Source organism: Dermacentor albipictus, chromosome 2 (genome assembly GCF_038994185.2).
Source record: "Dermacentor albipictus isolate Rhodes 1998 colony chromosome 2, USDA_Dalb.pri_finalv2, whole genome shotgun sequence".
Taxonomy (NCBI): domain Eukaryota; kingdom Metazoa; phylum Arthropoda; class Arachnida; order Ixodida; family Ixodidae; genus Dermacentor; species Dermacentor albipictus.
In genome coordinates this window covers 53,222,561-53,294,649 of record NC_091822.1, presented here as the reverse complement: position 1 = coordinate 53,294,649, position 72,089 = coordinate 53,222,561, and the positions used below count along the sequence as shown (strand labels likewise).

Sequence of the window (72,089 nt, the reverse complement as noted above, 5' to 3'; positions counted from 1 at the left end):
AAAGTATGTTTTCTTCTCAACATTAGACGGGTTCTGGGAAAGTACCGATTAGCGACGTGCTCCCTGTTGGCTTTGTCGTTGGCGCTCATGTTTTGTTTGTAGCCGGTGTACAATGCGACATCCGCACCCCCGGTAGAAGCGATCTCAACGCATGTTTTCTATTTCTCGTTTGTGTGCCGAACCTGTGGCATGCGGATACCGTCGACAGTCATGAATGCGCCACCAAGGGCACACACAACCTTCAGGGAATATATCCTCACGACAGATCGTAGTTGTATAAAGAAGTTGAAGCTTCTCCGTCGCACTATCCACAAAACTTCAAGCGCTCACAATCCGCCTACGGCGTGAGTGAACACTACGATGAAGGCGGAGAAGCGCCTGTGATGGTACATATCAGGAAACGAATACTTTCAACAAACGGGAACTGCCAAGGCTGCCACCTCTCTCCGAATGGCCCCGCTCTACACCACTGTTTATATCGAGATCGAGATCTAGGTCAAGATCCCCGCATTGTCCTGGTAAAGGTCCTGGTTAATATTCCTGTGCGGAACAAGGTGCTCTCGCAAACCCCAACAACCTCCCTCTCCCAGTAGTCCCAAAGCTCCAAGACCACGACTCCAGGTCTCTCCACATCACCGGGCCAAGGGAAGGTAAGCCGGCCACGAGTCGTGTCTACCACTACTGCTATTACTAATAACCGATAATACAAACTAATTGTAGCAGAAAACAAACTCATCCGAGAGAGTTTGGCTGATATTAAGAGAAGGTTGGCTTCCCTCAAGGGTCACGACACATCAACCTCACGTAAACCATCACAACAGTCGGGCGGCAACAGTTCTTCCCAAAACACCATCCTTTCGCGGTCAATTTAATACCCCATCCCTCAAATAATGCAGCAGTTCCAAAGCATGCAGGCATTACAGCAGCAAATATACTAAGAATTTCATAGTGGCAATCCTTTTGTAATGGTTCTGCAGAAAGCTAGAAGGCAGAAAAAAGGAAATAATAAATGGAAAATTATATATCGACCCAAACGTGGCTAATTACTAGAAAGAAATCCCATACGGGCTTTTCGAAAGAAAACCCTCGCAGTTTAAAAAAATTCGTCCGAACCCGAAACCGCCGCCTTCCCGGGGCAGCCGCTGTACCATCTCCCTTAACCAGGCGGCTAGCAGATGGCAAACGGAAGTCGAATTTATCATCTAAAAGAAAAGGCAAGACTTTGACGCAATACTTCTGCGGAAATTGAAGAAAAAGCTCAGATGGTGGAGCGGCTTCCCTGGAAAGACGGTGGGGCCGGGTTCGGAAAATGTTTCTTCAACTGCAAGTCTTCAGTTTCGAGGAACCCGTATGGGTTCCCTTTGTAGCAATTCATTACGTTTGCTTGAATGAATGAATGAATGAATGAATGAATGAATGAATGAATGAATGAATGAATGTGTGGTTTTTATTGGCGCAAGGACCAGGTATGGTCTAAGAGCGCCACGGAGGTGTTAGTGATTTCACAGTGGAGTGATGGGTTTTATGAAGTAGATATGGCGTGGCTGTAAAGGGGCCTAAAATAGTCACTGTAAAGTGCGTAAAAAGTACGTGTAATAAGATTATGGCGATGACAAATGACGTGTGCTATGAGCATTTAGGTGCACTGAGAAATAATGATACGATATAAAAATGTATAAGGTTCTAAAATTCGATAGAACACCACGGCCTCGTTAGAGCCCTAGACACGCAAGGGCCTAGAGGCATGCGCTATGCAAAGCAACTATCACAGCGGCATCCTCTGGAATGACGACGCGCTACGCATATTGGGCTTATAACATGTAGGGCAACAACATTTTAAAAAATCCAGGACTAGTTTGCTGTTGAAAAACGGTTCTTTACCAAGAAAGATAGCTAGGTGAAGAGGTAGGCAATACTGATATGCAAGAGGAAAATGTTTTCTTGTGTCCAATTCGGCTTTGCCACACTCGAAGGGGACGTGGAGGACGGTCAGCCTCTCACCATATCGACCACAGGTTGGCGGTTCATTTCCAGTAAGCAGAAAATTGTGTATACTAAATGTGTGCCCTATTCTGAGGCGACAGAATAGGACCTCTGTTCGCCTTGATTTTGTTGGAGAGGGCCAAAAACTTAACTGTGGCTTGATAGCGCGCCGTTATTGTGTATTTCTGCGTTCCACATGCGTTGCCAGTGTTGTCGCAGTTTGTTTCGTAAGAAAGGCTTCAGATCTGTGACAGGGACAGCAGCCGTAGGAAAAGTGGTTAGTGATGTTAGTGACATGGCATTTTATCAGTTAGAACAGTACCTTCGGTGCCTCTATGACCAGGTACCCAGCATATTACTACGTGTCTATGTGACAGATAAATATTGCATAAGGGTGAGTAAAGTTCAATGAAAACGGGAATTGTGTGCTTTTGTATGGAAATTAACGCTTTCACAAGACTTAACGAGTCTGTGAATACTATTGCTCGGTCGAGGTTTAATTTCTTTATATGTTTTACTGCAGACAGTACTGCATAGACTTGTGCAGTGACGATACTTGTTAGCGGATTCAATACGTCAGATTTACAAAAAGAGGGACCAACAGCAGCATAAGATACACCAGCATGTGATTTTGACGCGTCTGTGTAAAATTCAGAGCTGGAGTACTTCGATTGAAGTTCACGGAAATGCATAGCGATTTCGACGTCGCGAGAGTGCTTAGTGACCTCTTCAAAGGATACATCACAGTCTATCACCTGCTGCTCCCAGGGCGGTAACAGCTCAGCGGGAGGCATTAGGCTATGTTCAACAACTGGGACATCCATTTCTTCGCTGCGTTCTCCTGAGCGGAGTGACAAAGGAAGCCTCATAGAGGGTCTATTACGAAAAAGTGTTTCACACGTCAAGTCGTTAACGGTTGTAAAACACGGATGGTCTTAATTAGAGCGCACTTTGAGAAAATAGGTGAAACTGATGTACAGTCGCGGACAGAGTATTATGGACCATCAAATCTAAGAAAAAGCTGAATATCTCCGCAACCTCACAACGCAATTTAGTATTAGCATTTTGGACCTCGACTAGAATAACAACGTTGTCGTGGGCAGTTTTACTGGTTACTGCTACAGGCTGCTCGGGCATTGAACGTTTTCGGAGATCCCGTGGTCCATTTTATTCTGTCCGCGACTGTACGTTCTCTGAAAATGGAGTGACCACTCGTCTGACTCTATATATAGACTTTCAACAAGGCTTGTTCTAAATGCGCCAGTCGCCAGGCGGATACCCAGATGGTCTAATATCTTTAGCGCGCTTGGTGCGGCAAAGTGATATACTACGGCACCATAATCTAACCGTGATCGGACTAGGCTCCTGGAAAAATTCAGTAAACACTTCCTGTCACTACCCTATGTTCTGTGGGATAGGATTTTAAGTAAATTTATAGTTTTTAGACATTTAGCTTTAAGGTATTATATGTGTGCAATGAAAGTGAGCCTGGAGTCAAGTATAACACCTAGGAATTTCTGTTCATTGTTCACAGGTATTTGCTCTCCGCCCATTTCTACACAAGGATCTGGGACTAGGCCTCTCGTTCTTGTGAAGAGAACACGATAACTTTTGTGGGAGTTGATTGTTAATCTATTTTGGTCTGCCCACTGGGACATCTTGTTTAAGCCCACCTGTACCCGTCTTTCACACACTGTTAGGTTAGAAGATTTGAAACCTATTTGTATATCGTCTACGTCGACGGATAAAAAAATGGCTGGTGGCAGTGAACAATGAAGTGTGTTCAACTTAACGATAAAGAGAGTGCAACTGGGGGCTCCTCACTTGGGTACACCACTTTCTTGTATAAAAGGTCACGATAATGCGTTGCCGATTTTCACGCAGAAGATACGATTTTGCAAGTAGCTTTCAATTATGTTCAACATATTTCCACGGATGCCCATTCCCGACAAGTCTCGCAAGATCCGTAACGCCATGCCGTGTCATGCGCCTTCTCCATGTCGAGGAATATCGATAAGCAAAACTGTTTACGTACAAATGCATCGCGGATATTTCCTTCAATGCGCACAAGAAGATCGGTCGTCGACCGTCCATCTCTGAAGCCACACTGATAGGGTTCGAGCATATTGCTGAGTTCAAGGAACAGTATAAGTCTGCGATTAACCATTTTTTTTTCAAAAAGCTTACACAGACAATTTGTAAGAGCTATCAGACGGTAACTTGCCGCCACTACAATCGCTTCTTTCCATGTGGATGGAAGGTATCCCGTAGCCCAAATTGTGTTGAAAATTGCGAGTAGTGTATCTTGTGTGTCAGTATGTAAATTTCTGATCAAGCCATACGTGGCTCTGTCAGGGGCCGGTGCAGAACTTTTGCATGTGTTCAAGGCAGCTCTCAACTCGGCAATACTGAAAGGCCGGTTATACGGTTCATTCTGTCTGCATTTACGTATGATTGGCTAACGTTCTTTTCTTTATGTTTGAGGACGGATTGGGAATAGTGGATTGAGATCGACACACGCTAAAAGTGCTCCCCTAGGGTGTTTGCCTGCTCTTCTAAGGTATTCGATTGATCCTTCACCAGAGACAACGGATTTATTTGCTGCCCTTTTAGCCTCCTTACCCCATTCCAAACTTTCGCCTCCTGTGTGTTGTTAGGGTTGGCATCTGGCACCACGTGCAGAGAATTTCAACCGGCCATCTCACCCTGCCTTGTCGAAATGAAGCGTGACTTCCTAATTGGCCATGACCGTTTCGAGTGCTGCTTGTCTGCCGGAAGCCCCGCAGCGTACATGCCTCCTTTGTGCGTGTATGTGTGTGTGGGTGCTCGAGTTTAGAGAGGTCCTTTCCTCGAATTATACCTAGAGGAGAACTTCCACGAACCCGCAACGCGCAGAAGAGACGGACAGGCGTCCACAATTCCAGGAGGCGTGACGACCTCCTCTCTGCAGCAAGCTCGGTATAGCTCCTCTCTGCAGCAGCTCCTTTCTGCAGCAAGCTCCTCTCTGCAGCAGCTGTTTCTGTGCCGGTCACGTGACGTCGACGGAAGCAACGATTGTAGAGAGCCTATTTGAAGGGGCTCCGAAATGTACTTTTTCACACTTCATGCTCTTCTCATTTTTTTCATCTCCCTTTGAGTAAACCGTGCAAGTTTCTCACTAGAAATCGTCTCGCCCTTGCTTGGTCGCCGTGGTCTACCGGATGCCTGCAGTCCGCCGACGACGCCACGCTACCGAATAAGTAACGTCGGTCGAGCTTCGATAGGCAGGCGGCGTTACAACTCGGCAGCAGTACGATACGCTACTCAGGAGTACGCAACAGTGTAAGAACTTATACCTGAAAGTAACCTCACCCAGCTTTCTCTCTTCTCTTGACGCCGTATCCGCCGTCCCTGTGATTTTATGTTTAAAGTCTGTGAGATTTATTTTGCATTCGGCGATCTACGCAATATTACCCATGTTTTATTCCGCCTCTTTCGCGCATTTCTAGTTATCGTTCCATCAGGGAACACGTCTTTTAAATGAACCGCCATTCGTTTGCGGGATAAACTTTTCAGCAACATAACAAATAAAAGCGGTAAAATATGCGACAGCATCATCTATACAAAAATTGTTTATCAAATCAGTAATTGATATTGATAATTGATAACGATAATGATAATTGTTCCTATTTGACATTTTCTTGCCGCTCGAATGATAAGGATAGTTATAATAATATGATAACGATAGCTATGATAATGGTAATACATGACGAATATAACCTGCCGAATGTTTCTCCTACATTACAAAATTAGTCTTATATATCTAGTGAGGGGGTTCTTGCCATACCATTGAAGCTAGATAATAAGAACCAGCGTGTATTAGAAGTTTCCCAGTATAAGTACTTAGGTGTGTCTCTAACTAATAAGCTTGCTTGATCAGAGCATATAATTTACATTTCTTCATCAGCCCTGCGGAAGTTGTGGTTCCTTAAAAGAAAACTTCAGCACGTTCCAGTTAGTACCAAGTTGTTAGCTTACAATACATGTATTCGGTCAAAACTAGGGTATGCTGCTGAAGTTTGGGATCCCCATTATAAGAAGGATGTTATGCAACTCGAAAGAGTGCAAAGAAAGGCAATAAGATTTATTTCTTGTAGACACAGAAGGCACGATTCACCATCCTTATTGATGCAGGAGTACAATGTGCCGACTCTCGAGGCTCGCCGGAAAATTAGTCGTCTTGGGTTTCTTCACAATTTTCTTCCAGGGAAAAGTGAATACTTCCCAATTGCATAAAACCTTTAACTACAAGGACAACTAGACATAGCCATGAATACTCTTTATCGCCAATTTTCGCTAGAACCGATGCATGCAAGTACACCTTTTCCCCCGAACAGTGTCTGAATGGAATTCTTTGCCCCGAAAGATTTTTGAATCCGCTGACTTTATGAAGTTACTCGAGTCTCACATTGTAAACTTGGATGGTTGTACATTGCTGCTGTCTTCGTGTTCTCTTGATTTTTGTTGTTGATCTTTGTTACATTGTATGTATCCTTTGTAGCCCCTACTGCTAGGGCCAAATTATTGGCCTACATTATTGTGTAAATACAAAAAATAAAGAAATAACGGGGAGACACGCATTTGATTTGTTGCTGCAATAAGGATGTTTCTAAAGGTTTAGTGACGCTTATTAAACTGCGTATAAGTTCTTTGATTTTATCTGTATCGAAGTGTTGCATGATATGTAAGCTAAATTATAAAATATCATGGCTCCTCTTGATTAGCTAATGGCGGGAAAAAGTATATTCCCGCAATGGAAGTTAACCCTGCTCACGAGGATGTTTTTTATTTTTATTTTTTTATTTTATTATATACCGTTAGTCCCACTTGGGATGTTGGTTGGTTCGTTGGTTAGTTTGGGTTTAATGGCACAAAGGCAACTAAGGTCATGCTGCGCCAGTCACAAGACAAAACTTGGGATGTTACGGCAGGGGTTCATATACACGAAAATACAAATTACAATCAATAATCAAATGAGATAGCAATCACATGTAAAAAGCTAAGAAATCGAAGCACTCATTTGCGATCATATCAAGTGTGAAGCACAGGATACTGAAAAAAGCCGCCAACTTCGGTTATCACAGCAAACGTTCATACACATCGCAAAGCATTCATTTATACATTCATACGAATAGTACGCCAGTAGCAGTTAATCACATAAATAAATAGGAAACTGAAGATGGTCATAATGTCCGGCTTTTTGACATCACTGATACAGCCCTGAGCTGAATAAACTTTTTTATGATATGCTGCGAAGTTGTGAATTTATATTGGGCGTTTCACTCCCGTGTGACTTGGGATAATAAACAGTAGTAATATATGTTGCAACACAATATTATTAACTTATGGTTAATTCATGCTTGTGACGCGTGTCCCTAGAACGGTTAAAGGTAAATAGTAGAGTCTATGTTGAATGCATTATGCAATAGTTGATATAAGAACTTGACTGTATGAATCGTTCTGCGACTTGATAATGTATCTAGGCATGCGCCGGAAAGCAGCTCCGTGGGGGGATCATTTGGCCACTACCTCTTGTAGATAAAGCGGAACGCTAATCGTTGCACCTACTCTGGCATTTTTACATCTTTTTGCATACAGGGAAACAAGACGATGTTTTCGTATTACGATTGGACGGATATGTTCCTTATATGCGATTAACATGCTATCTGAAGTTGCAAAACGCAAGACGCCCTTAAGAAACCATAGTCTGTTCATTGCTTTTTTGGTTGTGTTTTAGACTTGGGTGCTTTTTGCCTCATTTACTGCTACACACGTAGATTTTCCACCGGACACAGAGTACGCAATTAATTTTCCATCTGCACTCCTGCCATGTATACAGGATAAACAGTTCACTGAGGTGTGAGGTACGGCGTAGGTGTCCTGTTCCTCTTTGGTGGTGTCCTACATGAAAAGAAACAGGCACGTAGGTCTGCAATAAAGGAAGCGAAAGCAACGCATTGGGAACATCTCTTCTACGGTAGCCAACGAGGCCCACTCAGTATGTCATTCTTTTGCTGGACGAGATACAGCTGAATTCATTACATTATTCGGTGTTCCAGTTCTCATACTTGCCGAACAATACGCTACCAAAGCTATTTTCTTCATGTACTCACCTTGTGGCATAGAGTAGTGGGTCCTTTGCTCAACAAGCTTGTTTTTCGCCATGCCTGGCAGAGCGATGTTCCAGAATCAGCTTCACCACACTGGAGCTTTCGAAACCCGCTACGTCTGAACAATGCCCATACCACTGCCGATATGTAAAAAAAGAAACAAAATTGTCGTATGGTCCTTTCGCGGCTTCCCCAGTCGCTTGTTCACACCTCGCGGAGCCAACAGGGTCATGTACGCGACATCACTAAGGTAAAAGCGCTCAATGTTTTTAATTACAAGGGACGTCAGGTCTTAATAGCTACTACACCTCTACCATGCAGTTGCACGGCCGCTCGTCTTAGTTGTCCCGTTTGCCTTTTGTGTGCAGTCAACTGATGCCACCTTTGTAGTGTCTCTTGCACCGTACACGCGATGACAACAGCGTGTAGCCAAAAAAAGACGCGGTGTGTTAATTAGTGGAAATATATTGTATTTTACCAGGGCACACAATACACTTCCATTACGTTCTCTTGAACTCGGCTATTCTCAACAATTTATCTGCAAACTGCAGTGCATGATTTTGCAACTTTCGCTAGAAGGGCCACAATTTTTTTATTGTGGAAAGGGAGGCTCTACATTAGAAAAGCAGATATTTTTGTCGGCGCGTAGACAACAACTGGTATGCTACTCTGTATAAGGATGGGGAATGCGATTATGAGATTCCAGAGGAGAGTGAAAAATTATGAAATGCGCAAGTGGACCTGATAGGCATACTTATAGGCGAGTTGGCGGGTAAATTTAGGCTTTTCGATATGAAATGGTGAATCTTTAAAGCTTTATTAGATCGATTTCTGACAGGTATTTGAACAACAATCCCATACCCGCCGATGTTCTCAAGGGTCGGGCATTGGACCTAAGAAGCTGGGTAATGTTAAGGAACCGTGGCAAGTTATTTACATTTGTCACTCAAAGGACTCCCTCACGTCGCCCTACGTGGAGCATTGCAGTTTTGTGTGATCCACTGTATCTAACCCGCAACCGTTATCGTAGTAGGGATTAGTAGTAGTAACAATAGTTATCGTGGTAGGATTGCTAGTGTGTGCCACGTTCACTCGAAGGCGAAGGTGCAATATCTATAAGTGTCGAGGAAGCTGTCGTGAAATTTTTGATCTCACTCGTGAGCGCAGAAAGCCATCTTTGTGAAGCGGCACATTCCAGAAGCGCCCTATTTTATGATTAGCATATTTTTTGGCATGTTCGAAGCATCGGCTTTCTTAAAAAAGTATTCTGAAATTTCGGCATTCGAATCCATTTCAGGCGACTTCATCCACATATTTGTTTCCCGAAATTCCGGCATGGCCGGGTATCCAATGGAACATGAAGCAACAGCCAGCAAACATCGCCTTGTGGTGAACGTGGGCACTCTCACATTCTACAGTTTGATTATTACATCGCTTGCACCGTTTACCTATACTTTGTAGGGCTGATTTTGAATGCGTGAATATCAGCCATGTCTTTAGCGGCTGCTGGCGAAGTACATACACAAGGGCCTCTCTTATTCCATATAGCTCAGCTCCCGAAGATGTCGCTCGCTCTAGCCGAAACGAGAATCGTTGCCGTGTAGAGGGCATAAAATGTCCGCACTATAAGCGGCGGTGAGTTGTAGAACTATCTGTGAAGATGTGCGTTGCGGCTGCTTATACTTTGTGCGTATATTGAAAAGCTGTCTTAAGGGTCGCTGCTTGACGAACGTTCTTTTTGCCACTCATTTCTGGGATATATGGCACCATTTTCAGCGGTGACCGTGTCCAGGGTGATATGTTTCGTGGCGTAATTTTTGACGCCTGGGCAGGAATCAAAATAGGTATGCTTCCGACGGCCTTCTAATAAGCTACATGGAGCACGGTTTTTGGAAATATCATTTAAAGTTGGTCTATGACGTGTCTGAGTAGAATCCGAAGTATCTCCTGAGAATAAACCACTTCAAGAGGCAAGCAGAGAGCTCCAGCTAATGTTCCCGACCGCAACGATCCCCTCGGAAGGTTAAGATATGCTCGAACACAGTTGTTTGGTGCTGGCTTAAGTTTTCTGTTGTTTCTAGGAAACATCTTCTGCAAAATCTATGACCAGTACCATAGTGTTCCGTCGACGTAGGCCTTATGGGAGAGATCCATTGATCAACAGTTGGTGCCCCACGGTGATCCGGCTCAATATCGGAATACGTGCGACGCCAAGGAAATGTTTTCCCTCAGTTTTTTCACCTGATGCGACCGCGTGAGATTATTATCGGTCGTCACTCGAAGAAACCATTGTGTCCTGAGGAATCATATGGTGCGACCACCCATACTTTGAATTTGCATACTCCTCCGCGTGGAATTTATAGCAACGCTGTTATGCGGGGGGGGCCATATCAGACGAATTAAATTTAGGTAGTTTGATATATTTCTGAGCACTCTCTGGAGACGTTGTTAAGCAGCACTGCGTGCGCGCGCCGCATTCCAAATGCAGATGTCGTCCGTGTATATAGTGATGCTGACATCATCGGCCCGGTTTCTTCTCAAATCAATGAGGACAAAAACAACACCTAGCTTAACACAGCTCCATGTGGCACTCCCGCTTCGACCGTATCAAGAACCGCGGGCCCATCCGAAGTACACATGAAATGTTGGCCTCGGTGATGATACTCTGCAATGCATGCGTAAAGCCGTTCTCCAAAAACAACGGTTTTATAATAGACAGAGTCATATGCTGCCTTGATGTCCAAAAATAATGCAGTAGCTCTGTTTCCTCAAACCAATTTCTCTTCAATAGATGAGGACAGGGTAATGGCGTTACCAAATCCGGATCTATTTTAGCGGGAGCAATCCATTGCCTCCAGGTAAACTTTCATAATTTCCAGGAACCAACTGAATCGTTTTTGAATCGTTTTGTTTTTCGAAAAGCTTCCCTAAGCAACTAATTGGACATATGTATCTAAAGGAGGCTTAACTGCTTGGCTGTTTCCCTGGCTTCAACATATGAATAACTTTCGCAAGCTTCCATTGCGTAGGAACCTCCCGACTTGTCCATGAGACGCTGTACTACTACAGAAGACGTAGGCGCGACGTCCGGCATATATTTACGAGCGTTTCTCACTCACATCGTCATATCCAGGCGATGATCACTACTTTGTGTCGCCGATTGCTGCCGCGAGCTCTTTCAATTGTAACTGATGATTCTGAGTCATGAAGGGTCACTCGAGGTGGACTAGGTTGATGACTTGCAATTTACAGAGAAGGTTTCTCCCACTGGAAAGGTGTCCTCAGTAATGTGGGCTCATTTAATGACCGCGCGGTAATATAGTAAAGCTATCGCGGATCTATGCGCATACCTCTGGCGACTCGCCAGATTTTCTCAACGGTCTTCCTATGCCAAGCGTCCCACAAAAGTCCCTCCAACTTTTTCGTTTCTTTCTGCTCGTGGACAATATCTGAGGTCTTCGATATTCTTAATACGCAGGGCCTTCCTTTTCGCACGCCTTCGAATGCCACAGATCTTTTCACATTGTGCGTCGTTAGCAGATACATTGCAATGCTTACTTGCAGAGCGGGTTTTTGTGTGAGGCAGTGACTTATTACCGGTATTAATTCTGCACTCGTAGTCAAGACTGTGATCCCTTTGTCTATAGTTGTTGTGTAAGCACCTCAGCCTAAGAACTGAGGGGCAGAGATCAGGATCGGGTAATGATCGTTGCCGAGAGTATCGAAATTTGTGCACCACCCGAGCATAGCGACAACTTTATGCATACGTGACGTCAATGCAGCTGAAAGTCTCTGGGATTTTCAGGTGTATCGGAATGCGTGTGGCGTATTCTCAAGACCCATCGTTCAAGGGCTCCATACTGTATCTTGCAGCAAGCTTTGCAAGCACAGCACCACGAACACATGTGTGTCGATTGCCCCATATCTAGTTATGCGCGTTAAATCGCCACAAATAATGCGTGGAGACGCTTGTTAACAAGATTCCAATTCCTGACGCGTCGAAAGGTGTCCACGTAGACGCCAGTCAATGTAGACACATTAAGTTCAATCACTATAGTTGCGCAAATATATTCATTCTTGTCATGTTGCGCTGCGTCAATCACAGAGGCAGGCGCGTCGTTTTGAAGTCGAACGAGAAGTCGGCTAATTCTGTTTTGTCGCCTGGAATGATGAAAATAAACCTTTGTACTAAGGTGCTCGTCGACGCGAGAGTCCGAAATAACCATAAAAGACACACGGTACAGTAACGCGAGTCTGCTAACTACGAGCGCCAGTCGCGAGCGTTCCACAGATGTAGTTCGCGAAGCCATCGTTCAATTGGATTGCATTAACTATATTAAAGTCCTGCAGGACGCACGTCAGCGCGGAGTGGGCGTGTCCCTCGCAGAGGCCGATAGGGAGTGCCTGGAGGCCGCGTCGCGGGCATGCTGGATGATCCATTGCTGGTCTTTGATTAGCGGGCTTCGATGGGTCTTCTTCCACTTGTCCGGTCTAGAATAGGGCGGAGCGTCTCTACACTCTCAGTGTAGGTGTGCGAGTGTCACCCTGTCGCCGAACGAGCGGCACGCATCGTCGGGGTAGACGTCCGGGTAGATGATGTGTAACGTGGCGAGGGTGGGATAATTGTGTCTGTAACAAGCGTAGCGTTAGCGCCTGCAGCCTGGTTAGTTTGGGCAGCGAGGACGGAAAGAGGCGTCGTCCCAAGTAAAAGTGTTTAGTGGTTTCGTTGTACGTTACTGGGGCGTCCCTGTTCGCCTCGAACTAGTCCAGACGCGGTTCCCCGGGTGTGACGGCTGTCAGCAAGCGCGCGCTTAGCGTCATGGGCTGTCTGTCTGAGGTTAGGCGGGGCGCCCAGGATCCGACCTAGGTGGGCGGGAAACCAGATGGCGGTGGGGTGCTTGAGGATGCTCGTATCAACGCCGCGGAGGACGTGTAACACCTAGTCGGAGAGGACTCCTCTCTCAAACACTTTGATGGCCGGTCTAGCCTGTCGCCATCTAGCCATCTAGCCATCTAGCCTGTCGTGGAGCATTTCCAGCGCTATGGCCACTTGCTCCGCCACCTCAGGGTCACGTGTGGGTACCGTGGCGGCGTATAAGGTCCGCTGCGAGGACGAGACCTCTACCGCGGCGAAGGCTCTGTTGCATCGGTAGGCGGCGGCGTCCACGAAAGCGGCGTCGCCCCCTTTCTTGTCTATGTGTTTGAGAAATGCGGTCGCGAGTGCTAGGCGCCTGATTCGATTGTGTTCCGAATGTACCTTTCGCGGAATGGATGCGATCGTGATCAGGTCGCGCGGATCGTGGGGAACCAGCATAAACTCAGGTGGATATTGGGTGTTCGGTGGGAAGTAGCCGAGCTCGCGCAAGACGTGACGGCCCGTATTAGAGGTCGTCAGTCGTAGCACCTGCGCTCTCTCCTGAGCGTCAGCGATCGTTACGAGCGTATTGAGCACCCTGAGTTCGAGGTGGTGATGTGTAGGCGTGGTGGTGCGGAGTTGCAGGACCTGTTTCACTACCCCTCGGATGAGTGTATTGAGCATGTCACGATCCGATTCACGTAGGTAAAGTGACATAGGACGAACGCGTGTACGAGACGAAGTAGCTTGCCATCGTTGCTACTCTGAAGAATCACGGCGTTGCGCTGTGAAAGCATTCTACAGCTGCAGTTCTAAAGCCATGACAGCCTATACCTCGAGGACACATTTAAACGACGGACGTCCACGGAGAAGACCCTGGATTGCTGGGAACATCGTGGAAATTAGAAAACATGATATCTCATTAACAGTGCTAGCATCTAACAGCTTTACTTGGTTTTTTCTGTTCTTCTGCTGCGGCCTTGGGGATAAGCGTTCTTACACTCGTCACAGAGATCTGCTTAAGACAACATGCACGTATTTTTCTACCTAGAGCGCATCGATCCAGAGTGCACCAAATCCACGCGCGTGGTTGTGCTGTCTTATCCGCTCACGTCTGTATTCTAATTAGGTTTATCCGACACTCCAAAATGATTACTCCTGCTTCCTGTCCGTTGTTCTTTATTTATTTTATGATTCTTGCTTACTGTCGCAATACATCGCACCAGAGCAGTGCGATGTATTCTCGGAAGAATTATTGTTCTGGACGTTGTGTTGTTGAGCGGACTCCTGTGATGAATGTGACATATGGTACCAATTATCTTCGAATTATCTACAGAAACAACAGATTCTAAGCGCGGCTCGGCTCGAGCTTTTCCTTCATGTGGTGCTATCTGTCCCGCATGTGACATTTTATATTACAAGCAGAATTGCTTACTCTCTAACTACTTCTAGAACATGCTACACTGCCAGGAGCATCTTCCGATACAGTTACATTATTACCACAAAGCATTAAAGCACTCTGTCCCAACGGCTGAACAAAACACCTTGACAGGGTGTCCTTTCATCCGCATTAACAACTCTAAAAGTTCATTTTTGATTTAAGCGCGGGAAGAACCACAACGGACACATTTTCAGTAACTGAGCAGAACAATCCCACGCTTTATTATTTGGTTGTTGACGACAAACCACAAAAGGAGCACTGCAAAACAATTTGCATCCGTTCGGAATACTTACGCCGATGAATGTGCGACATACATTTCCTGTCCACGTGGCCACAAAGGTGCGATGCGGGCGTCGTGTGTCATTGTGCAGTTTTTCTATGAACTGAAGCATTCGAGAGGTCCTATCCGATTCATGTCGTGTGTTGCGAGTCCGCTTTGCAAGTGCTAACGTGACATGTGCATTGCATCACTTGGACTGATTCGAAGCTCAAAGAAAAAGCAAGATTCCGTTTAATCTCAGCTTTTTTAGCAAGAAAAATGCAGAAAAAGTCATCCTGCGATATGCCTCCTTAAGCCAAGTCCAGTAGCTCCCAGTCGCTAAAGAAGTTTTCAGACCCACTGAACCTAATAAAAACGTCAAAAAAAGACTTCGCTATCAAAACTAGCAAAAGCTGTTAGAAAAAGCTAGCAACAGCTATTATACTTTAAATAGAAATAAAACTCTAGAGGAATTAGTCTAAATAGAAATAGTCTAGAGGAATTCGAAATCCCGAAGGTAACACCGGAAGAAGTAAAGAAAGTCTTAGGAGATATGCAAAGGGGGAAGGCAGCTGGGGAGGATCAGGTAACAGCAGATTTGTGGAAGGATGATGGACAGATTGTTCTAAAGAAACTGGCCACCCTGTATACGCAATGCCTCATGACCTCGAGCGTACCGGAATCTTGGAAGAACGCTAACATAATCCTAATCCATAAGAAAGGGGACGCCAAAGACTTGAAAAATTATAGACCGATCAGCTTACTGTCCGTTGCCTACAAAGTATTTACTAAGGTAATTGCAAATAGAATCAGGAACACCTTAGACTTCTGTCAACCAAAGGACCAGGCAGGATTCCGTAAAGGCTACTCAACAATAGACCATATTCACACTATCAATCAAGTGATAGAGAAATGTGCAGAATATAACCAACTCTTATATATAGCTTTCATTGATTACGAGAAAGCGTTTGATTCAGTCGAAACCTCAGCAGTCATGGAGGCATTACGGAATCAGGGTGTAGATGAGCCATATGTAAAAATACTGGAAGATATCTATAGCGGCTCCACAGCCACCGTAGTCCTCCATAAAGCAAGCAACAAAATCCCAATAAAGAAAGGCGTCAGGCAGGGAGATACGATATCTCCAATACTATTCACAGCGTGTTTACAGGAGGTACTCAGAGACCTGGAGTGGGAAGAATTGGGGATAAAAGTTAATGGAGAATACCTTAGTAACTTGAGATTCGCTGATGATATTGCCTTGCTTAGTAACTCAGGGGACCAATTGCAATGCATGCTCACTGACCTAGAGAGGCAAAGCAGAAGAGTGGGTCTAAAAATTAATCTGCAGAAAACTAAAGTAATACTTAACAGTCTCGGGAGAAAACAGCAATTTACAATAGGCAGCGAGGCACTGGAAGTCGTAAGGGAATACATCTACTTAGGGCAGGCAGTGACGGCGGATCCGGATCATGAGACGGAAATAATCAGAAGAATAAGAATGGGCTGGGGTGCGTTTGGCAGGCATTCCCAAATCATGAACAGCAGGTTGCCATTATCCCTCAAGAGAAAAATATATAATAGCTGTGTCTTACCAGTACTCACCTACGGGGCAGAAACCTGGAGGCTTACGAAAAGGGTTCTACTCAAATTGAGGACGACGCAACGAGCTATAGAAGGAAAGATGATGGATGTAACGTTAAGGGATAAGAAAAAAAGCAGATTGGGTGAGGGAACAAACGCGAGTTAGTGACATCTTAGTTGAAATCAAGAAAAAGAAATGGGCATGGGCAGGACATGTAATGAGGAGGGAAGATAACCGATGGTCATTAAGGGTTACGGACTGGATCCCAAGGGAAGGGAAGCGTAGCAGCGGTCGGCAGAAAGTTAGGTGGGCGGATGAGATTAAGAAGTTTGCAGGCACGGCATGGCCACAGTTAGTACAAGACCGGGGTTGTTGGAGAAGCATGGGAGAGGCCTTTGCCCTGCAGTGGGCGCAACCAGGCTGATGCTGATGATGATGATGATGATCCAACTGATCCCCAGGTCCCGTAACCGTGACCAATGCAGTCATTTCGCTGCAGATGTAAGCAGACATGGACAGGATGGATACGGACCAGACGAGGTACACCTGCCGGCGGATTCTTCTGTGTCCATGGTGCTGCGACTCCGGCAATGAAGTTGCGAGCAGCGCCGCCAGAAGGAACATTGCTTCGCGAGTGAAGTTAACGGCTAGCTTCCTCAATGAGCGAGTTCTGTTGAGAAGTGCCAGTGCTAGAGCACAAACGCCATGGAGGTTACGGTTAAAGAAACGCCTGCGGTGGAGTACGAAAAGACGTCGAACACCGAAATTGTTCGAGAATTGTTGGCTCTGGCGTAGAATGTGTCGTATTCAACGTCCACGTCTCCGTAACCCATTAAAGTAATAGAATTCCCTTCGAGGCCTGTCACCGTTACAATGATGTCTATTTTTCGGTCAATGAGAGCGGAGAGAGCGGTTGACGGCCTGTAGAACAGGCGGTATATGAGTGACAAGTTCTTGTGCTCAAGAAGCTGGAGAAAATGTCTGAAGTGCGTGGCGTGGCAAAGTGAAGGGTTATTTGCAAACGTTCTTGCTTTTCGATAAGGGCAGATGTACAGGCAACCAAGTCGTAGCACGTTACCGGAAAAATGTTCCTTCTCTTAACTCGATGGTAGCTTAAACAAAGTGATCATTTTCGGAAGTTCCTGTGCCGTGAGGAAAATCGGCCGCCTTTGTGAATAGGAGTAAATCAGGGCGTTAGTTAGAACGCTACCTGAACAACCCAGCACTGACAACCTGACAGGAGGGGAAATTTCCTTGTAGCCTTCTCTTTCTTCTTGCATTTTGTCGATATCTCGAACAAGAATCCAGTGCACAGCGGCGTAATAGAGATATTTAGATTGAATGAGCCTCCCAAAGCGCTTTAATCCTATCTGGAAATCAGTTACGATTATTACAGTCATTTTTCTCTGTTGTGCATTTGTTTCAAGGAAAGACCTGAAGCTTTTATCGTAGAACCACCACGTGGTCTTATTACTATGTACAAGCTGTGATAGCGCGTCTGGTAATCGGTTCAGATGAGGACTGAAGGACACCAGTGCAACTTCCATTTCACTCGTCGCCAATCTTTGAACGATGTCCAGTAATTCATGGCTTGTATTGCAGTACACGTTGTCAGCATTCAACAGCGCATAAACATAGAAGATGCAAGTTGTAACGGTGGAAGCGAAGGCATAGAGCTCTGAAGTTCGCGTCCTGTCTTTCTGATGATGGCGCAGCGACAGACTGCGCCTATGTGCGCGGCTTCTAAAAGTTATCAAAGGTTCGACTGCTCGATGCGTAAAGAAAGATATCCTCGGCAACACGACACCATTGTACGTGACCTCCTCCATTTGTTGCTGTGGAATCATCGATATGAAAATATATTCCGGTGAAAGAGGCAATGGTCGATCCGCTCCACTCCACCCACCTTCCATGTCCCAATCTTACCGCAAGCAATCGATCCAAACGTTCTACAGCGGTCCACTAAGCCCTTAGGTGTTTGTAAGACGTACTACATGGGTGAATGCACGTGATTCACGTTTCAACAAGGCATGGCGTGTACAATCTTTGTTAGGCTGCAATTGGTGGTGGGCGTATTCACAACCTAATAACTTATTAATCAAGATAGTACGTTCAACACTTTGTGAGCTCACTTCAGTTGAAGAAAACAATCCCGTTATACCCTGGAAATCACTGAACGGGAGATTATTAAAACAGTAGGTGTTTTTTATCTGTAAACAGGGCAAAAGTAATGGCAGAAATGGCAGTCTGTTCTAATTATTCGACGAGGGAAACAAAAGATAGGATCACAAGCCATTGATCTATATCTTCACTGCGACAGGAGCCACGAAGAGTTTTGTGGCTTAAGAGTGAGAATATACAGAGCAATCAATATGCCAGAGGGCCATAGCGAACCAGACGAAATTAAACTACACAACCCACGTAATTTAATATCTGTGTCCTTTGCACGCCGATCCCTCTTTGTCAACACATGGACAGAGACCGACTATTTGCGGATCCACCCAACTGTAGTACATTCATGTACTGTTGTTAAGCTATTCTTACATACAGGCTAACTTGGCTGCCAGGATACAAAAACACATTATCGAAAACGCCCAAAAGTTCGTTCGCCTTCTCAAAAATACTTCTAGCTTTAAACTGGTGATTAAGAATTGCAGTTTTGCCGTCAGGGCGGAGCAATGAAAGCAATAGCAAGACGTTAGTATATTGCACGATATGTAAAAATTGGAGGACGCTTAAGCTTCGCCTTCAAGAGTGAAACGCGACAGTGTTCCCGTCAATCCGCCAAAGGGTGTAAGACAATGGGCTACGGCGCAGCGATCATTTACGAGGCGCCCCGCATCGGACGCGGTGCGCGTCGAGCAACGCAGCGTTCGGCGCGGCAACGAAACGTGCGCCTAAACAAGTGGAACGAACCAAAGAACTCGGTGTTCTGGAGGAGGAAACGATGCACGCCAGCCAAACGTCGTGATCGGCACGGGCAGAGAGATAGACAGATAGTGATCTAAAGACAACCTAACACTGACAGTTGCAGCGGTGGCGTAGAGGTAGAACACCCGCCTCGCGTGCAAGAGGTCCGTGGTTCGAATCCCGGTGCCGGCAATTTTCCACCGGATTAAAAAAAAAATCCGCGTGTTGATAAATTGCATAAACAGGCCTGGAGTGTGGCCTGATCCCGGTGACCAGAACCGGTAACGCACTCCCTCACCAGAGCAGGATTGGCCACCCTGGTGCAGTACTTGGCCACAACCTCCTATATGAACAACACAATCAAACCCCGGCCCTCAGTCCCCAGCAGCTGCGAAGCAACTGACCACGGCGGCGGTCAGACCTGCGACGTTGCAGAGGGTGCTAAGAATCACTGGCTCCGGACAGGCCGCCATTGGAATATGAACCTGGCAACGTTTAACGCTAGAACGTTATCTAGTGAGGCGAGTCTAGCAGTGCTATTGGAGGAATTAGAGGGCAGTAAATGGGATATAATAGGGCTCAGCGAAGCTAGGAGGCCAAAAGAAGCATATACAGTGCTAAAAAGCGGGCACGTCCTGTGCTACCGGGGCTTAGAAGAGAGAAGGGAACTAGGCGTCGGATTCCTGATTAATAAGAATATAGCTGGTAACATACAGGAATTCTATAGCATTAACGAGAGGGTGGCAGGTCTTGTTGTGAAACTTAATAAGAGGTACAAAATGAAGATTGTACAGGTCTACGCCCCTACATCCAGTCATGATTACCAGGAAGTCGAAAGCTTCGATGAAGACGTGGAATCGGCGATGGGTAGAGTGAAAACTAAATACACTATACTAATGGGTGACTTTAATGCCAAGGTAGGCAAAAAGCAGGCTGGAGACAAGGCAGTGGGGGAATATGGCATAGGCACTAGGAATATCAGGGGGGACTTATTGGTAGAGTTTGCGGAACAGAATAATATGAGGATAATGAATACCTTCTTCCGCAAACGGGATAGCCGAAAGTGGACGTGGAGGGGCCCGAACGGCGAGACTAGAAATGAAATAGACTTCATACTCTGCGCTAACCCTGGCATCATAAAAGATGTGGACGTGCTCGGCAAGGTGCGCTGCAGTGACCACAGGATGGTAAGAACTCGAATTAGCCTAGACCTGAGAAGGGAACGGAAGAAACTGGTACATAAGAAGCCGATCAACGAGTTAGCGGTAAGAGGGAAAATAGAGCAATTCCAGATCAAGCTACAGAACAGGTATTCGGCTTTAACTCAGGAAGAGGACCTTAGTGTTGAAGCAATGAACCACAATCTTGTGGACATCATTAAGGAGTGTGCAATGGAAGTCGGTGGTAACTCCGTTAGGCAGGATACCAGTAAACTATCGCAGGAGACGAAAGATCTGATCAAGAAACGCCAACGTATGAAAGCCTCTAACCCTACAGCTAGAATAGAACTGGCATAACTTTCGAAGTTAATCAACAAACGTAAGACAGCTGACATAAGGAAGTATAATATGGATAGAATTGAACATGCTCTCAGGAACGGAGGAAGCCTGAAAACAGTGAAGAAGAAACTAGGAATTGGCAAGAATCAGATGTATGCGTTAAGAGACAAAGCCGGCAATATCATTACTAATATGGATGAGATAGTACAAGTGGCTGAGGAGTTCTATAGAGATTTGTACAGTACCAGTGCCACCCACGACGATATTGGAAGAGAAAATAGTCTAGAGGAATTCCCGCAGGTAACGCCGGAAGAAGTAAAGAAAGCCTTGGGAGATGTGCAAAGGGGGAAGGCAGCTGGGGAGGATCAGGTAACAGCAGATTTGTTGAAGGATGGTGGGCAGATTGTTCTAGAGAAACTGGCCACCCTGTATACGCAATGCCTCATAACGTCGAGCGTACCGGAATCTTGGAAAAATGCTAACATTATCCTAATCCATAAGAAAGGGGACGCCAAAGACTTGAAAAATTATAGACCAATCAGCTTACTGTCCGTTGCCTACAAACTATTTACTCAGGTAATCGCAAATAGAATCTTCTGTCAAGCAATAGACTTCTGTCAAGCAAAGGACCAGGCAGGATTCCGTAAAGGCTACTCAACAATAGATCATATTCACACTATCAATCAGGTGATAGAAAAATGTGCGGAATATAACCAACCCTTATATATAGCTTTCATTGATTACGAGAAAGCATTTGATTCTGTGGAAACCTCAGCAGTCATGGAGGCATTACGGAATCAGGGTGTAGACGAGCCATATGTAAAAGTACTGAAAAATATCTATAGTGGCTCCACAGCCACCATAGTCCTCCATAAAGAAAGCAACAAAATCCCAATAAAGAAAGGCGTCAGGCAGGGAGATACGATCTCTCCAATGCTATTCACAGCGTGTTTACAGGAGGTATTCAGAGACCTGGATTGGGAAGAAATGGGGATAAAAGTTAATGGAGAATACCTTAGTAACTTGCGATTCGCTGATGATATTGCCTTGCTTAGTAACTCAGGGGACCAACTGCAATGCATGCTCACTGACCTGGAGAGGCAAAGCAGAAGAGTGGATCTAAAAATTAATCTGCAGAAAACTAAAGTAATGTTTAACAGTCTCGGAAGAGAACAGCAGTTTACAATAGGCAGCGAGGCACTGGAAGTCGTAAGGGAATACATCTACTTAGGGCAGGTAGTGACTGCGGATCCGGATCATGAGACAGAAATAATCAGAAGAATAAGAATGGGCTGGGGTGCGTTTGGCAGGCATTCTCAGATCATGAACAGCAGGTTGCCATTATCCCTCAAGAGAAAAGTGTATAATAGCTGTGTCTTACCAGTACTCACCTACGGGGCAGAAACCTGGAGGCTTACGAAAAGGGTTCTACTCAAATTGAGGACGACGCAACGAGCTATGGAAAGAAGAATGATAGGTGTAACATTAAGGGATAAGAAAAGAGCAGATTGGGTGAGGGAACAAACGGGAGTTAATGACATCTTAGTTGAAATCAAGAAAAAGAAATGGGCATGGGCAGGACATGTAATGAGGAGGGAAGATAACCGATGGTCATTAAGGGTTACGGACTGGATTCCAAGGGAAGGGAAGCGTAGCAGGGGACGGCAGAAAGTTAGGTGGGCGGATGAGATTAAGAAGTTTGCAGGGACGGCATGGTCACAATTAGTACATGACCGGGGTTGTTGGAGAAATATGGGAGAGGCCTTTGCCCTGCAGTGGGCGTAACCAGGCTGATGATGATGATGATCTAAAGAAAGGAAGGACGCTTGATTCTGCAACCCGCGAGGGAGCAAGGCGAAACGTCGTCAGGGAAGAGGGAGTCCGGCCGCGACGCGCCTCGCACTGGTCCTCGCACAACCCCAATGCACGCGTGGTGCGCCACCTGTCGGGGCAGCGCCGTACATTGAGAGGAGGGGGTCTTCTGTGTTTGCCGCAAGATGGCTCTGCGTGTGCGGAAAGCGCAGAATAAATGTAGCGGAAACGCACTTCGCTACTCGTGTCACTGCGACTTCTGTAACTTACATGCTCATAATTACCGATACACACCGCAGTATAACTTTCTACGGCTCGTTTCTAAGGCAACACTGCATTCACTAGAGGCGCTTTTGTACCGCTTTGAAGAATCGAACTCGTGGCTGAGTGGTAGCGCCTCCGTCTCACACTCCGGAGACCATGGTTCGATTCCCACCCAGGCCATCTTGCAAGTTGCTTTTTATTCATGAAGTTCCTGCCAGGATTTATCGCTCACGGCCAACGCCGCCGACACCGACGCCGACGACACCGGTTTTTCTGCGACACGAGCTCCTTAACGCTGTCGCGTTAAAACTCGTAGGTGTAGTGGCAGTATGAAGTGCAGTAAACGTAAGATGACTGAGTAGATAACCATGGTGTGGCAGGTCTAGACACATAAACAGAGAAAACTAGATGGCAGCGAGAAGCATCCGATAGAAGTACAGGGTCTTGTCGGCGTTGTCACCTTGTGTTGACTTCGCGTTCCCATACGTCAGAAACACAAGGTGGCCAGTAGACAGCCATTGATTCGTGGTCATCACTCAGAATACACAACTAGTGTTTAATAGCCATTTTCAGGAAAACTAAATGACTTGCAGTTTAAATAACGCCACTGTTTAGTGGCGCAAGGGCCAGGTATAGCCAAATAATGCCGAGACAGCGTTAGTGATCTTGCGGTGGAATGATGAGTTCTGTGAATTTGATGTTACGTGGCTGTAAAGGGGCCAGAAAATAGTCGCTGTAAAGTGAATAAAATCTACGTGCAATAACATTATGGCGATGTCTAATGACGAGTACTATGAGCCTTACACTGGACTGCGGAAGAATGACATAATATACAGAACATGTAAGACGCAAAAATTAGCTACATCACAATTGCCTCACCAAAGCCGTTGAAACACAAGGGCCTGGAGGCATGTGCTATACAGTACGGCTATCACAGCGGCATCCTCTGAAGAGAGGAAGCGCTACGAATGTATCGGACTAATAACATGTAAGATAACATCTCTGAGGAACCTTGGACTGTGTATTAAAAAGCGGTTCTGGATAAAGAAATATTACTAGATGAAGAGGGATGAGGAGGGAGGCGAAGGAAAATTGTATCCTCTCATATTCGGCTTCCCGGCGCTCCAGGAGGTCGTGGAGGACGGTCCGTCTCTCCCTGCATCTGCCACAGGTTGGAGGGTCATTTCCGGTGAGTAGAAAGCTATGGGTGCCAAACGTGGGTCCTATTCTGAGACGACAGAATAGGACATCTGTTCGGGGTGATTTTGTTGCAGAGCACGACAATCCTAAATGTGGCTTTATCACGCGGAGCTTACTATATCTAGCGAATCAGCAAACCACCCAACAACATTGCAGCATGAATTAATGGATGAATGAAGGGCGAGGTATGGCCAAAGAGCACCATACTAATGTTCGCAGTTCGCAGTGGTCTGATGGGTTCTGTGAACTTAATGTGACATGGCTGTAAAGGGGCTTAAAGAGTTGGTGTAAACTGCATAAAATGTATGCTTAATAAAATTATGGCAGTGATTAATGGGAGGTACTATGAACACTAAAATGCATTGTGAAAGAATGATGCAATATACAGAATATGTGATATGCTAAAATTGCCTAGAACACTACTGCCTCGCAAGAGCCCTTGAAACACAGGGGGCTAGAGGCACGTGCTATACGAAATAACCATCACAGCGGCATCCTCTGAAGAGAGGAGGCGCTACGAATGGATGGGGCTAATAACATGTAACACAACATCTTTCAGGAAACCTGCGACTGCGTTGGTGTCAAAGCGTGGTTCTGGGCTGACTGACATTACAGGATGAAGGGGGATGTGCTGCCGCTATGCTAAGGGAAAATGTTTCTTTCTCTCAGATTCGGTGTTCCGACACTCCACGACGTGGAGGACTGTCATTCTCTCCCCGCATCTACCACAGTTTCGAGGTTCAATTCCACTGAGTAAAAAGTTATTATGGGTGCCGAATGTGTGTCCGATTCCTAGACGACAGAATAGGACCTCTCTTTGGCGTGAATTTTTTACAGAAGGCCAGAACCTCAATTGTGGATATATTACGTGCAGCTTAATTTTTGTTTCCACATCCCACAAGCGTTGGTAGTAGTTTCGCAGTTTTCTTCGTAAGAAGGGCTTCACATCTGTGACAGGGACTGAAGCGGAAGGATTAACAGCATGCGATGCAATTGATGTGGCCATCTGGTCCGCTTGAACGTTACCCTCGATGCTCCTATGGCCAGGTACCCAGTATAGAATCACATGCTGGTTAGATATATACGCTTTACACAGCACGGAATAGAGTTCATTATTACTGGATTTTTCTGCTTACAGAACGACATCAAGGCCTTCACAACACTTTGGAAGTCCGTAGATATAACTGATTTTTAGAGTTTTCATTTCCTTATAGGCTTAACAGCCCACAATAGTGCGTAGGCCTCAGCGGTAAAGATATTGGTTTCCGGATGCAGTAAATCGGATTCCGAGAAGGATGGAGCGATGGCTGCATGCGACACCACAATGTGTGACTTTTATGCATCTGTGTAGAACTTCGTGCAGGAGTGCTTGTACTGGAGCTACAAGAAATGCAGTTGGATTTCAATTTCTGGAGCGTGCTTTGTAACTTACAGGGAAGATATATCACACTGTATCAGCTGGCACTCCCAAGGAGGTAGCAGCTTAGTTGGAGGCGTCGACGTCTGAGGAATGGAACATCCATATCAAGGCTAAGCTCCCTCACCCGCATTGAACAGGACTGTGTTACAGAGGGACGATTACGAAAGAGTGTAGCACACGTCATATCGTTAACAGAGTTAAAACATGAATGTTCATGATTAGAGTGAATTTTCAGAAAATATGTTTGGCTGATGTATGTTCTCTGCAGATGGAGTGACCACTAATTTGATTCTACATATAAACTTTCAATGGCACTAGTTCTCAAAGCGCCAATGGCCAGTCGGATCCCTAGATGGTGGACCGGAGCAAGCATTTTTAGCGCGCTCGGGGTGGCAGAATGGTAAATCACGGCACCATAGTCCAATCGTGATCGAATCAGACTCTTGTAATGCTGCATGAAACAATTTCTATCGCTGCCCCATGTTGGTTTTGGATAAAATTTTCAGTAAGTTCATTGTTTTTAGGCATTTGACCTTGAGATACTTTACGTGTGGATTAAAAGTTAACTTACAATCATGTATGATGCCTAAGAACTTGTGTTCTTTATTCACAGGTATGCGCTGACCATACATTTCAATACTGGAAACTACAATAAGCCCTTTGTTTCTCGTGAAAAGCACGCAAGAACTCTTGTAGGGGTTCACTTTAAATCCGTTTTCGTCTGCCCATTTGGACACTTTGTTCAAGCCCTATTGTACTTGCCTCACACATACTGCAAGATTGCAGGATTTGAAACCTATTTGTATGTCATCTACGTAAACAAAATGAAAAATGGCTGGCGGTAATGAGGCACGAACCGTGTTCATCTTCACGATAAAGAGCGTGCAGCTAAGCACACCTCCTTGGGGTACACCAGTTCCTTGTATTAGAGGTCGCGACAACACATTTCCGATTTTCATGCGAAGGTAGATTTGGACAAATAGCTTTCTCGTATGCTTAACATATATCCACGAATTCCCAATGCCGACAAGTCTCGCAAGATCCCGTATCGCCCCGCTGTGTCATATGCGTTCTCCCTATCGAGGAATATCGACAAGAACTGTTTATGTACAAATGCATTACGGACATTTCCTTCAATGCGCACAAGATGATCAGTCGTGGACCGCCCTTCTCTAAAGCCACACTGATAAGAATCAAGCATATTGTTTAGTTCAAGGAAATGTATTAGATTATAATTAGTAATTTTTACAAATAGCTTACACAGACAACTTGTAAGAGCTATCGGCCGATAACTTGCCGCCAAGAAAGGATCTTTACCCAACATCAAGACGGGAATTACAATAGATTCCTACTCTGAGGAAGGGAGGTATCGGGCAGCCTAGATAGAGTTGAAAAGTGCCAGAAGAGTCATTTGTGGGCCTTTGTGTAAGTTTTTATTGTTATTATACATGATTCTATCAGCTCCCGGTGCAGAGCTTTTACATGTGTTCAATGCAGCTATCAGCTCGGCAATATTAAAAGGACGGTTGCATGGCTCATCCGGACGGCATTTACGATCCAGTACCTTAAGTTCAGCTAATTGTTTATATTTGAGGAATGATTTTGTGTAATGTGTGGAGCTTTGTACATGTTAGAAGTGTTCGCCCGGAGGGTTGGCCTGGTCTACTAAGGTTGTCCCTTCGTCGTCCACTAAGGAAAAAGGGTGGATTTGTTGCCCCTTTAGCTTTCGTACGCAATTCTATGCTTTGTAAGCAATTTCGTACGCAATTCTATGCTTTGGTGTAAGAAGTGATTCCCGCTATACCTCTCCCAGCTAGCCCTCCTTGCCTATCTCCACGTGCGCCTTCCTTGTGATTTTGCCAGTTTAAATTCTAGAGGTTTTCTGCAATCTGGAAGCACCGCAGCAAACCCCACGCTCTGTTTTGTTTGTTTCGTTCCAGTCTGCACTGTTCATTCCACCAGGGAACCCGTCTTTTGCATGAGAGTCCTTGTGTTTGTGGAAAAAATTTTTGTCCTGCGTCGAGCATAAAACAAGTAAAATACGCCACAGCTTCATCTATGCTAAAATCGGTGATAACATGTCGTGATAAGTAAGTTGATTCCTTAAAATGATTCCATTTGCCGGAGGCTAGTTTCCACCCGGGGGTATGTGGGGGGAAATAGTGTTGACGTATTGAATTTAACATTACAGGAAAGTGGTCACTTCCACAGGGATTTTTTGTTACATACCATTCCAAGTCCGGAATAAGTGAAGTAGAGCCAATTGACAGATATATTGATGAATATGAATTGTAATATTGTAATACGTTGGCTCTTTCTTGTTGAAGAGGCACGCACTGGAGTTCAGAAGGAAATTTTCAATAAAACGGCCTCTGGCGTCGCGCCGCTTGTCTCCCCACACGGTGTTGTGGGCATTAAGATCGCCTGCGAGTAGGTAGGGGACCGGGAGCTGATCAACTAGGTTATAAAAATCGCTTTTTCGGCGATGATAATTTGGGGGTTTGTATATACAACGATCTGTGATTAAATTATTGAAAAGAATTGCCTGAACTGACACTGTTTCAAGGGGTGTCTGAAGCACCCCTTGAAGCAGTGACACAGAAGCACCCCTTGACACATTATGACAAGCTACTGTTTTGTCAACAACTATTGCTACACCGCCGGACAAGACGTGCGCCTCGTTGCGGTGTTTACGATAGATTGTGTAGTGCCGAAGAAAGTGTGTTTGTAAGATGTTTGTAAGATGTAAGATGTGTCTCCTGAACACACAGCCCCTTTGGGTTATATTTGTGTAAAAGTTATTTATTGTCATTGAGATTGTAGATAAGAGTTCTAACGTTCCAGTGCATTATATGTGTAGCCATATTCGTGTTTTTATGCTATTTGTTAAGAGAAGTCAAGTTGGAGATTTGACTTACAGAGCCTTTTCACGCCCTATGATTCGGGTTTTGCCTCTCTTGAAGTGGTCGCGAGATTCACCCCGCTCCCGAGGCGCTGGATGCGCCGTCTGGCTCGGGGTTGTGTCCATCGACTCTGGAGCCACTGCACTTCCGCTCAAAGGGTATTTTCACCGTAGACCTTGCCTCGAAAAGTAGGGCCGTGGAGGCCACTAACTTAGAGGTCGATGTGCACTCCTTCAGGGACGGCGCAGCAGCGCTGGCTGCTGACGCCAAAGCGGCTGGTGGCACGGCCGCAACCACCCTTCTCGTAGACCGGGCCGGTACCGGAGTCTGCTGCGACGTTGCCCCCTTGCGCGCCGCTTCGGCACATCCTGAGGCATGGGAAAAGGAAACACGTTTCCGCGCTGCTTGAAATGAGATGTTCTCCTTCATTTTCATTGTGATTATGTTCTTTTCTTTTTTCCATGTGGGGAAAGTTCGACAGTATGCTGCGTGTCCACTGTCACAGTTGGGACAGCGAAGTGTGCCACTACAGTTGTCGAATTCGTGTTCGTGTTCGCCACATTTTGCACAGGTCAGTCGGCCACAGCAGCTTTGCGAACCACGGACATATCTCTGACACTTGAAGCAACTTCGGGGATTTGGGATGTGAGGCCTGACTCGAATTGTGGTATATACCGTTTCTAGGGTTTCTGGTAGCACGCTCGACGCAAAGGTGAGGATGAGATGTTTTGTTGGAATAACTTGGCTGTATCGCTTGTTCTTTATTCTTTGCACAAGAATTACGTTGTGTTCTGTCCAGCCCTCCAGGAACTCTTCCTAGCTCAAGCTCAAGCGATCTTCATCAGAGAAGACTCTTTTACATGTGTTCAGCGATCGATGGGGGGGTAACAGTGGGGGTCGTCTAGACATAGTTCTAGCGTCGAAACGACTTTCTGTAGATTAGTGACCGTTTCCGCGAAAGATGAAAATTTTTCTCTATGGTTGTAGAGTTGCTCGAGTTTCTTGTGCGTTACGGTTAGGCGCTCTTCCTTCATTTCTTTTGTATCCTTCAGGATTTGTTGTTCTTGCCGTGAAATTTCGGATGTGTCAGGACCCGGGTTTGTTTCTATGCATCCTGCTTGTCGCAATAACTTGACGAGATGCACTATGTGAAGAATTAATTCACGCAGTAGCCTAGTGCACGGCAGCCCATTTAAACAAAGCCCGTTAGAATTCATGCAATGTTTAAAGCACTTTCTTACCGCGCGATGAACACAAACGGGTCATCCATATGCCCTTGCGGCCAGCTGCCGTCCTCTATGGGCCGCGGAACGTATCGTCCCTTCTTAAGGCCCCAAGCGTTTCATTCGCCACGAACGTAGAGTTGAAGACCGAACTGGTGCCCGGAGTGGTCGGGAAAGTGTGCTGATAGAATTGGCTGTTGCTGTGCAATGTCAGCAGGACTGGCTCGGCGGCGAAGCGGTCCCAAAGCGGAAGCGCAGAAAGCTCGTTTTCCATCGTAGGCTTCGTGTCTCACCGGGACCATTGCCTGAGGCTATCAGCAGGAGGCTTGCGGCTAGCTGCGTGATGAACATAAACGGGGTATCCATGTGCGCTTACGGTATCCATGCGCTTCTTCACGTTTACCTTCTTGAGCACATGTAATTACTGTTGTCCGTCACCAGTAAACTAAGCTAAGGGAGTGCGAGTGCTCATGTGCAAGGTAATTGCTCTAATTCGAGATTTTTGTGCCCCTCAAATGATAATGGGGAGACGCGCATTTGAATTGTTGCTGCAATAACCAAATGTGCAAATGTTTATTGACTGCGCATCAGTTCTGTGATTTCATCTGTCTACAAGAGATACATAAAATGTGAGCTGAATTCTGAAAAATCATGGCTCCTCTTGATAAGCATACTATGGCGGGATAAAATACATCCCCGCAATATATGCCCTCTTGCGTCAGGTGCCGATTCTCGCGTAGATTTTCCACGGCACCCAGAGCCGGCAAATGCTTCTACATCTGCACTCCTGTCATATACGTGGGATAAACAGTTCACAGAGGTGCCAGGTCCTGCGTAAGTGCCCTCTTACGTCTTTATTCCTGTCCTGTAATAACAAGAAACAGTTACGTAGGTTCGCAATAACGAGAAGCGAAAGTAACTCATTGGGAACTTCCCTTCTTGGCCACCCAACGAGACCCGTTCAATACGTCATTCTTACGCAGGACGAAATACAGCTGATTTGATTACATTATTCGGTGTTCCAGTTACATGAGTGTACGTATGTGGTAAATATTCTTCTTCTTATACTCCTCGAATAATATGCTACTAAAAGTATTTTCTTGATTTACTCAGCTTGTGCCATGGAATCGCTGCATCCCTTGCTGAAGAACCACGTTTTTCGCCACGCCCGGGAGAGCGATTGTCTAGAATTTTCTTCAGCACAGTTGAGCATTCCAAACCCACCAGGTCTAAACGATGTCTCAACCACTGCCAAAATGTAAAGAAACGAAGCTTCCCAGGTCCCTTCACACCTCGTGGAGCTAACAGGTTCCTGCACATGACGTCACTAATGTAAAAGCTCTCACTTCGTTCGTTTACGCGGGACGTCACCTCTTAAGAGCTAGCACACCGTTACCATACAGTCGCACGTCCTCTTCGTTGTATCGTTTACCTTTTATGTGCAGTTAACTGATGCTACCTTGTGTATTGTTTTTTGCACTGGGCATGTGGTGGCAGCGGCGTGTAGCAGAAAAACGCGGAGTGCGGATTAGCGGGACTACATTGCATTTTAACAGCGCACACAGTAACAACCAGTAGTAAAGTTCCATGTAGATCTACTAAACTCGCGGATTTCCTACAATTTACCTGCAAAAGGTAATGTATATCACCCATGTCCTTGACGGCTGCTGTCGAAGTGCATACACAACCCAGGCAGCACGCCAGCATTGGACCAACCATGGCCCAATGCTGGCGAACATTGGTGCCAATGTTGGCCCAATCTTGGCATTTTGGCAAAGTGCAACCCGATCCAAGGTCCAGCCAATGTTCAAGCCAATATTGGCCCTACATTGGCCCTACATTTTGCCATTGTAGTATCCGATGTATTTCCAGCATAGAGCCAGTGCTCAGCCGTCTTGTATCCAATGTTTTTCCAGCATAGCCGGTGCTCAGCCGTCTTGTATCCAATGTTTTACCAGCATAGCCGGTGCTCAGCCGTCTTGTATCCAATGTTTTTCCAGCATAGCCGGTGCTCAGCCGTCTTGTACCCAATGTTCTTCCAGCATAGCCGGTGCTCAGCCGTCTTGTATCCAATGTTTTACCAGCATAGCCAGTGTTTAGCCATTTTGTACCCAATGTTCTTCCAGCATAGCCGGTGCTCAGCCATGTTGTATCCAATGTTTTACCAGCATAGCCAGTGCTCAGCCATTTTGTACCCAATGTTTTTCCAGCATAGCCAGTGTTTGGCCATTTTGTACCCAATGTTCTTCCAGCATAGCCGGTGCTCAGCCGTCTTGTATCCTATGTTTTTCCAGCATAGCCGGTGCTCAGCCGTCTTGTATCCAATGTTTTACCAGCATAGCCAGTGTTTAGCCATTTTGTACCCAATGTTCTTCCAGCATAGCCGGTGCTCAGCCGTCTTGTATCCAATGTTTTACCAGCATAGCCAGTGTTTAGCCATTTTGTATCCAATGTTTTTCCAGCATAGCCGGTGCTCAGCCATTTTGTATCCAATGTTTTTCCAGCATAACCGGTGCTCAGCCATATTGTATCCACTGTTTTTCCAGCATAGCCAGTGCTCAGCCATTTTGTTACTTGTGTGCGGGCTTACTGCCTATACTATAACCTAAACGGCCATGCAATAGCATGCTTCCAAACGCAAATTTTTTCTAGACGCGACCAGTGCATGTAGTCTCAACACTTGTGCTGTGCTTGCGATTGTGTGTACCGCGAGTCTTCATTGCCCCGGAATATGGAGTGCCGTGCCAAGATATACCTAATAAGTGCTGCGTGCCCAATTGCCGGAGCAATTACATGTACAAATCTGGGCAGAAAAATAATATCTTTAAGTTTCTGCAATGTGAAGCCCAGAGTGGCTGGATTAGGGCACTACCACGCGCAGACTTCATTGTATTAGCGCACTCAAGGGTAAGATGTTCAGAACTTCTGTACATAATTACTTTTGAAAAATACGGAAAGGTTAATTGCTCAATTACAGCAAGTGCCTTTACATAAAGTGACGATTTCTCAGAGTTCGACGCCTGCGAGGATAGACATAAATATGAATTTGTGTTAAGGCACCTTTTGTGGTGTAGCACGAATATTTTATTGAAGAACTACTGCTGCAAGATGAATGACAAAATATTGGATGCCAATGCTAAGGCAAGGAAGAGAAAAGCTGAAACTCTGCGCAATAAGGCTGCAGCTGTTTCTGCATAAATAGCTGCACAAATGTTTTATATCCCATTTGTAAACTCATTTGAGTTGTTGCAAATTTGTGGACTGCGGTAATTAGTGCATCGAAAGCGAAATCATTCGTTTGACCATAATCTAGATTGGAATAAATACATGTGTCCCCAATAAAATTGTTCATACGCAATTGTGAAGCTAATCGAGTGCTTTACATTCATCATTGCTGTGCCATAAAAACCATAAGTACAAAATACAGAAGGAGAGGTTTTTATGAATTCAATTTATTTGAAGTAATAGGTATAAAGTATGTGGTATAATAAATAATAATAATAATAATTCACAAGAAATGCACATTACAAGGACGACAAAGCGCGACACTATAAAAGCTCCTGGCATCAATACCGGCACAAGCTTTACATAGCTGCTTTGTACCTGTGCCTCTAGTGTCTGCTGCCCATTCCGCAGTTCAGACTTAAGAAAAAATGTGGAGTGGTCACGCTAGGTGAACAACCCGCATCCCCAATTGCGCCGCTGGCCTCTTCTCCACGACGTCACTCGCCGAGGGCCTTCTAGTCTAGGTGTTGGCTGGGGTCGGACGGGCCAGGGCTCCGAGGGCCGGGTCGGACGGGCCAGGGCTCCGAGGGCAAGGGTGGGGTAGGGAGAGGGCAGCAGTGGTCAAGCAATGATCCCTGTCCCGAGGGCAGGGATCATTGGGCTCCTCTGCTGCAAACGTTTCGGCGAAACGCCTCTTCCTGCCGCCACCCCTGTCCACAGACCCCGGCAACCACTTCTTCAGGAAGCTCTGTGCCTCCACGACGTCTACCTGGCCCTTCTCGCAGACATCTGCACACAAACATAAAGACCACAAATAGTACATACAACATACAGTGTGCTTGAGACGTTCAACATCCTTCATCCTAAGTAACTTCACTGCAAATATCATGCACCATAAAGATCACCCAGAATAGAGCAGGCCAGACGTATTAGACGAAAACCTTCGTTATGAACTCAAGAGACTTAGTGATAAGTTGTCAAGTCTTTAGCGCACACTTCATGCAGAATGAGCAACTGCAGCGAACCTTATTGAATTGAGGTTCACAGCAAGTTCTGTGGCAAAATGCAGGAGCTATGCAAAGTAAAGCTGCAGACCATCAAATGCTGCTAGCACCTTCCTCGCCATCAAAATTCTTGATCCATTTACAGGATATTCATCCCTGTTGCCTTTGTTGGCATTCCTGCTTTTCCACCCTAACATAGCATTGATGTCATCAGTGATCATTATACCATGTTTTTACCAACCGAGACATATTCATCAACCGTCTCGCCCGCTGATGTATTGCAACAGAGCGTACTAGTTTATCAATCGATCGGCATGCTTGTCAAGCAATTCACCTACGCTGCCATTGGCACTAGCACCAGAGCACATCTTGGTTACATCTGCGATGGCCATGGTGGATACGCTATGTGGATTTCATAGTAAATAATGAAACCAGCTCACAGGGACGCCTAAATTCGTTCACTGTAGAGGTTCACAATTCATATGAAACATAGGATTTTCGCCAGGATATAATCTTTTGCTATGCAAGTCATTCAATGGAAAGTTTGGCTGTATACACAAGACTTCAACAATGCAAGAAGATTGCCAAGGAAACCTTACCTGTGACTATACGGCAAAGCTTCAAGTTGATGAATGCTCGCTTGCCTTTTCTGCCATGAAGGCTGTAAAGCACCTGCACTGGATGTGCCATTACAGCCTTCATGGCATTCGATGCCACCTCGCGCAGAGACGTCCCTCCTATCTGTAGGAGGTGCTTGCGCTGGAAAAAAAAAATGTCAGATATGTGGAAATGAGCACTTATGTGGCAGTGTCTTTATGTTGAAAAAAGCCCAATACTGCTAGAATATAATGTTTAGCCGAGTGCAAAGCAAGACATTTTCACTACAAGAGGGTTGCGAGGCAGTGCTCTTTAATTGTAAATGTGCTCCACAACACCTGTTTTACTAGAAGACAAACACGAAGTGTATCAGATCTGTCTGTTCAGTACATTTCATGCTTGCATTTGATCATCCTTAGTACTGTGACCATGTTTCATATAACTACCTTGCCAAGCTTTCACCATCATTAAAATTACTGTAAGCGCACCAATTCTATTTGCATGCAAATTTGCAGTGCATAATTAGGAGATGCAATATCAGTGTGCAGGAAAGACAAATACACACACATTTATGGCACGAAACAGCTACTGACATACCAACATATTTCCTGATTTTTCATATTTTTGTTAAATGGACTGACAATCTTTTAGGGACTTAATTTCTTTAAACTGTAACGAAACGCTCACTCTCGGCAATGTTACTGTGGATATTTTGTAAAGAATATTTCTATTTGAGCAGCCTCTAAAAAAGAAGAGTCCCTCCTCTAGCAACACAACACCGAGAAGTGAGAGCAATGCAAATAGCCCACTTTGCAAATTATGAAAGCAGCCCATTTATTCTACTTTCACAGGAGTCAGCGCAACTGTGATCAACCATCTACATTTTGACCTTGTCAACCACGTTGGAAAATAAAAAGCTGGTACAGTAAGTTAGCGGTGCCAAACTTTACACCTGCGTCATGGCTGGCTGGCTCCCGCTGTCGTTATTTTGTTGATAGACTTGCCAAGCCAACTACCGCATTTACTCGCATAATGACTGCACTTTCTTGTCAAGAAAGGTGTAGCAAATTCAGGGGTGCAATCATTACGCGGGTTAAATTTCTCACGAAAATAATTTTGCTGCGGGATTACAACAGGTCAACAAGCAGGCGGCTGCCGCTGTAACAGTGTGGGACTCCAAAATAAATATGGCGGCTGGCGGAGCAAGCCGAACACACAAAATGAGATTTTTGTTCTTTTTGCGAGTCTATTACGTGCATTGAAACAGTTTCTGCTCTATCAGTAATGAACACCATCGTTAATATCTGCAAGTTTGCGACAATAACATAGCCATATTTACTTTGAGGGCACAGAAACAGATGGGTGCGCGCGGAGCCGTCAGTGATGTAGAAACACATGGCAGGCATGCTGCGGAAACTTCTGCATTTGTCTTCACTATCCTAATACGGCATGTTGCCGTTAAGGGTAGGCGAATATCTCAGCTATATTACAAGCGTCGGCGTGTGAATAGGGTACATTTCTAATGTATTAGTTTAAACATGGCCACTATAGTTGCCACTCGACACTAGTTGCGGTTGGCTGCCCACGAGTAAACGAGAAGAATCGAAAGGCGCCTTTTTTGTTGTTGGTAAACCATAATGAAGTCTCCAAATAACAAAGCCAAGGCAAGTTTGGTTGTAGCTTTTCTTTTCATGGAAGTGCGGAAAGTGATGAAAGGAATGGTATGGGGCATCTGCTTAAGGATGTTTGGTGTGTGCAGACCGCTTGGTATGTCTTCAAGAGTCGTTTGCATAGCATTTGACAGCATTCGACAGTTGGTAAGCATGATCATCATTAGCTAGACAAAACAATCTAATTTTGACGACAAAATTCAGTTGTGCGATCATTACGCGAGCGCGATCATTATGCGAGTAAATACGGTAACTCATCGAAAATAAAGGCAGCGCCACTTTTATACTCACGACTAACAAACGTTTGTCTGCACATTCTAAATGTAAGCAATAACAGAAAAAGTGGACTGCACTTCAGTACTAATAAACATATTATGAACCATGTACACTAATGGAAAGTCACGCGATAGTTCTCCGATTCATGGTAAATAAGGAACAGCGCACTGAAAACGAAGGGAGGCATAAACACATCACAAACTGGAAAATTCAAGTGGAAAATTAATTGAACAAATAGGTTAATACACACTTGAATTGGACATGTGCCTGCAAGGCAGTGAACAATTTGTGACGTGCATTAGGGGTTAGCTTACATGATACCAAACACCAATGAATTAACAAAAATCAAAACCAGCGTGCTGCTCTGCTATCAACGATTTGCTTGGTCTAAAAAGAAACTTTTTTCTTTTCAGCAAAGGAAAAGGAAGAAGGTAGCCATTATGCCACACTTCCCCCAGCTTTTGCAAAGGTTGCAAAAGGTGGGATCTTGGCATGGCCTAGATGTGGTCTTATATAGCAAAAAAAAAAGTGGGTAGTGTCTGCGCAGTGTAAGAAAACATGTGGAAATAGGTGCAAATGCAAAAGATGTCTGCCCTGTTAGGCAAACTGATATGTTTATGCCCTGCACCATTGCAATCATGTACAGCATCCCCCTCAGGTGTGGCCAAGTGTACGTGGGACAATTAGTGCAGTGTGTAAACGTGCCCATGAGGGAGCACCAAAATGGATTGAAAGGCACTGTTTGCTCCTCGCACTTGGCAATGCATTGCCATGACTATGGGTGCACTGCAGAATTCACCATGACCTAGATTCTTTTTCGCCACCCAGACCAATTGACATGTCAAATTTGTGAGGCTTATAGAATACAGAAAGCAGGACCAGAATGCATTAGCTAGCCTTCAATAGCACTCCAACAAAAAGCAATTTCCACTGTAGACCACGCAAATTGTTGATAGTCAAGCAACAAACTGGCTTTTTGTTAATTCATTATTGTTTAGTGTCACCTAATCTAACCACAAATGCATGTCATGCATTGTTCAGTGCCTTGCAGGTGAATATGCAGTTCAAGTGTATATTAACTCGTTCATTCAATAAATATTCCAGTTGAAATTGAAGTTGTGGTGTGTCTACGTTTCCTTTCATCTTCTGTTTTCAGTGCGCTGTTCCTCATTTATCATAAATTAATACTAACACGACCCGAGTTTTCCCATCCTCTTCAGGGCTGTTATGAATATGTTCTTGCTGCATGAGGAGTCAAAGGTCATTTTCCACGACTTTTTGCAAAGATGGCTCGTTTTACCCAGTAGGATAGGAAATATTTTCACAAGTGTGGTTTTCTCAATTCATGTTCTGTGCAGTTGTCTATCCCTTTAAGTAAAAGTGCGGGACTCTAAAACCCCAGAATTATACTGGCAAACCCCAGAGTGCGCTAAATAATTTATTACAACAGATGTTCTACAGCCAGGTTTGGCTCGGCTTTCTCCCCCATCACATCATGGCACAGAAGGTAGCCACTTACGACCTTGGAAGGTTTGACACTTGCTTTGACTTGCTTGTCAAAAGGATTAGACGTTTCGGCTTCTACACAGAAGCCAGAACATCTAACCCCTTCGACAACATTATTTTGGTCAACGTTACATTTATTGCAGGTCTAACATGATGAGGAAGGAGCATGGTGAAAAACAACAGATGGCAACCAAGGTGAAAAAATACTTGGAACAATGTTTTGACCCCTTTGTGGGAGCCTTGTTCACTATGGTTGGCATTTGTTTTCACCATGAATGTTCATATGCAATGGTTCGAGCTGTTTGCAAGTTGACCGACTTTCCCATCTAACCTTTGGCATTCAGGCATGGAAAATAAGCCCATAATGAATACTCATACATAATGTAGCATAGAAGCAGATAAAACAAGGTGCTGAAAAATGCAAGTAGCGGAACAAAAAGTAACAGTGGCTGCAGTGTATGTGTGTTTACATCCCTAAAGTAATTGCTAGTGTTTTGGAAAATGCTTTGAATCACTGCATGAAACTACATAGTTGAGGAGTTTGTTTCATGGACTTGTAGCAGAAGAAAAAAATGTGATAGTGCTGGTTAATATGCAAGCAATGGGGCAATTCAACAGCCTGTACAGTAGACTCTGCAAATGCTGTTTTGATCACATATCCAATTGTAATGCAATTTTCAAAACATTTTTTTTTCAGGAAACTGCACATTAAAATGATTTCAATACAGTTACCGCCCCTCTTTTTCTGTGCCGTGTCCCACTTGTTTGTACTGATATTTATCATTCACAAAATGGATCAACTAGTACAACAAAAATAATTTATTCACAAGTGTTCTGCATTGCGTCCTTTTACAGAAAGCTGGCACAGTTTGCCCCTTGTGTCAGCAATGCTTTTTATCATCTCAACAACCTATTCTTTAGTCATAAATGTATCTCTACAAAGAGAGCAAGCCACTAAGGTAGCTTAGTGGTTATGGCGTTGGTGAGCTCACACATTTGATCCTGGCAGCCACTGGCATACTGCTATACTAGTGTACACTTACATTTAGATGGACGCTAAAGAATGTAGGCGCAGTCCAGATATGCCATTAGAAGCTATACAGCAGGGAAAAAGAATTATTTCTATAAAATCTGCAGTGTGTGCAACGCTTAATAGGTAGTTAACATAGAACCCACAGCATGGTTCATGAAACAGCACAGAACATCTACATGTTACATAGCCTTACAATTAAAAATAAATGGGCAGTACAAACCAAGGTGGCAGCCACAGCTTCATCGCCTACTGCTGCCTCGGCTGCCTCTAGCTCCTCCAAGCTGTTGGCAGGCAGCCGAGGAAGACTCGCAGGCACCGTACGCTGGCCAGGTTGAGGCATGGTACGGGTCCTGTCAGGAGACTCAATTTCATGAAGCCTCTCAGACATGACCCGTACCTCGTGCCTCAGCTGCTGCAGCTCGTGATGAAGCTCCCGATTTTGCTGCCTCACCTCTAGCTGCACCCGCAGCACCCGCAGCATCACCGCTGAAACACAAGAAGATTTATTTCATAGCAGAAGGAATGCATTTGTGGCGCATTTGATTGGTTGTTCCAGAGCACTCTGATAAATGTAAAAGTACCAGGATTCGTACAGGTCTCGGCGACAAAAGTTCACAGGTATTCAAAGACTTTCAAGGCCAAGCCAAAGCCTTTTCAGGTTGCAGAAAAGCATCAGATGTGCCACTTTTTACTATAACACTTCCAAAACACTTTAGGTAGCTTTACTGCACCATAAATACAAGAAGTTATATTCAAAATGTCCAGCCTTGATCACTCGCAACTTCCTTACCGTATTTACATGATTGTAAGTCGACCCCTTTTTTAATATTTGAAAGTCGACTTACAATCGAAACCAAAACATGGCCCCGCCAAAAAAAGCAATACAAGCAAGAGCTACAACGTAGTTACAATTTTATGTTTGCTCTATGGCCCTACCCGTATCTAGCGCCACTGTTCCCATTTGCGGCGGCACCCTCACAACGGCGGCGCTTGCGGGGAGTATCGGTAGTTCATAGAAGAGCAGACACCGCTCGTGGGTTTCTCTTTCTCTGTTTAAAGGCTAGACGCGTTCCACTTGAGTGCCGGCTACGTGCTACATCTCTGCTTCCCCAGTCGTCATGAGTGCTGCAGGCCCACTAATCGTTCGGCACTCGTTTACAGCAGCGTTCAAGGGGGCTGCCATCCTTTACGCCGAAGAAACAAATCACTGCGCAGCGGGCCGCAATTTCGATGTTTCTAAACGGGTGGTGCGAGAGTGGCGACTGCAGTGAAGCGAAATTTTCACCCTGTGACGGCAAGTGACAAATTTCCCACGTGCCGAAGTCTGGACGCTTTCCGGAGCTGTACGCTAAGCTTGCGGCGTACGTCGCCGAAATGCGTGATCGGTCCCTGCCATTGAAGTGCGACGTGATCATGAAACAAGCCCGGACCTTCGCCTTAATTTTAAGGTTCTGCTCCGCCGCGAGTACGAGTAGCTGGCGGCAGAAGACTGCGAAATTACGCCAACCGGACCTGTCAAAAGAGCCTCCGGGATGGCTGCGTGTGGTTGGGTGCATTTGGCTTGGGCTGCTGTTCTGCAAGATGTCTTGGTGCGGTCGTTTGCCAAATTTGAAATTTTGCTGGACCACGACGCGCTGTGGGACCGCAGCAACGATGACGATGGCAGCACTAGCGAAGACGAGTAGTCGAATGACCATGTCTGCTACTAATAAATTTTCGTTATCGAATGCGCCCTCGGGTATGCTCTCTTATTTTTTTTTTCGGTCAAGCGATATGACTTACAATCGCGTAAATACGGTACTTCTAGCTTCTAACGAGGCGTGATAAAAGCACCATAAACATGGGATGGGAGCCAACACCAAGTGCCGGTGTCTTGCTCTTGCCCAGTGTGGGGTTTTCCAGTTCTATGCAAGTCGTACGAAACGAAATGCCCGAGCACTCGCGGCGGTGTCAGCTTTTTATGCTATTGTTTTTAACGTGGGAAGTTTGCCAGGTCCACATTGATTCACCATAGAAAGTGAGTCGCATAATTGATTTTAGATTGTATCACTCATGAAATTCAAAGGCTTTTCAAGGGCTTTGAAAACGCATTTCAATTTCAAAGGCTTCAAGGACCTGTGCAAATGCTAAACTGTAGGTGTGAATCTGTTTAAAGATGTCATAAAAATAAGTAGGACCAATAAGAATAAGGCTTTGTTCTTGCTTTTCATGAGAATAGTGAAGTAGTTGCTATTTTCCACAAGTTACATTATCAAAGTGCTTTGAAAGAACGAGTTCTATGTGCTTGACCTACAGTCAAAAATTCGATTGTTATAAACTGAAGGTATGAAGGGAGAAAATTTAGATATAAAGTAGGAAAGCAACAGAGCAAAGTACTGAGACAGCTGGTGAACTAAAGCACAAGTAAACATACTAACAAGATGCATACACAAGACTAAGCGTGCAGCTGTATGCATCATAGTATGCCGAGTTAAACTGCTACGTGTTTAGATGTGCCAGGTTTTTTTTTTATGCTAAAATTTCTTGCCTGTTGCATAAAGTAACGACATCTCAAAGGCCGTAAACTACATTTTATTGCATTCCAAAAATGCGTTTGAAGTTAAAATAAACTATTTCAGAAATACTTTGCTGTAAGAAGTACAATACATTCAGCAGAAGCAATCAAAGATCGCCCTGATCCCCTCCGCGGGGCTCCTGGTCCTTCAATGCCTTTGCACTGCGAAAGCTACGGCAGAGCGGGGCATACCTATAACCTTCCATGTATGAAATGTCACCATGGTGGCCAGTTTAAATTTGAATTTGTGTGCTCACGAAGATACCACTACTTCCGATTTTGGCACCTACAATGCACCAAAACTCTGAGGCTGTTCCTAAACTTACAGTGGAGTACAGTGTCGCATACCTTTGCTCTCCTAGTCTACCAGATAGCTACGTGCAGCTTTGACACACAAAGCAACAAGCCACATTTTTTTCACACTTACTATGGCAATGGTACAATTTCTGACAAGTGAACGAAACATTGTATTTATGTTCACTCATAAAGAGCTCCGGCCATGATCGTGGCACACCTCAAAGATATGCAACTTCGGAAGCAGACGACCTGTTCCAGTAGGATATTTGCATTTAGGCAGGCATTTGTGAAATGTGCGGGCATTTGCGCCTTGAATATCTCGCTGCCTAGGCACTAAGGAGAAGTTTCTTTGCTTGTGTTGTATGCATCTGTCCATGGGTGTGGCTGCATTGTCGAGTGGGGTCAAGCTTATGCCCGGATGCTGGCGCGGTGAAACAGGTGACGCAGTGGGTACCAATGCCAAATTTGAAGATCACTGTGCCGGACAACTCTCTTGTGCTTGCAGTGCTCATGCTGAGTCGGTCGTGCTGGATGATATCTTTCTCGCGCCAGCCTTCAATATAATATCACCGATTTTCCCAGGGGAGAAGTAGGGAGCATGTAGTAGAGGCCGGGCCGCATATAATGCGGCCCGGCCTCATAAAATTTAGAAGGCACAGTGCCTAAACCTCACGGCATGACATCAAAGCGTCGCCTGTGGTGTTTCAGGCAATAGCATCCATCTGCAGTTGCTAAGGTGCCATGTGCTTATTTCACTCAAAGAGGATCCTTAAAAAATGCTGCTGAAATGTCACGGAGAGCAGCATATGATAAGCCTGCAAGAGCAAAGATAGTGCTCCAGGAGAGCATGCCTAGCCTCTACTACAGCCCCTACTGCTCCCCAAGAAAAATCAGTGTTTTGTTTTTGTTTTTTAGCATAGAGCACCGCAAGGCACCAAAAAGGTATAATCCAGAATGACTGACTTGGCACCAACGCTGCATCCGCAAGAAAAGTGTCTGATGTATCTTTAGACACAGTGATCACCAAATAGGGCATCCGTTCCCACTGCATACCTGCTTTACAATGCTGGCAGCCAGTGTTGGAGCTTAACCTCAACCCCACTCCACAATGCCGCCACACCTAGGGACAAATGCGTACAAGGCGAGCATAGAAACTTCTCTGTAGTACCTAAGCAAAGTGACATATTCAAGGAGCAAAAGTCCCAAGATTTTCTCTCTTGCTCCTGCTCTTACTCGCAACTACACAGAAACATCAGGTGCCTCAGGAAATGCCACACCCTGCTGTGGTTACTAGCGATTGTAAAGATTGTAAAGACACTGCCCGGAAACCACTCCGGGCACCTCAGCGAGCCACAATGAGCTCAGCGAGCAGGCTTATCGCAGTGAGTGCGGCATCAATGTTCCATAGCAGATACAGCTACATGCAACTGTATTGCTTTTGCTCTGGTGCACGACAGGACTGGAGTGTGCGCTTATGCTCAATTCTGGCCATGCTAAGTGGTCTGGATCGGCTTTGAATTGCACCAGCTTGTCCTACGGATATAGTAGCCACATCCAAATGCTGCATTTAGAGGCACTGTCAACAGTTTAATAAGTCTATCAATTCATCTATACAGGAGCAGCCAGGAGTGAGAGTGAGCTAGCATGTGAACATGTTGTCTCACCTTAAGTCGAGTGTGGTTCCAGGCTAGTCAAATGTTCTCGAAATGAATCGAAATTAGCGAGAGCCGACGGATACAATACCAATAAACAGTGTGGCTAGACAATACTTGGGCTTCTTCTAGAAGTAATCACATTTTATAAAAATTCTAAATGCAGATTTTCCCTAACCACACCACAGGCTTAGTGAAAAACGCCTTTTGCAGATAGCACATGCTACTGTACCTCAGCCAAATTTTGCACTGGTGTGCAGCACGTACAGCTCAGAAGTGGAGTGCGGAGTCATCTTTTTCTCAAAATTCAACAGAGGCCTTCTCCTCAACCTCTTGGGGCGGCTGGCAACTGCCCCTTGACGTCAATGCGCACATTCCCAGACAGCGCTGCCATTGCCCCATAGCCAACACCAATGAAAAATATTGTGCACTTCTTCCTGGCTGTTACTGGGCATATTTATAGACACAGTTTACTAAACAGGCTCAAATAAGTGAAAATCTGCACTCCCAGGAGAAGCCAACTATTGTCTGCTGATGCTCAGCTGCACCCACCCACATAGAAATGAAATTTTGGCCACTGCTTATCAGTGTTGTAGCAGTAGGGCCTAGCTAATTTCGATCAGTTTTGAACACTAAACTAGCCTCGAACCACACATAATTCGAACACAGCCTTGAACCACACATACACAAGCCACACTTCGCATGGAATGGCAGTTAGCATCTACAGTGGACACACACCACTGCACACCTAGGCTGGGCTAACATTGCTTCCAGCCAGTCCTGGCTAGACACCTTGACAGATATCGCTTCGTAATGAACTTTTGCTAAAGCTTTTAAATGCAGTTTGGATTTGTGTACTATCACTGCAGCACAGCAAGTCCGTGTCACATGGCATGGTCAGACTGAAGCGCAAGAGTGAATGTGCAATCCAATCCTGCCATGCATATAGCAAGTGAACTACACTTGCATGTGGTTGTCCGTTGCCTAGTGTACAAACTGTGAGAAAACTCTCCCTGCTAGCTACATGTAGCACCATGCAACTTTTTCTGTTCCCCATATGCAAACTGGCGCTCAGGAGTTTCGGGGACAGGACTACAATTCAAAAGGAAAGGACATTGCTGCTGGAGGGCTTAACTGAAGGACTTCCTAGAGGGGTTTCAGCAATAGGAATAGAGGTGGAACCAAGCTATTGTGTCTAATGGGGAGTACTTTGAAGGTTGGCGAAATTATTTCTTTAAAACACGTCATCCTTTTTGCTTAAGCATCAAAGGGTTGGAAAACATCTGCCTGTAGAAACTTTGCACCATACCTATGGTGCTTATTTAAGATAGCCATAGAACACATTGTGCTCTTCTTAAAATACGATGCAGGAGAGACATTTCTAATAACATTGCGATTTCAAAGCCTAAGCTTTCTGCTGCAGAAAGATATAGATAACATTTGGTCAATAATATCTGAATTGACCCCCTCCTTCGCTCCTCCCCCTCCCCTAATGGATCCACTTCCTGGGGGCAGCAACCTTTTATGGTAAATGTTTTAACAACATTTGTGTCATACCTTAAGGTGCAAGAATGCATTGTCGGATAACAGCAACCTCGAAATTAATCAACTTTCATAGGCCATGTAAAGATATAAGGAGACTCACGCATCATCTCCTCAGGGCCTCCGTATGCAAGTGGCTCCAGGGATGAGCCAGTGATGCTCTCATGAGCTGGTGCAGCTAGGGAAGAGGAGCAACAATCCACAATTAGTGCCAGAATAACAAAGCAACAAACTGCTATTTTTCATGGACCATTATATAAACAAGAAGACCCCAGCCCATGGTTTGCTGCAAGAAACCTTGTGGGCACACATTCCCTTCATTTCTATATTGCTTAAATATTGTACAATTACAGACATTCTGCTTAGTTCTGGCCCTTGCATCCCTAGTGTAGTAATCATTGTAACCAGCTTGAAATATACTAGTAGAAGTGCTATTTCCATCCTTGAAAGTCTTGCGTAAGCATCCCAGAGACCGAGTGCAGACAGGAAACGCCATGCACACATAGGAAAGAGGGCATACACAGTGGTGCTTTCATGAAGTTCTCCATTTGATGTGTCCAAATTTTCCACGAAATGGAACATTGAGAACGCCAACTGCCCTAGATATAGCATTGCACACAATATGGTGCCATATCAAAATAAAGTTGCTCGATAACTTACGAGTTTCGTATAGCGATCTGGTGGAGTTACAAAAACGGTACTCAAGGTAGGCCATCATCAGCACAATGTACAATAAAGCCGAAAAGGCATACAAAGAAGTTTGTTTTTGGGGACGCTGTTTTTAAATGCACTATTAAAATCACTTTTCGAACTTGCCTGTGACAAAGGATGAGGGCTTAGCATGCAATGGGCCATTTTATAGATTAGAGAGATTAAGAAGTTCCTACAAACTTCTTGCGAACATTTAAAGGTTGCCTTCCTGGAAGAGCTCAAGGCATTTGTAAGCACATAGCCCGTTTGATAGCTCCATTTAAAGGGGCCCTGCAGAACCTTTTTCGAGATCTGAGAAACAAATTCTGCTGATGAGTTCAGCATTTTTCAAGGAATACAACTCAAGAATTTTTTTTAAAAAGGCCTCGTATAAGCAAAGGAATTAGGAGCATAATATATATGTTCTTTATTACCCCTCAATTCAATGGTTCTCTCCAGCAGGGGCAGTGCCAGTAACAATGAGAGGTCTATCACACACCTTTACTTTTCCAAAGCAAATTTATGGTAACTTTTTAAAATGGGCCTCAAACAAAACATTTGAGTGATAAAGGAGTGGTGATGCATTAACAATTGTCGGTTTTGATTTCCTAATAATCTGTAATGAATCTGGCAGGGTGTGAACACAAGTAATTCATCAAAAAAATTTCCCAATGACCATTTGCTATGGGCTGGTACCATATAATGTCAACTGGAAGCTGGCCACCACTTAAAAAAAATGGAGAGCAGAAGCCTACTGAAAAGTTGACGGTACAGACTGCTTGTTAGCTCCATCTGCTACATGCAGAATGTTTGCTTGGTAAGATCAACAGGTGGTTCAGTGCTGCTTTAGAGCATTAAAATAGCAAGAGAGTTTCAGTGTCATCTGCTTTTACATTTGTCGCTCAGATAAGCCAAAACAAATGCCGACATGTGCATATTGGTCTGCACAGCAACACAGCGATGAGCTTTGCAGCCACAGGCAAAATGAAGGTGCTACTACAGCAGACTTCCATTAAGTCAACTCCAGTGTATTAGATCCCAACCAAAGGTTGTGGCTGAAGCCCATACACTTCCATGGGACGAAGTTTTTTTGTGATTCAGATCCTAAAATTCAACTTTGTCAGGGAATTCATACTTGGCTGGTCATCACAAACGTGTTAGACCCTAATGGTGACTGCAGTTTTAAGAACCCTAATAAAAGACCAGAGTTGTTCAATTAAACACATTGCAGAGTTATTTTATAAAAAGCTTACAGGGCGGTGCAGGCAGGTCCAGTCGAGGTGAGGCTGCATCGTCGTCGTCTTCACCATGGCAAGCATCATTGCCTGAAGATTTATGCATGTACATTTATTTTTGAGGCACTATACAGGGTGTTTCACATAACCTCAGCCAAACTTAGAAAATATGCGGAACTATGAAATATGCCATCGCTAGGAGCTGCTCAGATTATTTTTGCATTCTGCTAAAACACAGTCTTAATTAACTTTCCAATATTATAACTAAATGAAAAGTGTCAAGGAGGAAATTGTAGAGCAACATGAGAAACTCCCGATACAGCTTTGTGTTGCTCAATACATGCTACATAAAAGTGTTTTTCCGAGAGTGAAACAAGCCCGCTAATACATACACGACTAATACACGACTGGCTGCTCAAGGCACTTTGCGTGTATTCACAGGCTTCATTCATACTTGGAAAAACAATTTTATGTAGCACGTATGGAGCAACAGGAAGCAGTATCGGGAATTTTTCATGTTCTACAATGTTGTCATCAGCACTTTTCATCTACTTTGAGAATATTATTAATTACGACTAATTATGTATTTAGAGAGAATGTAAAAAAATCTCAGTATCACCAAGTGACGGCAAAAAACATTAGCTTGGTTTGGTCCAGCTACATGGCATTTGCATATTTTTAACCCTTTCAGTGTTGTGTTTTTTCGTATGTAACGCACTCCCAGTGCCCTTTTTGCTTTCTTGGCTGTTATAAAATGAATGCAGCGGTTTATTGTTGGCTGTGCAGAAATTGAATATGGACAAAGATGATGGCAAATGTTCTCTTGGTGTGGTCTTCACACTCCTATCTGACAAAAGGAATGTCAAAAAGAAACTCTACAGAACCGAAACACGGAGACGTACCTGTATGTCAGTAGCACTGAAAGGGTTAAAGTTTGGCTCAAGTTACGTGGAACACTGTATACTAAATTAACAATTCAGAACTTTTGAAGGCAAAGGTAGTAGTGAAAGAAAAAGTGGGCTGCTTAAATAGGATGAAGCTAAAAAAAAGGGGGGGGGGACAGAAAATCCATACAGCTTCCTTGAAGAAAAAAAAAGTACTGCAGTAAAAGAAAGATCATTTTGGTTCATGTACCCAACAATACACCACCATTTTGGGGGACAATTATAGAGCTACCCAGGAGGCAAGCACATGGCAACACAAGGTTAAATTAATCTGGAAGTTGCTGTACTGTATCCTGCTAACATTTATTGCATGCACTTTGACTTGCCAGCTCTGCCTGATGCCCCCCACATCTGCTAGCTTCCTGGTCAGCCCAGTCAGCAAAGCGACTGCTCTGTAACTGTAACCCTGATCTAAATTTGCCTTCCTCTCTCCCATAAGCACAAGCATTAAAAAAAACAAAAAGAAAACAAGCACTTACCCGACTGCTCTGTGGTGTCGACGCCAGACACAGACTCCGCCTTCTTTAACCTCCTTGAGGCCTTGTCATAAGTGCCTTTGAACGAAGAAAAAATATTTCAATACAGATTAAAACAGACACTAGAACAAGCAAGCTGCTAAGCTGTGCAGGCAACATTCTGCAACAGACAAATGTCATGAACAAGAAATTTGTGACCGCTGAAAATTCCCACGGCAAACTGCATAGACATTGTGCACAAGTTTGCACAGCTATGATGACATCAAAGTATCAGTGGTACAAATTAACATAACTCAAGAACTGAAGAGAGACACTAAAGGATTAGTTTGCCTTTCTTTTTTATTCGTTGCAAGTTTTCAGTTACACAGTGCCCACATCCAATGTTATGACACATCAGACTGTCATGCCCCTGAGAATATCTTAATAAAGAAAGAGCCAGTTATTACAAGTCCCTTTCACAATGCAAAAATGCAGATTGCATTTGCTATAACTTAGAATGGAAACATTCAAATGGCAAAGAGGTGCAAGCCTCTAGGTGCACTGTATGTTAAACAAGCTATTGAAATTTCTAAGGTAGTTTTACACCTGAAAGCTATTGGTCGAAAAATTACAAGAGTGAGTGGACTGTACAAAAAGTGCGCTGTTAATATTCAAGCCATTGCTAATTATAAGGCTACAGGCACTGCAAGCTAGGCAGGAGAAAATTGTTCATAAGAAGATACCACAAAGGCTTGTTTAATTTTCTGGACATGCAACAACGGCGCTTGCTAACAATAATTACTATTTTATTTATTATATATTTATTATTTATATGACTTCATCATGCATAAACCTTACAAACAAATTTTAAGGGGGGCACGACAGAACTGTTTGTCCCAACCACCGTGGTCTTAAAGGGACACTAAAAAGAAAAATTATTTCTTCAGCATCAGTAAATCACTCATCAGCATACACAAAGAAAAGTAAGTACATGTTCTTCAGAGTCCAGTTGAACTAGTATTCATAATGCCCAACATCCAAGTAGCAAAGCTAAGCAACGAGACAATGTTTTATTTGTTCTAATTGTCAAGATGTCAATTTGGTAAATGCCATCAGAACAGGCTGTTTCCAGCAAGGGACGCATTATGCGCTTATTCTTTCCAGCAATGAACGCCCCCCCTCCCCCATAATATATGAAAAAGATAATGTGCATGCATTTGCAGGGCCATGAAACTGTCTTGAGTAAGCAAGCTGTCAATTTTCTCCCTTCTGTTGCTTCCAAGCTCGGATATTTATTTATAACACAAATATTCTTTCCCCAATGCACGAACAGCTCCCAGATATTATTAAATACCAATATAAAAGAAATCCACAACTCTGAGTGGTGGGCATGCGACCAAGAGTTTACTGTTCTGCTGAGACTGTTGGATGGCACTGCAACTTTTTGAACATGGGTGCGCAGACACATGGTATGAACTGGGGAGGAAGAGTAAACTTGTGACACAGGCGCAGATGGTAATGGAAATGATAAAAAAGCACTGTGCGATACATTTTGCAACGACCAGCAAGAGACGGTAGAGTACAAACAGTATCGTTCTATATCATTTTAATTGCATGCGATGAACTTTCCTGAAATGAATCCCATATTGATTCAGCACAGTCAAGCTTTGATCTAATTAATTAGTTATATAAGAGATGCTTCAATGAAGAACGATATGGAAAAACTGCGACGAACATATCCAAGCAAACAGTTTGTCATTTACAATGTGCTATGTGCACATCCCAAGTTAAGTTAGTGGTGATATGTGCCCCAAGATGTTTATACGAAGATGTATGTTCCTGTAATAAGTTATTTAGAAGATAAACAAGCATTGTGTTAGTAGACCTAGACACGCACAAATTTAACTTAGTAAGGTCTAATTCCAGTATGTCAAAAATTTAGAACTGTGTCACCTATTACAAGATCATTTAACTCTTATATTTAAGATCACATGTCCAAAGTAATACCAAAAAATACTAAAGCAAGCAAAAGGCAGATTATGTTATCAATGTAGTCACTTACTGCACCTCGCCATGACAGCAACTGGATAGGTACCCCAGTCTTGCTGAGGCGCGACTTGGCTTTCGATCATGTTCTTTACTTCTGACCCCTTGACACATTGGGGCCAGAAGCAAAGATCTTCATTTTGGGTAAGCCAAGATGTTGGCACGACTGCCAAACTGTCGTTCTCTTCTGGAAACTTCACTACTCGATATGGTTTCGGCATCCTGTATAGACAAAGCAGTTGAATAAGTGGCCAGAAGGTTGTACCGATTTCATTCACTCATAAAGCACTGTGCAAGTCAAAGTACAGGCCAAGAATGCTGCTGCAATAACACTCGGGCTAGAACTTTTCAGTAAGAATTCAATGAGATGAAGAACCGAGGGGACCAATCTTTTGTTACAACTATATGAAGCCAACAGACAATAAAGGAAAGAAATGGAAAGAAAGGAAGAAAGCATAAAAGTAATTGTGAATTTTAATTTAAATGTAGAAATTATAAGGAAAAGGGAAATGAGCATGGACAAGAAGGCAACTGGACAATGTTGCAAACAAACCCACCAACTCCCACATACACTGCTGTAAAATTTGCGCTGTGGCAATTATCCTCCCATCCACTTGTTTTGGTGTTTGCTCTTGTGAACAAAATCTGGCAATGGAGTTTTAGCCTGCACCATTTCAGGTCATGGCAGCAGACAAAGCATATGCTGTTTTAACCACAGGAACCATTTAGTAAAAAAAAAACTTAGGAGCAGGCACGTGGTAATGCAGATGTGGTTTCGGCTGCCATCAGCAGCAAGTTGCCTTTTCATCAACATTAATTTCTCATTATACTTATTCATCTAAAGTAAAACAAGAGCCATTTGTCTGTTGGCTTCATTATGTTCTGCGAGGAAACAGACCATGTAGGTATCAGTCATGGGAGCAATATTTGTAAAAGAGGTGCTTCGTAATCCCTCGCTGGAGAAATAGTGAATTGACATCTCTATATATCAACCCATGAGTTCCTAGAGAAATCCCCTGTACTGCGGACCCCTTACCCCGAGCGAGTCCTCAAAGCAGACATAACACACTCCCAACTTCATATACATTGAAGTTGATAATAAGTACCATCACAGCAGCAGAAAATTACTGGGCAACAATAGAATGCAAACCAGGCTTGCCTCGGGCTAGAAGACGGTGCAACACCTTATCCTGAACACAATAGGCAAGTTGAATCGGAAGGCAGCTACACTAAAATGCTGTTCTCAGAACAAAATAAACCTGTTACCTGCCCCATCTCTGCATTTCTTTTATGAAAGAAAGACAGAATGCACCATTGTCTGCATAAGCAGATCCCTATATTGAACTGTGACTTATTCAAGATCTGAAATGCTTTGTTATGCATGTTAACAAGGCATAGTATGACAGATAATCCTTGTCACTCTGACAGACAAGTGCAGCCAAGCTAGGTCTGCAACAGAATCCAATTTCTGAATTAGACTTTGGGAAAAAGTAAATTAAATTCAGAAGTCAGGCTCTAATTGCAGAACAATGGCCAGCACCTCATTTCAACACCCCAGACACTTGATGCAGAAATCTATGTGCTAATGAGCTTTTGGTGGTGAAAGCTTTTGTTTTGCAGGAAAGCGAAGTTGCCAGTTTTGCAAAGTGTTCATGGTGTATTATCCACATTCCGCGAACTGGTCTTTCAAATGGATTTCCACTGTATGTCCCATACTTGTAATGAAATGTAACAGTGGATGCAATGAAAAGACATGTCGGGTTTGTAAAGGACGAGAATCGCCTGTGGGGAAGCGCGATTGTCCCGAAGAAGAAATTGGTGTGCAAGTTGGGTACAGAACCACTTCTACTGATGTAAGCCACTTTATAAAGTTGCTGCGAAGCGGGTTGACGCTACTGCAAATTATCTCGCAATTTCTGCCTAAGGATGCTGGCAAGACATCACCACCTTGTCTAGCGTGCCAGTGTTCGCATACAATTGCCACGAGTATAAGGAGCCATTCTACGCCTAGTCTCCGTGTAGAGTACGGGGCACGCTGGCATTTTGATAATTTTTTTTTCTATGCAGTGAATATGTTTTAGAGGTTTTGCCAAGGGGTCCATTGGATTCCACAAACCGTCCGCTATTTTTAAGCGCCGTTTGATTAACATAATCGAACCACGGCATAAGGCCGGAGGTTTCTGTGCAAGCATGCGAAATCGGCCGTTTTATTAGGCACGTATCCTTTTGCACGACGTACATTCTCGTCTCCCATGATGAATAAAGCTAGCGGAAGCTGGTGAACACGTTTGCTCTAAGTTGTGAACAACACGTGGCTGAAACATGTGTCTGAAGCGAAGTGGTACATTCTGACCTCATTTTGTGGCACTAAACCATACCACTCGTACGGGACGGACAAGGATCACTAAAGAAGACTTTTAGATTATTTTTCAGCTGCAATAATGTTCGCATAGAATTCACGCGCCTTATTTCTTTTTTTTTTTTAACCACCACCGCAGGAGCAGCGTCGGAATTTCTCGTGATACGACTCATTTATTTCCTGGCCGGCACGGTTGCGTGTGAATTCTGCTGCCCTAAAATATGTCAGAGACGACATGTGGCCGGGTGACACTCGCAGATCCCTGACAGACCTCATTCAAGGTCTGGTGCAACTACTTTGCGCAAGTTGTGCATGAATTACACGCTTAGTGTCTTTCTGCGGTTCAAAAGAGCGCTCTACTCAATGTCATTCCGGAGTATAGCACATGTGCGCATAATCAGAGCTCATCACATAGTACGGGACCGATCACCTGGCCACACGTGCGCTCGCTGCATATTGGGCACGTGCCGTTAACTACACACATACTCGCCTACGACGTTGACCCGTAGATGAGAATGCATATAAGGTACAATCCCGACAAGAAAAACCTCGTACGAAAAAATTAAAAAGAAAAAGAAATGCGTACTTACGTGCCCGTTCGAACAAGGAAGCTACGGCAAGACTGTCGATGGCGATGATGATGTCCAATTGAACGTCCGGGGCGATAGACGATAGGAGAGAGAAAACCGAGGAACCGACGTTCTTTTATAGCCACGAAATTTTTTGGCTTCACTATGCGCCACCTCTCGAATTGCCAGTGCAAAAGTACATTATTACTTCATGAATTACGGCTCGTCATATGCAATGCAAACAAGCGCACCGGGAAGTGTGTTCAAGTCGCGCGGGTCGCAGCAGAATCAGAGAATGACAAAAACAAAAAAAAGTGTAATAATCATTGTTTTAATCCGATCCACAATCCAGCTTTTCGGGGCGGCTTCGCTACGGTTCGTGTGTGATGTAGGTGAATCGAACGCACCTAAGGTATGTTCGATTCACCTGCACCAGTTCGCGAAGTGCTGCACCTCGCCATTCGTAACAAAAGGTGCAGAAAAAGCGCAGAGCTGATTCGCGATTATTTTTCGCCCTCTCTACGCTCTCTATTGTCGGCGCCGGCTTCGTGCAGACTACAGCCTATTCTTACACCGTGGTGCAGACGTACAGGTGGTGGTATACGAACTTAATTTAGCAGACGTACAGGTGCGAAGCAGCGGCGTAGCAGACGACATGGCCGATATGCGCAAGCGCCGTTAAAAGCCCGCATACGTGCATCTGCCGTGTCTACACAAGCGCGGGTGTATGAACGCCTCAGAAGCTGATCATACCAGAAGTTCAGGATCTTTCAAACTTACGCACTCTGTACACATTAGTCGGACAGAACGCCGGCACCACGTCTGCACCGCGTCTGCACCTTGTCATTCGTTTCGAGTGTTGCGCTGTGCCTGCACCGCAGAAATGGAGCTCCGAACTTCTCGCGAATCGAGGTGAACTGGTTCTCAGTGGTGCGGGCGAATCAAACGGACCTTTAACACGAACGGACGAAGCTCCGTTCGATTCTATTTGGCTCATGTGCTAGCTGCTCGGCTGTTCCTTGCTGTGACTGACTGACTGCCCCACTGCGCTGCTGCTGTGCACGCCTTCGCCTCGCTGTCGTTTTGCGTTTTTTGGCACGGGTTGCAGCGTTGCGGCTTGGGCTTCTGACTCGTCTCTTTCGCACACCATGACTTCCAAGTGGAGAAAATGTAGAGTCGTAAGAAAGGAATACGACAATATATTGAATGAACTAGGACTCGCGCGGCTTGTTGCTGGGCCTTCATCGGGTTCCCTGTCCAACGACAGAGCTGCAAGCACCACCTTTACGGACAGTGCTCGCGTAGCGCCACTTTCGCCTCCGGAGCTGGGAAGCAGCAGGCAATCAGGAAGTTCAATTTCGACGGACGACGGGGGTGAGCCTCCACTCAAGCGGTTGAACCAGCAGTCGGGAAGCGAAGCCTTAGTCAACAGCGTCTGCGGACAAGGTGCACCTTTTGTTGAAGAATTCCAATCAGAAATTGTGGATATGTCTTCACGTGAGCACAGCGACTCTGATAGTAGAGAGTTTTAGCCCAGCGGGTTTACGGCCAGCGGAGCGGAGCGGGCGAGCGGAGACGCGACTGCGCATGCGCACCACGCTGAGGCGGCCAGCGGTTTTACGGAGCAGCGTTTACGCCCGCTGGAAAGCACTCCCCAGCGGAGCGTATACGCAGCGCGCGAGCGTGCGTAAGGGCGCGCGGGCGTGTATGGGAAATGCAAGACGGCAGCCGCGAACATGAACGCCGGCAGTTCTGCATCGAAGACGGCGACTGCCGCGCTGACCCGTACATTAGTACTCAGTACATTGTTAACAAATAATGCACTGAGAACATGTAATATATCTTTATTCAACATTTCTTGCATAATAAAAGCAAGAGTAATTCAATTTCATTTCTCAGTAACTCCTATTCGAACCACTAGGTGGGGCAGCAGAGCGCCCCGCTCTTTACCCCGCTCGAGCGGGTGATCCGCTGGGCTAAAATTCTTTTTTCGCGAGCCGCTCCGCTGGCGCAACGGTGGAGACCGCTCCGCTCCGCTGGCCGTAAACCCGCTGGGCTAAAACTCTCTAGTAGCTCAAGTGACAAAGGTAGTCTCCAACGTAGCAAATCTTGGGATGAGTCTGGTGACTTTGTTGCTTCAGACAGCTGCACGGGGCCAGATGAGAGAATAGCGCTCACTTGTAGCGCAGTGCTGTCTCGCGTATCGCCTGAACAAATGACAGCAAGTGAAGAGTTTGCTGTCATTGCTTCCAAACATAACATGACTCATGCATGCATTAACGATGTCCTCGATTTCTGCCGTCGAAGAGGCTTCTCTGACCTTCCAAAGGATGCTAGGACAGTTTTGAGAACTGAGCGCAAAGCTCAGGTGGAGCAAAATGGGTCTTTTGTGCACTTTGGCCTTGCAGCAGGAATTCGTCAAGTGTTGCCGCCGGGGCAAGTAGTTCCAAGTGAACTGAAGCTACAGGGCAACATCGATGGAGTCCCTCTTTATAGAAGTAGCCAGCTTGCCTTTTGGCCCATTTTGTGCCGCATTACAAATGTGGAGGCATCACCACCATTTGTTGTAAGTGTGTATTGTGGTGCAGGGAAGCCACCATCTCTGCAGGATTATCTAGAGCCATTTGTGCGAGAGGTCTTGGAGCTTGCGTCTGAAGGGTTAAGCATAGGAGATGTTCGAGTACAGGTGAGCATTAAAGCCATGGTGTGCGATGCTCCAGCAAGGAGCTACGTGAAATGTATTGTTGGCCACACTGGCTATTATGCGTGTGAGCGATGCAGCCAAAAAGGGCGGCACATTGAAAACAGGGTCACATTTCCCAAACTGCACGCACCAACACGAACGAATGCATCATTTCGATCTCAAGAGAACAAGCGCCACCATTCTGGTTTTTCACCATTCCTATCGCTTGATGTCGACATGATTGCATTTTTCCCATCAGAATACATGCACCTCGTTTGCCTGGGAGTCATGCGACGACTCTTAAAGAATTGGGTATGCCAAGGCCACAGTAATAGATTGAGCAGACTGTATCGTTGCCAACTAAATGAAAGCCTGCGAGAGGCATCCAAAGCATTTCCAACATATTTCCAGCGAAAGCCAAGGGGTACAGAAGAACTGGATCGTTGGAAGGCAACGGAGTTTCGCACATTCCTCCTTTATGTGGGGCCTGTTGTCCTAAAGCCTCTTCTGCCTCCAACACACTACAAACATTTTCTAATGTTTCATGTAGCTATCAGAATTTTAGCATCACCTCAGTACTACTGTGAATACAATGATTTCGCCAAAGATGTGCTGAGGTACTTTGTTCAAGAGTTTAGTGAGCTATACGGAAAAAAACAGCTTGTGTACAATGTGCACTCACTAATTCATCTTGCTGACCAGTGCCGGGACCATGGCCCATTGGATCAGTTTAGTGCATTTCCTTTTGAAAGCTATCTTGGACGAATGAAGAAGTTGCTGCGATCTTCCAACAAGCCACTTTCACAGCTAAGTAGGAGAATCTCCGAACTGAGGCACTCGTCCAAGAACCAAGTCGAGCCGAAATTGCAACATGTGAAGCCTGGAGACTGCTTCCTGATTGACAGTGCTCCTGTGGTTGTTCTGGAAATAATGGGAGACCACTTCGAGGGTGGGATTTTACCACATGCCAGGGACTTTTTCAAACTTCCACTCAAGTCGTCTCAGTTGAATATTTGGCGCTGCAAGACCTTAAGTAATAGAAGTAAGGTCTGGCCTCTTGATGCCCTCCGGAATACTGCTCAGTGCCTGAGGCTTAACTACAAGCAAGGACATGTTGTTGTTCCTCTTTTGCACTTTCACTGAAGGTGTCAGTGGTTGATGGACTTATATTAACCCAAACTGCCATAGTCAGTCATCTGACTGCCATAGAGCTATGCGTCCAATGGCCAAAATGTCTGTTCTGTATGAGGCCGACAGTTGGGCTAGTTGGAATTCAAAAACAAAGACATGTTCAAAGAAAAGTTATCCTTTTGTCTCCGCACCTCTTCTCATTTTTCTTATGTGCTGGAACGTGTCCTTGTTTGTTCTATTGTCATTGTCGCGAATCACCTATTCAAGCCATGTTCAAGCTATCTGCTTCAAGAATCTTGTCACTAATACAGTCATTAGCACTATCGTCCAGAGTGCTTGAATGGCATCCTGTGACCTGCAAAGGTGGCATTTGGTGGTAACACTGGATTCGGGGTAGCTTACAACTGTGTATGGACTGCTGCACTGATAGTACTTCCCTAATCTTTCTCCTCACAGGCCTTCGTGTCTTCCTCAGCTGCAATTTCCTGAAGACACTTCATTGCCACTGAGCAAAAGTAAAGATCATCATCATCAGCCTGGTTACGCCCACTGCAGGGCAAAGGCCTCTCCCATATTTCTCCAACAACCCCGGTCATGTACTAATTGTGGCCATGCCGCCACTGCTGCAACCTTAGTTGCAGCGGTGGCGTAGAGGTAGAACACCCGCCTCGTGTGCAAGAGGTCCGTGGTTCGAATCCCGGTGCCGGCAATTTTCCACCGGAGTTAAAAAAAAAAGTCCGCGTGTTGATAAAATTGCATAAACAGGCCTGGAGTGTGGCCTGATCCTGGTGACCAGAACCGGTAACGCACTCCCTCACCAGAGCAGGATTGGCCACCCTGGTGCAGTACTTGGCCACAACCTCCTATATGAACAACACAATCAAACCCCGGCCCTCAGTCCCCAGCAGCTGCGAAGCAACTGACCACGGCGGCGGTCAGACCTGCGACGCTGCAGAGGGTGCTAAGAAAAGTAAAGATAACACATGGCAACTTTCATCGGCACATGCCAGGATGTGTTGTCTTGACTTTTGTTCCATGGCATCTTCACACGCTACAGTTACCAAAGCCACAGTGGCCAGTAAAGTGAAAAGGATAAAGGCAGCAGTGATCAGTGCAGCAGTGCAAGACCCAGTCCAATGACAGAGCTGCAAGCTCCCCCTTTGAGGACTGCACTTGCATAACACCATTTTTGCCTCAGAAGCCGGGAAGCAGCAGACGATCAGAAAGTTCATCATATCAGTGCAGCAGCGTGTTCTCAGATGTAAGGTATCTAGAGCCAGGTGTTATCGGTAAATGTCGCCCAAGCAGGCTTAAGCATGCCATTCAAGCATTTAAGCATGCTGATAACTGTAACCCGGACAAATTGCATTTCAAGCCTCCAAGGTTCAGCCCCAGCTTTCACTTTTGCTTCTGATGTGTTTTCACCACATCAGGCTCATACTGCCATGTTTCTTGAGAAATCACCGCTCTCACTTGGGCACATCACAACCTCTACGACTTGGGTTTTGATTCACCCAGCAGAGCATCTGAGCCATCCAGTTCTGCAACACAGAATCCAGCTGAGCCTGCACCTAACTTGCTGAAACTGTACTTCTGCTTAGGTACTTCCAGTTTCTACGTGTTGAAGAGCACTTCACCTGTGACAAGCTGCAGCATGGAACACTAAACGGCCCTTTTCAGGGCCACCCAAACTATATGACTGGTGGGGACGTGGCAGCTCCTACTCTGCTCTCCATGACTCTCTAGAAAATTAGTATGTAGTTATGTATGTGTGTGTGCGAATAAAATATCATTTGGAATCTTGGGAAGTGCTTCTTGAAAAAATATATATACAGAACAGTCTTTCTTTTCTAGAATAAACAGAAGGAAAGAGCAAGAGAATCAACAAACCATCTCTTTAGTAATCACAGAAAATACTGCTATGGAATGAAAGGAAATTTAAAAAAAAACATAAATAGGCAACGTGAAGTGAACACGAAACCAAAGGTTTCCAGATTTGTGTTATCATGACAGTAACAGAGCAAAATGGCTTTGTAATGCCATTTGAGACTTCATCTGCGCAAGTGTTGAGTGTCTTTTAAATGCTGTTGCAGTCAGGTTAAGCTTTCTAGTGCTAGGCACCCTATTCTTGCAATCTTATACTCTCAAAACTCTGGGATGAACTTTTGCAACCAGCATGTTTTGAGTACAGCCGCCTTCTTTTAGAAAACAAACCACCATAAAATTCAGGAAGTTGCAAGCAAAGTAAGTGACAGAACAGAAGCTGGACTTACAAATGTTAGTTTATCTTCACAATGCCCAGCATATAATTTTTGATAGTACCTCAAAATGCCAATTTAAGTGTGGGAAGGTTTATGTGAAATTCACTGTAGTGTCTTTGATTCACCGAACCTAAGGTTTCATTGTGGGTAGCTCAGATAACCAATAATAATTACTAAGTTGTAAATAGGGTGTGTCTGCACTCACCTACACAAGATTCAAACATTATTATACATGCATTCTTTCTTGGTGAGCATAACTGATGGAATGCTTGCACATCTAGAGCGGTGTTTCTTAAGTATGTTTCCAAAAGCTCAATTTCAAGAGTTGTGCATGCTTTTCTTATCTGATACACACAATTAAAACTGGAGGTAGAGCCACATTCACAACAAATAAAGAATGCAGGTAAGTGGTCACCTGTGTGCCCATGGACAGCAAAGAGTAATGTTCATGCATTCTATCATTGATGCGCTTACCAATCTGGAGGATGTGAACCATGCCATATGTCACAAATGAATTTTGTGGCATGTGAACTCTGTGGCATATTTTGACATGCAGACACCCTTGAATTGGTGACCAAATGGCTACAGAAGCCATCAAGCATGCTGTGTGCAGAAAACAGCAGATTCACATTATGCCTCTTCTCTACTTTCTTATGCGAAAATGCACAAACATGAGATAATTTTCTGCTCAGTCTCTGCTCTGTCATGATCACCTTGTTACGTATATATTGCTGCCTATCTCACTTCTTTTACATTCACTGTGACACCACAGCAGTTGCACTACTGATGCTCATCAGCTTCCAGGCAACAAATTTGTTGCTGACAGCTCAATTCATTTGAGTGAATGCAGCACTCTTTCCAAGCATTAATAACAACATGCCTAGCACTACAAAAATGAAATGCAACAAGGCACAGCAACTGAGTTTACTAGAGCCTGCCTAGATTGCAACATGTGCAGTCTCCATCAGGCTTAGCCCAAGCAGTAGAGCAGGTTAGTGATTTTCAGCACCTCGCCTATCTAATCCTCACACCTTAACTGCAGCAGTTCCAGCTGCTTCCACACATGCAAAAAGATAGCACCAACACAGTATATACATCTGCATCTATGCATGCAGCATGCACATCATCACTGGAGCAGCCTTTTGGTGTGCTGCTAGCATAATGGAAGCAAGACTTTATTCCACACTCAATTTTACATTATCTTCAGCTGTGCCATGGAAGCCGAGACACGGCACCATTACTGTATCCATGATTCCTTGTTACATGTTCTTATATTTGTCATGCACGTGTTGTTTTCGACATGATGCCAATTACGAGTAAAGCTTATAAGTTTAACCACTGCCTCCCACCACATCAAAGGTACACTAAAAAGCAAAAATAAATCATCTTACACTCATAAACTATTCTTTCATACTTTTTTCATTCATTTGCCAGGAACAGATTGAGTTTTACTTCAGAATGTAAGGGCCAAATGTTTTTTTCTTCTTTCTTTTTATGTCGTACTGGCACATCGATATGTATGAAAGATAGCAGTGTTCCCTCATATTCGGGATCTGTTAAGAGAGGGGAAGTACGAAAAGGTTTCTAAGGTTATTCTTTGGCTCCTTTAGAATGAAGTCATTTTTACCAGGTAAACCAGCATACCCATTTAGATCTTGTCAAAATTCAAAACGTCGCATTGAGCTGGTGCCAGAACTTTACGACAGCACCACCAATCATATTTCACTTGTGTCTGACTTCTAAGCTGCCTCCTAACAGTGGCCGTTTTGCTATTGCAGTGCATAATTTACTAATACAGCATAAATTGGTAACCCTGTCTAGCACATCTTTAACGTAAAATGTAACATTGCTGTTACAGTTGTGCCTAACTTGAGGTGACCGCGCGGTTATGAAAACAGATACAAGAACCGTGAGAATTTTTGTTTGCGGAATGCCATGGGACATAATGACAATTTGGTTTGAGTGAAAGCACCAGCCACTCAGGCTTGCACTTTGTCATGCTGAACATACTCTGCTTCTCAGGTCGTGTTATATGATCTATGGTATACTATGTTAGCAGCAGTGCATTAAGACAGGCTTCCTTGTAGGAGCATGTAGGAACAATAAACAACATACAAATTTTGTGTACATGTGACTTCTTGAAGCTTAGCACCATTTTATATGCCCTATATAGAGGGACAGATTAGAGACATGTAAGTATTTGTTTAGTATTAAGGAAACAGCATGCAAACAAAGAAGACTGATACAGAAGCAAGGGGAAGTGCTGATCTGCAACTGAGGTTTTATAGATGCTTTGTGCAGTGAGATATACAACAAAAATAAAAACATAACAGACTACTAACTTGAAAATAAAAAGTGCAACTATCTATGCACTAAAGAACATCTTTATAATTCAGGGAAACGGAAGGATAACTGCTGTGTGTTCCATCGATTCTGGTGTTGAAGTTCAGTGTTTGACGGAAGCCCGTCTGGTCGTCTGGTCTTCTTTTCTTTTAAATCTTTATTTGGTTGGCGAAGTGCCCCGGGTTTTTGTTTACCCTTTTAACCATGATTCTGGTGTTGTACATTTGTGTAATATTCTGCATGGTCAAGCTGCGTAGTGCTGTGATAGATGATTCTTTAAACAAGTATGTGGCTGCACTGTTGATAACTGACCACAATGTGGTTGTTTGTTGGCTTTTATGCTCCGGCAATATTACATCAACGCAACTTCGTGTTTCTCCTATATAGCCGAGTCTATACAATAAATTTTGCCTCCAGCTCTTCAAATGGCTGGAGCTGTTTAAAGCACCACTGCCCTTATTTTTAATGAAGCATAACTTGTTTATAGCAGCGTAAAATTTGTAAGCTCATATTTGATTGCGTGACAGGATTATGACTTGGAACTTGCACTGGGCAACCGCTTCATTCTGCAATATGGCATGTGCCTATGGGGCCGTGGTAAATGTCTCCATGTTCATTTCTTCCCCATACATATGCTTCCTGCCAGTTTGAGCTTTCCAGGAAAATCAACTTCTGGAACATGCATTTGCTAAGAGGAAGTTTCTCATCATTAGTGTGTTATCTGGAGAAAGCCTCACTGCATCAATAACTCAAGCACAAAAAGAAGGGCCTAAGGACAGCTGGAAATGCTCATTTTTTAAACAATATAAACATCACATGCCACCCATATGAAATAATTGAAAACAGCATGTTGGTGTAGTTCTCAAAGATGTTCCAAAAGTGAAATCTCCTTGCGACAGTGCCATCAGCATGCAGTTTCTAGAGAACACCTGCAAACTGGAGCATGTAAACAAGTTTCTTAAAAGCAAGAACATTCACTCCGGCATTACACTTTTATGAGGCTATACATAGGCAGGCTAAGCCTAAATGCACATCACTGAAAGGCTCAGGGAAGAGCATTGTACATGCAAACAAACTGACAACACACCCAAAGAAAGCTGACCATACATTGTGGGATGTGTACCTACATATCAAAGCACAGTGACGCAACTAGAATGCATTGAAATGATAAATGTAAAAGCATGCTATTGGCCGCTCTACTGAAGAAAAAAGTATTGCATGTGCCAAAGAGAGAGACTGCACATGTGTATGAATAAAAGTGACATCTTCATTGTTTTGACAGAAAAAGAAATGGTATACAAAAATGAACAGATGTGAGTTTGGAACTCATTTCATCTGTCGCTGTATCTTCTAATTACATGTCTGCATTAATAAGTGCCACTAGCAGCGTGCATTGCCATGAAGTGTTGTCAACTAACCAGGCTTGTGCAATTGCTACTCTCTGGTTCCAATATACTGCTATCAGTTCAAAACTATACATTTAAATGTTTTTGCTTGCTACCACAAAGTGTATGTTACTTGCTAGCACCTTCTGCACTTCTTCAAGCAAGTGCATGGTAGCAGTGTTCTCGTACATGATAACTTGTATGCTGTAAACAGCTTAGAATGTATATGCATAAGTAAGGACAGCTGAGGAATTGGTGTGGGAATGCAATGAAGTGGCACTGAAGACGAGCACAAAAGGAGAAACAGATAGTGCACGTGACTATCAACTAAAGTTTATTAGAAAAGCTAGTGCTATTTCATCATGTTGCCATGCCAACTTTCCAGCTGTAATTAGTTATGAAGATTTTAACCCATTTGCGGTGCTAAAGACGAACACAAAAAACAGAAACAACAAACCTTTCCAATAAACTTAAATTCACTTAAAAGGACTATTAGAGTGCCTAGGTGCCTATATGACATGATTTCAGAGAGATAAAAAACACAGCACGAAAGTAAGGGTAGACATGAGACAAGTGCTTTTAGGTTTTAGATTTTTGGCTTTGTATAAGTGTCAGATGGTGCAACATTTAACAAAAAGGCCTTCTAAGAGTTGCCATGGAACTGTATACATTGCCTTCCAGTCTGGACAACCCTGAAAGCACTTCTATTCTCTATTCACCAGATGTGGTGTTCGCTGGTGAGGCTGAGGGTTTAACTCGATCCTACCAGTTGTGGTCGCAGTACTATGAATGTCGGTAAAATGCAAAATAATGCTTGTGTACAATGTGCTTTGGCTGCATGTTGTGGACTCCCAGGTGGCCAAAATGAACCCGAGTTCATTACATCTTCTCCGACAGCTGTATACTTGTCGCTTAAGGACAAAAAACTCCATGAATCAAGTTTTTCTATGCACAGTATTTGTTGGTCACTTGTAGCTGTTAATGTGCACAATGTAATGGACGACTGTGGAACACATGATGCTTCGTATTATACTCTGTGACTATAGCAGCTTCTAACATGTTTTAAGTCAGGCATACTAGCCTCAACCACACATAACGAATGCTGTCTGTAGCTTTGACTGCAGTTAATTTTTGGTGAATGCATGGAGAAAAAAAATGAACACATTTAATGTAACGCAAATTGGGAACGGATATGGTGCACAGCCGCATTGAATGAAATAATGCTATTCCACTTGTGTGGATCATGCACATCAAAAATCTTACTTTCTTAATGCTCCACGAGTTGCACATAATGTTAGTGCTAGTGCTAAATTGTTGTACAAGATAAACTTAAGTACTGCATGGCAAGATAAACTAAAAAAAATAAACGTTAGAATAGAGTGAGTACATCGCTTCAAATTAAGGGCGGACCCAAGGCAACTTCACCGGGAGCAGAGGGGGAAGCTATAAAAGATGGGGGTGCCTCGGAAGTCCCCGAGACACGCCGACACGGAAGCGGATTTCGCCCAGTAACCGCAGATTTATCGGTAGGGAAGCGCATGAAACCGTGAACCTCAAGCACGCAATACTAAACTGTTATTATTCAATAAAAAAAAAAATTGAACACCACCGGATTCGAACACACGTAAGCGGTAACTTGAACAAAGGTACCCGCATCGTATACACGCAACCACGATCGCGCTGACAGGGGGTTGTTCATTAAACAGGATATTTATGTTTAATCTTTTTTATCTGGCTTTCCAGAATTATTCACGTGTAAATGTGTGTGTAAGGTTTGATCAGATTTGAAGGACAAACTGTCGACATGCCGTCGACACCGATGACCGAGTCGAAGGCCTTTTTGCGCCGACGGCGCCGAGAAAGAAGGCAAGCTGTAGATTGCGCCCCAGGTCTTCGGCTGGGGCGCAGACTTCGACTTCGAAGAACATCTCCTAGCACAACCTGATAGCAAACATTACAAGATTGCAGTACTTTGTTTACTTCTGCCCAAGGTGACACGAAATAAATTAGCGAGAGCTAATGTAGAAGCTTCAAGCACTGGGCAACCGCCCACAAATGGATCAGTTGACCACTTGCGAATACCATACTACGCAAATATCTGACATGCTGCCAGAGCCCGTAATGCAAACGTATGTGTTCGCCGTAATTGGTTTTCACCGTTCAGTAATTAATACACCATCGGTTATCACGTACGTGTGGAGCACACTTAAGCGGAAGGCGTTAGAACCCCAACCCTGCTGTGAACAACCCCGTCTGTCGCCGAAGTGAGCCCGTCTCCCATGGCAGATAAGCATATAAGTGAGCTGTTATTAAACCTCAACAAAAATGGTATTGCTTATATCCCGTGTCAAGCGAATTAATAAACGTGGTGCCAGCTCTGTTGAAGGGGTCGCAGCTTGCAAACATATTTCTGGTTCCTGCACGGTGTGCCTGTGATCACGAAGTGCGTTAGTTTTCAAGACATGTTGTTCAATTTCAGCAAGTCGTAGAGCACTAAAAACCGACAAGGCGAAAATTGGCTTATTACGGGCCAATGTCCTCCAATGAAAGCCAACTAGCAACCCATATTGGCAAATCCGTACGAAAGTTGGTCCAATAATTCCCACCTTGTCGAACGGCAGTGCCAATATTGTTTACTGACTGTGTAAAGTGGGCCAACATTGGATCTCTATCAGAATGGCACAGCCAATATTGTTTACTTACAGTGTAAAGTGGGCCAACATTGGATCTCTATCAGAATGGCACAGCCAATATTGTTTACTGACTGTGTAAAGTGGGCCAACATTGGATCTCTATCAGAATGGCACAGCCAATATTGTTTACTGACTGTGTAAAGTGGGCCAACGTTGGATGTCTATCAGAATGGCACAGCCAATATTGGCGCCACGCTGTTAACCTTAGGCCAACATTGGGCCAGGAACCAGAATGGCACTGCCAATATTGGAACCACGCTGTTAATCTTAGGCCGTCATTGGGCCAAGAAGTGCCAATATGTTTCCAACGTTGGCCCAACCTGACGTGCCGCCTGGGAAGGTGCTTCTTATCGCCATATAGCTTAGTTGACGTAGATGATGTCAGTCGCTCAAGACCAAACGAGAATCGTTGCCCTGTAGAGGACACAAAAAGCCCGCACGATGAGCGGCGTTGAGTTGTAGAGCCATCTGTCAGAATGTGCGTTGCGGTTGCTCATTCTTTGTGCACATATTACAAAGCTGTCTAATAAGTCGCTGCTTGAGGAATTTTCCTTTCTGTACTCATTAAAGCTGTATATGGCGCGATTTGCAGTGGTGACAGTGTCCAGAGTGATATGTTTCAGGGCATAATTTCTGACGCCTGAACGTGCATCGAAATAGGTATGCTTCCGACGGTCTGCCCAAAGCTAGATGGAGCACGGATTCTAGAAATATGCTTTAAAAATGGGTATTCCTACGAATCACGTTTGTCAGGTGAATCCGAAGTGTCTCCTGCGAAGACAGCACATCAAGACACAGACATCCCGCTTCTGTTACACTTCCTGAGCGGAACGACCCCTTCGGAATGCCGACACGAATTCGAAGAAGCTCTTTCGTGCGACCTAAAGTTTTCTCTTGCTTGTGGGAGACAATTTGTGCAGGTTTGGTAGGTAAGACCATAGCGTTCCGTCGACGTAGGCTTTATAGAGTACCACCATTGATCAACCATTGCTGCCCCGCTACGATCCGGCTAAAAATCGGAATACGTACGACGCTGAAGACATATTCTTCCTGTTTTTTTCATTTCACGCGACCATGTGAGATTGCCATCGATCGTCACTCTAAGAAACCTTTGCGTCTTGATCTATGGAAGGGTGCGACCAGCCAACACTAGTGGGTATATCGATATAAGCCTCCACGTGAAGCCCTTAGCAGCGCTCTTATCTGGCGACAATTTCAGTCCCCTTTAATTTAGCTAGGCCAATACATTTGCCAGAGCTACCTGCAGACGTTGTTGGGTGGTACTGCGGGAACGCGCCGCGCTCCCAATGCAGTTGTCCGCGTACAGTTTGATGCTGACGCCACGGGGCAGGCTTATTCTCAGATGCATGATGACTAAATGAAATAATACCGGGCTTTACACAGCTCCTTGTGGCACTCCCTTTTCGATGGCCTAAAACACCGTGGGACCATCCGGAGTACACAAGAAACGTCGAGCTCCGTGAAGATAGTCAGCAATCCATGCGTAAAGCCGTCTTCCAAGATAAAGGGTTTCCAAAGCGTCAAGTGTTCATTTATCATAGATGGAGTCAGACGGTGCCCTAATTTCCAAAATTAATGCAGTAGGAGTGTTTCCACAAACCACAGACAGGCGGTGAGGACCTACGTCAAATGAAGAATTGTCCCAACGGCGGCACGCATCCTGCTCCGACGGGCAGACCGCGGCAAGAGGACTCGAATCAAGTGGTTCCCTGCGCACGCAGGTCAAGTGTCGGACAAAAATGCCAATCGCAACGAAACGGCACACGCCCGAGCGCGAGGCCTAACCGATCGCGCCAAAGGCAACGGCCGCCCGCTGTGGTTCAGCGCCAAAGACAGGTTGACCAGTTATAACGAATAGACCAAGGCTTTTCGGCTGGCCCGCAGACTTGTCCTGCCGCCCTGCAAAGGGCTGAACAGGTTGCAGACCGTGCTGTTCAGGCAACTACAAACTAGAACGCTTCCAAGCCCGGCACTATTGCACAGAATGTACCCAGAAACGCACCCCGATGACAAGTGCAGTTAGTTGGTTAGTTAGTTTGGGTTTAGTGGCACAAAGGCAACTAAGGCCATGCTGCGCCAGTCACAAGACAAAATAAAACATACCGTTAGGGCAGGTAAACCTGCATTACATTATAGTTGGTGTAAATAACCAGTTTTTCTAAAAAGTCGAAGAGGTTAGGAAATGGCACTAGGGGGTCATCTGCTAGTAATATGGTAGGGTGTAATGGAATGTGCAATTTATACAGGCTGTGTAAAAACCTCCGTCTCAGTGTATCGATGTGTGGACATGTTATTAAGAAGTGCATGACGTAAGAGCTTCATTACATTTTTTGCATGTTGGCGGGTTTTCTTTTCGGAGAAGGAAAGTGTGCGTCAGATGTGTGTGTCCAATTCCAAGTCGACACAAGATCACCTCGTAGAATCGTTGCTGGTGACTGCGTGATTTCCACTCTACAATTACAGGTTTAATTAGATGAACCTTGTTGCTTAAACAAGTGTCCCAATCACGTTGCCATTTTGACATCAAGGCATTCCGAATCGCATTGACACTTTCTTTAGATGGAAGTGCTGTATTTTGAATGTTTTTGTACGCTGCCATTGATGCGCATCTATCCGCCGCTTCGTTACCCAATATTCCAACATGGCTTGGTACCCAGCATAACTTAATTGATCTGCCATATTTGTTTGACGTTAATGCATTCAAAATATCGCCTAACAAGGGTTCACTTTGGGATTTCATGTGTAGAGCCTTCAGTACGCTTAATGAATCTGTGTATATGACAGTGTTTTCAAGTTTGTCAGCAATGATCTTTTGAACTACCGTCCATATCGCGTACACTTCGGCTGTGTAGACAGAGGCATGCTGAGGTAATCGAATACATGTTTCCCAATTTTCTGTTACGGCCCCTACACCCACGTGTTTTTCCGTTTTAGAGCCATCAGTATAAAATTCTATGTTGTTTATATACTTGTCTTGAAGAGAGCGGAATTCTTGTATAATGTGTTGAGGTGGTGTGTCTCCTTTCTTTAGATGTGTTAGTGTCCAATCACATAACGCTCTGAGATCACACCACGGGGGTAAACGTTCTGGCTTTCTGGCAACCTGGATGACTTCCCGAGGGATGTCATAATCCCGACAGTATTCGTCGTATCGCAAGATAAGCGGCCTAATCATGTTTGGTTTATTTGTGTAATGTAAGCGTGAGCTGCACTTTGTGACGATGTTGTAGCATATGTGTTGTGGTGAGGATCGGATTCTGAGTATGTACGAAAAAGTTAGTAGCGCTCTGCGATGCTGTAAAGGAGGTTCATTACATTCAACATGTAAGCTCTCTATAGGTGATGTTCTGTAAGCACCGCATGCTAGTCGTAGTCCTAGGTTATGGACTGGATCAAGTCGTCGGACGTAAGATATTCTGGCTGAACCATATGTAATGCTACCATAGTCTAATATGCTACGCACCAAAGTGCGGTAGATGTGTAGCAGGCATTTACGGTCAGAGCCCCACCGTTTCCGGGAGAGGATTTTTAGAATGTTAAGTGCATTGTTCGCTTTGATTATAATACTATTGATGTGTGCGAGAAAGTTCAACTTTTTATCAAACAGAACACCCAGAAACTTATGTTCTTGTTTCAAGCGTAGTGTGGCATCCTGTAGTTTAAGGGTGGGATCTGGTTGTAGGCCTGTAAAGACAACACTAATTGTTTTTTCACTTGAGAAGCGAAAGCCGTTTTCGGATGCCCACTGCGTTAGTTTGTTTAGTGTAATTTGAATTTGTCGTTCGCAGGTTGCCATGTTCGATGCACGACATGCAATTTGAAGATCATCTACATATAGTGAATGCATTATAGAAGATGGAATTACATTATTGAGCGAGTTCATTTTCACCACGAACAATGTTGTGCTCAATACGCATCCCTGAGGTACTCCGTTTTCCTGAATAAATACGCTGGACAGCACCGTTCCTAAACGCACCTGGAATGTTCGATGGGACATGAAATCAGCTAGACATTTAAGCATTCTGCCGCGGATACCTAAATCCGCTAAATCCCTTAAAATACCGAACCTCCATGTTGTGTTGTACGCTTTTTCAAGGTCAAAGAGAACTGTGAGACAATATTGCTTTTGTAGAAAGGCCGCACGTATCTCGTGTTCCAACCGAACTAGATGATCTGTTGTGGTGCAGCCTTTCTTGTACCCACACTGATGATTATCGAGCAGGTTCTCATTTTCGAGGACGTATGCCAATCTGATGTTTAAAATAGATTCATAGGACTTGGCGAGACAGCTTGTTAGTGCTATAGGTCGGTAGCTTGTAGCTGTTGTAGGATGCTTTCCAGCTTTCAAGAAAGGGATTATAATGGCTTTTTTCCACGCATTCGGTATTTTTCCTGTTTCCCAGATTATGTTAAAGAAGCGGAGCAATGTCTTAACTGCTTTTGAAGATAGGTGTGCGAGCATTGTGTAATGTATTCTGTCCGGACCTGGCGCTGTTTTTTTTTTGCCAGTAGTGAGTACTCTGTTAATTTCGGATGGTTTCTCGGAACTTCCTGCTGTCGGAAGCTTTTGTTTTTCTGCTGATTGTTTATACTTTTGAAATTCAGTGGAGTAGTTTAGTGAGCTTGATATGTTATGGAAATGCTGCCCTAATATATCTGCTTGTTCTTTTAAATTCGTTTGTGTACCTGGAGGTGACAGTATGGGGATCGTATAAGGAGCGTACTCGCTTCTAAACTTTCGAAGCTGATCCCACATTCTTTTGGATGTTATTGAGCTATTGATGGAGGATACATAGGTTTGCAAAGACTGTCTTTCGGCTTGCCTACGCGTGTACCTGGCTTTCGCCTTTGCTTTTTTGAAATTCAGGAGGTTATCATGTGTTGGATATCGCCGAAAGATACCCCATGCTTTGTTTTGTGCTTTTTTAGTTTGAGTGCATTCGTTTGTCCACCAGGGTTTTAGTTTTTTCCTTAAGAAGCCGGAGGACTGCGGGATCGTCTGTTCTGCTGCAGCAAGTATGGAGGCAATAATATTTTCATTCATTTCGTCTATTGTTTGTTGATCTGATATGTGGTCAAGACTGGTCTTCTCGCTGAAGAGAGGCCAGTCTGCTAGATGGAGTTTCCAACGGGGTGGTCTTAATGGGACTGTAGGGAAAGGAGATGTATTTTTAATAATGCCGGGCATATGATCACTACCATAAGTATTGTTAATAACACTCCATTTAAAATCGATCAACAGAGATGGAGCGCACAGCGCCAGATCAAGACAGCTCATAGCTCCTGTGCTTGGGGAGCAGTAGGTTGGCGCACCAGTGTTTAAAAGGCATATTTCGTTAGTCAGGATAAAATCTTCAAGTGTTTGTCCCCTGGGGTCAGTTGTTTTGCTACCCCATAATATGTTATGAGCGTTAAAATCACCTGCTATTAAAAAAGTTTTGGGTAGCTGGTTTAAAACTAACTCCATATCTCCTACAGTAAAATGGGAATGTGGTAGAATGTACAATGAACAAATGGTAATGGTTTCATGTCCTAAAACCGTGACAGCAATGGCTTCCAAGTGAGTATTAATGGTAACTTCTCTAGCTGCAATGCCGTTCCGTAGAACTATAGCTACGCCACCCGAAAGCCGGTTCGCCTGAGTACGATCGCGCCGTACAACGGTGAATCCTTTTAAAAAGTTTTTGTGCTTTTCGCCTAAGTTTGTTTCTTGTAAGCACAAGGCCACAGGAGAGAAGTTACTTAACAAGTCTTTGATGTCACCTAAGTTGTGTAAAAGGCCTCTACAATTCCAATGGATAATAAAAGCCATCTTGGAATTGAAGGGTGAGAAATGGCACTATGAAAAAATAAGAGGTGGGATTATAGGTGACATGGATAAAAAAGCTAATACAAATGAGCGATAACCTTTAGGTTATCGCTTTCTTAATTTGAGTGGTTACTGGGGTTTTGTCCCTCTTACCGCGCTCTAGAGAGCGCTTGTCCTTCGGTGTCAATGACGCCGGGGTTTTTGTGTCGACCTCCATCGCTCTCTCTGAGGCGCTGGAGGACCGAGAGTTAGGCGCCGAGACACGTGCCTCGGGCCTTGGGGTTCGTTTGATTTTAGGGCCCTGCGCGACTGGTGTCTGCAGGGCCGTCGAAGAGAGTGGAGCAGTACTGACTGCTTCCACCACGGGGGCGCGAGGAGTCACTGCGGCACCACTGCGCGTGGGCTCGGAGGACTCCGGAGGCCTCTGTGGCGGTGCCCCCGCCTGCGCCACATCGGCATAACTTCTTCGCGGAAGATACGATAGCCGCTTTCGGGCTTCAAAGAACGAAATTTTTTCTTTTACAGTTAGGGCAATGACTTCTTTTTCTTTTTTCTAGCAAGGGCAGGACCGCGAATAAGCTGGGTGGTCTCCCTTGCATTTAACAC

The 72,089-nt window shown here is 44.6% G+C and overlaps 2 protein-coding genes across 2 annotated transcripts; one reads left to right on the top strand and one right to left on the bottom strand.

The window, feature by feature from the left end:
* Positions 1-33,183: 33,183 nt before the first annotated feature.
* Positions 33,184-47,132, bottom strand: LOC135901790 (uncharacterized). Its single transcript, XM_065431641.2, has 5 exons — positions 46,803-47,132; positions 44,963-45,037; positions 39,035-39,300; positions 34,332-34,491; positions 33,184-33,517 (listed from the first exon to the last, which is right to left on the bottom strand). The coding sequence occupies exons 1-5, from the start codon at positions 46,894-46,896 to the stop codon at positions 33,249-33,251; spliced, it is 864 nt and encodes a 287-aa protein (XP_065287713.2). The 5' UTR covers positions 46,897-47,132; the 3' UTR covers positions 33,184-33,248.
* Positions 47,133-54,305: 7,173 nt separating this feature from the next.
* On the top strand, positions 54,306-56,983 carry LOC139055702 (uncharacterized). Its single transcript, XM_070533234.1, has 2 exons — positions 54,306-54,654; positions 55,299-56,983. Exons 1-2 carry the CDS (start codon positions 54,306-54,308, stop codon positions 56,981-56,983), a joined length of 2,034 nt encoding a protein of 677 aa, XP_070389335.1.
* The last annotated feature ends 15,106 nt before the right edge of the window (positions 56,984-72,089 follow it).

What these genes read in the sequence shown, in the direction of transcription:
- LOC135901790 (XM_065431641.2), bottom strand. Translation starts at nt 46,896, where the DNA reads ATGTACATGCATAAATCTTCAGGCAATGATGCTTGCCATGGTGAAGAC. An exon ending in GGACCTGCCTGCACCGCCCT is followed by an intron (nt 45,038 to 46,802) that starts GTAAGCTTTTTA and finishes CCTCTTCCCTAG; the next exon opens with CTGCACCAGCTCATGAGAGC. An exon ending in AAGCTGTGGCTGCCACCTTG is followed by an intron (nt 34,492 to 39,034) that starts GTTTGTACTGCC and finishes TTTTTTTTCCAG; the next exon opens with CGCAAGCACCTCCTACAGAT.
- LOC139055702 (XM_070533234.1), top strand. Translation starts at nt 54,306, where the DNA reads ATGACTTCCAAGTGGAGAAAATGTAGAGTCGTAAGAAAGGAATACGAC. An exon ending in AATTGTGGATATGTCTTCAC is followed by an intron (nt 54,655 to 55,298) that starts GTGAGCACAGCG and finishes TTGTTGCTTCAG; the next exon opens with ACAGCTGCACGGGGCCAGAT.